General features: G+C 43.3%; 2 protein-coding genes across 3 annotated transcripts; both read left to right on the top strand.

Moving 5' to 3' along the window:
• Positions 1–29,756: 29,756 nt before the first annotated feature.
• Positions 29,757–37,149, top strand: THG1L (tRNA-histidine guanylyltransferase 1 like). 2 transcript variants are annotated; one of them, XM_062188768.1, is made up of 6 exons: positions 29,757–29,983; positions 30,731–30,907; positions 31,632–31,801; positions 32,538–32,626; positions 34,426–34,533; positions 35,712–37,149. In XM_062188768.1, the coding sequence occupies exons 1-6, from the start codon at positions 29,793–29,795 to the stop codon at positions 35,871–35,873; spliced, it is 897 nt and encodes a 298-aa protein (XP_062044752.1). In that variant the 5' UTR covers positions 29,757–29,792; the 3' UTR covers positions 35,874–37,149. The 2 variants fall into 2 exon arrangements, with proteins under 2 accessions (XP_062044752.1, XP_062044753.1); XM_062188769.1 differs by lacking the exon at positions 29,757–29,983 and having other exon boundaries at positions 30,742–30,907; positions 31,727–31,801.
• Positions 37,150–38,752: 1,603 nt separating this feature from the next.
• Positions 38,753–52,105, top strand: LSM11 (LSM11, U7 small nuclear RNA associated). Its single transcript, XM_062188764.1, has 4 exons — positions 38,753–39,197; positions 44,713–44,852; positions 46,604–46,687; positions 47,096–52,105. The coding sequence occupies exons 1-4, from the start codon at positions 38,753–38,755 to the stop codon at positions 47,504–47,506; spliced, it is 1,080 nt and encodes a 359-aa protein (XP_062044748.1). The 3' UTR covers positions 47,507–52,105.
• The last annotated feature ends 5,765 nt before the right edge of the window (positions 52,106–57,870 follow it).

Below are 57,870 nucleotides of genomic sequence, written 5' to 3'. Positions count from 1 at the left end.
CCCTGTAAATAGTCTGTGCGTTTCATCCTGTCCCACTACAGCTGCCAGCAATGAAATACGAATCTAGTTCTGTCACACCTGTTTCCCCTTCTATGACTCCCCACTGACCAGTTGATAAAGGTCCAAAATCCTTGACAAAACTTGTCAATACCCATGCCCTCAGCGGTTCCCTTGCTACTGTAAGGACCTCTGAACATACCCAGAATGCTCTTCCTCCCTTTCTGTCTCATTAACTCCTCCACTCATCTTTCAAATGGCAGCTCATCCAGTACTTACTCAGAGAAGCCTCCTCTGACTTAGGTCACATCTCCTTTTTTTGTGCTCATCCATCACTTGGCTTACCACAAATCTGTCATAGATTGGTGTACTACTCTGCCTCTGCCACCTGACTGTGAACTCCTAACGGGCAGAATTGTTTGTGTTTTGTGCATTGTTGAACCACCAAGGCTAACCACGGAGCCTCACATAGAGAAAACATCCAGTAAATCACGTTGAAAGACTAAATAAGGACTGCCATAGTGTACTGGGAACTACTGTGAGCTCTCTCCATGTGTATTTTTGTCAACAATCACTAAGAAAAAAAAAATCTGAATTAACGTTTGGCTTTCCAAATGGCATCCTGACTAAAAGCAATAGGTGAACCTTGAAGTAAACGATTTTTGCAAGTAATGTATCTCTCAAAGACCAACCCCAATTCTGTTGCTAATTATCTGTTGTCAAATGTGGTAAATAAAAGATCTTATCCATAAAATAAAGGAGAAAGACATTTGATCATCTCAATAGATGTGGAAAAGGCATCTGATAAAATCAAACAGCTATGATGAAGCTCTCAATAAAGTAAGAATAGGATTAATTAACTTCCTTAACTTGGAAGCTACAGAAACCTACAACTATCAATGTGATTAAAAATGAACAACTGAATGCTGTCTCCTTAAAACTGGATACAAGGCAAGGATTTCCACACTCACCGCTTCTATTCAAGATTGGAGAAGAGGTTCCAGCTGGCACAATAAGGCATGAAAATAAGAATACAAAAGTCAATATAGGAACAATTATAAATGAAATTAAAATAATTTCACAATATTATCAAAAAGAATAAAGTAGGAGTTAGTGTTGTGGCATAGTAGGTAAAGCTGCAGCAGGCAATGCTGACATCCCAGACAGGGTTCATGTCCTGGCTGCTCCACTTCCAAACCAGCTCCCTGCTAATAACCTGGAAAGAGCAGCAGAAGATGGCCTGAATGATTGTGCCCCTGCCATCCATTTGGGAGGCCCAGAAGAAGCTCCTGGCTCCTGGCTTTGGCTGTTGTGTTCATCTGGGGAGTGACTTGGTGGAGGGAAGACCTCTCTATCTCTCTCTCTGTAGTTCTTTCAACTAAATATATAAACCTTTAAGAAAAAGAATAAAATATTCAGGAATAAATTAACCCAAATGCAGAACTGTATACTGAAAATTACAAAATATTGCTCCCCAACAATCAAAGACCTAAAGAAGTGGAGATATGTCCAATGTTTGCAAATTGGAAGATTCAGTATTTTAAGTCGTCAGTTTTCCCAAAATTGATTTATACATTCAATACAGCTCCTATCTAAAACCCAGCATGTGTTTTCTTAATCAATAAGGTAGTCAAGAATTCATATTTAAAATCAAAATAATAATAGCCAATAAAAACAACAAAGTTTGAAGGCTTACATGACCCAATTTCAGTCATTATTTCTCCTAATATTTTTCTACTTTTTGTCTTTCTCTTCTCTGGTATTCCCATGAACATGTGTTGTAATACTTGCCATTATTCACCAAATACCAAATGTTCATTTTTTTCTTTAATCTTTTTTACCTCCATTCTTCGAATTCTAGTGATCTATCTTCAAAATTGCTGATTCTTCCACTGTCTTGATTTTTCTGTTGAGCTTATTTAGTGAAATTTTCATTTCAATTGTACTTTTCAACTCTAGAATTTTGACTTTTAATGTTTCTGTTGATTAAGATTTACTATTTATTTTAATTGTCATATTTTATTTAATTCTTTGAACAAGTTTGTTATAGTTTCTGCTATACACTGAATATAATTTGGCCTCAGGTATTTTGTTGTAGTAGTGAAAAGCTGACTGATACAGTTTCCTTAAAATTTTGTCTTTTTTAAAGATTTATTTATTTATTTGAAAGTCAAAGTTACAGAGAGAGAAAGAGAAATCTTCCATTCCCTGGTTCACTCCCTAAATGGCCACAATGGCTGAGGCTTGGCCAAGCTGAAGCCAGGAGCCTGAAACTTTTTCTGGGTTTCTCACATGGATTCAGGAGCCAAGCACTAGGGCCATCTTTCACTGCTTTCCCAGGTGCTTTAGCAGGAACCTGCGTCAGAAGTGGAGCAGCAGGGACTCGAACTGGCATCCACATGGGATGCTACTATCACAGGTGACAGCTTTACCTGCTATGCCACAGCACTAGCCCCAAGTTTGTCTTCTAAATCCAACATCAGAGTACATTTTTATTCATAGAAAACTATCCTTTGGTTGTATATTGAATCTGATGAATTTTTTTGCTGACTTTTATAATCTGTCATTGAAGGGTATCAATAAAAAATGTTAATTAAATCAGATATGAATTCCAGTAGTTGGTTCCTTGATGATTTATATGTGGTGCAGCAGGATCTTTATTTAATGATAGAAATGTACCTTAAATGATCATTTTCATCTGATTTCTTAATAGCTTCAGCAGTGTCTTCAAAATTTCATGCCTAGAACCTCAACATGTGAACTTATTTTGGAAAAGAGTCTTGGGGCAGGCGCTATGGCTCATTTGGTTAATCCTCTGCCTGCGGCGCTGGCATCCCATGTGGGCGCCGGTTTCTAGTCCTGGGTGCTCCTCTTCCAGTCCAGCTATCTGCTGTGGCCCTGGAGGGCAGTGGAGGATGGCCCAGGTGCTTGGGTTCCTGCACCTGCATGGGAGGCCATGGGGAGGCAACCTGGCTTCTGGCTTCGGATCGGTGCAGCGAGCCAGCAGTGGCGGCCATTTGGGGAGTGAACCAGCGGAGGGAAGACCTTTCTCTGTCTCTCTCTCACACTATCTATAACTCTACCTGTCAAATAAAAAAAAGAAAAGAAAAGAAAAAAAGAAAAGAGTCTTTGGATAGATGAGATCCTACTGGATTTGCATAGACACTAAATCCAATAACTGGTTTCCTTTGAAGAAAGAGGAAAGGAAACAGAGTACAAAATGTAAAGATGGACTTGGGGATTGGAATGATGCACCTACAAGCTAGGAGCCATCAGAAGATCAGGAGAGAGGCATTGAATAGATTTCCCTCCAGAGCCTTCAGAAGGAACTAATCTGCCTACCCTTTGATTTCAAAATGCTGGTCTCTAGAATTGTGGGAGAAGACATGTCTGTTATTTATTTATTTATTTTTTTGACAGGCAGAGTGGACAGTGAGAGAGAGACAGAGAGAAAGGTCTTCCTTTTGCCGTTGGTTCACCCTCCAATGGCCGCCGCGGTAGGCGCGCTGCGGCCGGCGCACCGCGCTGATCCGATGGCAGGAGCCAGGTGCTTCTCCTGGTCTCCCATGGGGTGCAGGGCCCAAGCACTTGGGCCATCCTCCACTGCACTCCCGGGCCACAGCAGAGAGCTGGCCTGGAAGAGGGGCAACCGGGACAGGATCAGTGCCCCAACCGGGACTAGAACCCGTTGTGCCGGCGCCGCAAGGCAGAGGATTAGCCTGTTGAGCCACGGCGCCGGCCGACATGTCTGTTATTTTAAGTCACACGATTTGTAATACTTTGTTACAGAAGCCCTAGGAAATTAGGTCCTTCCCTTGTCTTGTCTTAACAGAAATTGAGGTGCAGAGTCCTGGGAATGGTTCTTTTTATGACTTTTATAGCCTTATTGACAAATGGCCTAGAGGACAGTTTCCATTCACTGATTGAGGCAATAAATATTGAATAAATAGTTACTGAACCCCTAGAATGCACCAAGTATTAGACTCTAGGAGTATAACAAGTACTAACAAATGTAAGGCATGCTCTATCCCCTGAGACATAAGGAGCAGTCTGCTGGAGGATTCTGGTTAAAAACAAATTTTCCCCGATGAAAGAGAAGGCATATATAAAGAGTTCTTTTCTGTGCATATCCTTCCTTTCTGCTTTAAATGCTGTAATGTGAGGACATGTTTCTGGTACTATAGCAGAGAGGTCTCTCTTAAACATAATGGAAAGTGAAACAGAGGAGCTAGCATTGTATCATAGCAGGTAAAGCTGCCACATGCGATGCCTGCATGCCATATGGGCGCTGGTGAGACCTGGCTGCTGCACTTCAGGACCAGCTCCCTGCTAATGTGCCTGGGAAAGCATCAGAAAATGGCCCAAGGGCTTGGACCCCTGCACCCATGTGGGAGACTCAAATGAAGCTCCAAGCTCCTGGTTTCAGCCTGGCCCAGCCCTGGCCATTTCAGCCATTTAGGGAGTGAACCAGCAGATGACAGATATCTCTCTCCCTCTCCCCCTTCCCCTCCCTCATCCTCTTTTTCCCTCTCCCCTCCCCCCCTCCCCCTCCTCCTCTCCCTTTTCCTTTCTCTCTCCCTCTCTCGGTAACTCTGCCTTTTAAATAAATAAATAAATCTTTAGACAGCGAGAGAGAAACAGAAGAGTGAAAAGTACTGCAGTTGGTAAATGGTATCATTGAGCCACTGAAGAAATTCAGAAACTGCCAAACTCCAAACGTAAATGTGTGATTTAAGTAAATTTCCACATTGTTTAAACTTTTATAAGTGAAGTTCCCTGTTATTTATAGCCCAAAGTATCCAAAATAACATGCATAGAACACTTAAATCTTGCTTTAATATTTACTTAATGTTTGGCCACCTAAATTGTTAGGGGCAGGACTTTGTCTTAATCATCTTACCATCTTTTATGGTCTCTGATCCACATTGGTTAATAAGTATTTAGGGAATAAAAGAATAAATTAACAAATGAATAAATCAGTGAATTCATAGATTAACAGAAAGGTGTTATTAGGAGCCAGTATAGAATCAGTTGAGATTATAAAATCTTCCATTTATTCCTCACTTCCAGTCCTGCCTCTACCACTTATGTGATGTTAGGTAAATCACTTAATCTTTGTATAACTGTTTCCTCTTTTAAAATGAGGATAATAACAGTAAATACTTAAAATAACTGCTGTGGAGATATGAAATACTATGTATAAAAGGCTCTACACAGAATTTGGCACTGAACGATCACTCCATATGTTGGCCACTCTTATTGAAGAACAGAGAATAGCCAACAATGATTCCAAATTTTCAAGCTGGGTTGCCTAGGAAAATGAAGATAAATCTGGCCAAAATATAATGCGGAAGTAGAAAAGATGATGTTCATCTTCGGACATAGGTAAAACAAAGCCTAAATATGGTTAGAGAGAGAGGCGGCAAGATGGCGGAATAGGCAGGAAGCACACTTAGTCCGGGGGGAGAGAAAGTTTAATATAAGTGGAGATACTGCAGGGTCAAGGAAGAGTAGGGGATGAAACAGCAGAGGAAACTCTTCCGGAACTAGTGATTCACAGTGGACCTGCGTGGAGAGCGTGGGAGCCCAAGTTCGGGACACCAGCGGCAGACTCAACGCACCAGCGCTGGAACGCGAGGTGAGCCGAATCTCCACAGCCCGAGATACCAGCAAGCAAGCGGAAAGAGGAGGCAAGAGGGAACGAGGCTTGAAACTCCGTGGGGAAAAATTCACCAGGCTAACTAGAAGAGAGAGAAAAAAAATAAAAAAAGTGACTGATACGGACACAAGTTTCTCTCTCTCCGCTCACCTCTCAAAGGCGAGCAAGACAGACCAGGCGCCATTTTGGACATACGTCATAAGCAGGGCGACCTCAGGTCTGCACCAGCCCTGAGCCTAGCAGAAAAACCTGACTCTGTGGGGAGGGGTGAAATAACAGGAGATTAGCATCTAACTTGGCAACCCAGTGGGAGACTGCAGGAGAATTGGAGCCCACACTGAAGGCAGCAGAGATTCCCTGTGTGGTCCTTGGGAAAGAGCTTCCGATCTCTGGCTCCTGTGGGTATATCATTTGCCTGCTAACTACCTCCAATTACATTCAGCTGTGCGGAATTCCTTCCCTTTTAAATCAAAAAAAGAAAGAGAGATTTACCACACCTAACCTGGGAGTGTCATCCTTGACACACCCTCAACCCTGAGGAACCAAACACAGCTCTCAGTCCACACTCATCTCAAGCCTCTAAGGCTCCACTGAAAGCAGACAGTCCACTTAATATAGAGCCATAGTGTAACAAGAAAAAACACCACAGTGAAGAAACCAAATATCTCCAACATGCCAAACAACAAACGCAAAAACCAAGCTAATAAGAACAAGGAAGAAACTATGATGCCCCCAAATGAAAAAGACACCCCAATTCAAGATTATGAAGATGATGAGATCGAAGAAATGCAAGAAGCGGATCTCAAAAAATTGATAAGAACATTAACAAGTTCTCAAAAACAAATTCTTGAACTACAGAAATCCTTCATGGACAAGATAGAAAATCTCTCTCGTGAAAGTGAAATATTAAGGAGGAATCAAAATGAAATGAAACAACTAGTGGAACAAGAAACTCTGATAGTGACTAGAAATCATAATGAAATGAAGAGTTCAATAGATCAAATGACAAACACATTAGAGAGCCTTAAAAACAGAATGGGCGAAGCAGAAGAGAGAATATCAGACTTAGAAGACAGAGAACAGGAAAGGAAACAGGCAAACCAAAGAAAAGAAGAAGAAATTAGAAACCTAAAAAATATTGTCGGGAATCTACAGGATACTATTAAAAAACCCAACATTCGGGTTCTAGGAGTTCCTGAAGGCATGGAGAGGGAGAAAGGATTAGAAGGCATTTTCAGTGAGATACTAGCAGAAAATTTCCCAGGTTTGGAGAAGGACAGAGGCATCTTAGTACAGGAAGCTTATAGAACCCCTAATAAACATGACCAAAAGAGATCCTCACCACGACACATTGTAATCAAACTCACCACAGTGAAACATAAAGAAAAGATCCTAAAAGGTGCAAGAGAGAAACGTCAGATCACTCTTAGAGGATCTCCAATTAGACTCACAGCAGACTTCTCATCAGAAACCCTACAAGCTAGAAGGGAATGGCGAGACATAGCCCAGGTACTAAGAGAGAAAAACTGCCAGCCCAGAATACTATATCCTGCAAAGCTCTCATTTGTGAATGAAGGTGAAATTAAGACTTTTCATAGCAAACAGAAACTGAAAGAATTTGTTGCCACTCATCCTGCCCTGCAAAAGATGCTTAAAGATGTCTTATACACAGAAACACAGAAACATGGTCACCAATATGAAAGAAGGTAAAGGAAGGAAACCTCACAGCAAAAGATCACAGAAAGCTCAATTTCTCTTTGACATAGAATTAAACTCTGATGCTCTGTTAAAGCAATGTGTTAAAGTAATCTATTATGTTCTCTTGATGTCTGTTAAATTCTAATTGTTCAAAAACAGCTGAATTTTTATTAAGAGCTATGGGTTATTTAAATATGTGCTTTTTTCAAAAATTTGAATAATCACCTTGTAACAATGATCAAATTTGGTCTATCTGCTGCTCATAAAACTAAAGCGTTGTTGGTTCTGTGTTTAGCTGTCCTCCTATAGGTTCCTATGGACTTTTTCTAGCCACTTTTATTGTATTCAGTACTTTGGGATGACTCTGTAAACAGATGAAGCCAATAATGTATTAACAGTACCAACTGAGAGAAAGTATGGTTAACTGAGGTTACTAAAAAGAAAAAGCAATTCAAATCAATTGGCAATCTACAAAAAGAGTTAAAGATTTTAAAAGCTATTATTAAAATTGCTATATTGGTCTACTATGCTATGTTATATGTGTGTACATATTGTATGTCCACATGGGGAAATTTTATTAAGAGTTTTATTTTAAATGGCTTATAGATAAGATTGTCCATAAATTTAAGCTGCTAAAATCAATCAAAGATACACTTTAATTTGTGTGACCTGAATCTGTGTATCATATGTTTTAAACTTGTTGGTAGAGAGAAACTAAAAACATTTTATATGGTTGTGCTTAAGTTTACTGGTTAAACAAACTACACCATGTTAGATATTTAAGAGGTGTTTTCAAATACATGATTCTTAAAATTAATAGAAGGCATTGGACCTTCTGGTAAATGTTTTCTTAAGTTGTTATCTAATGGTTGAAACAGTTTGCTAAGTATTAATGTGATATTGCTATTGTCAGCAAGCGATCTAGGACTTGCTCCCTCATTTCTCTATTCTAAGCCCAACTTGTTCTTTCATTTCTCTATTCTCTTCAAGGTAGGAAACTAATTCTATTATGAAGGAATCTGTAGGATGCACAATTTAATCTTTAGACCTTATAAAAGAGATGGCTAACATTTTTCTGCAATAGCATAGCCAAAATAAGAACTCAAATAATAATCTCATAGCTAGATTCACTTCGCCATCAGCGAAGTATACAGTAAGTAGAAAAAACCTCCCTTTCAGACCAAAGGGAAAGAAAGTTTTAAAGTGAGAATATAATTTTCCTCATGGGCATTGTCTACCTTAGAAAAACTACTACAGAACATGCCTGAGACTATAGACTTGTAGTTCAGGCCACTGAAGATTAGAGATGGGAAACGGGCACTCCCTTGACTTGCATCCTCTGGTCTGCTTTAACACAAACCAGGAGGAAAAGAAAGCTCGGCATCAGAAGCAATGGGTGGCAGGCCTATTAATGGCTGATCTGTACAGTGATCTGCCCTCAAGGAGACCCAACAGGCCAGTCCACTGCAGTGGCTTTCAAGGTGGTAAGCCTGGGCTTCAGCAGAAGTCAGCTTGTGAAGAGCCCTGGCAGCTCTGCCAAGAGTTGGATCACTGGAAATGGACCTGCCCTGGAGTCGAAGGATGCCCAGGTCAGAGCCACAGATCTTATTGGCTCTAAGCTGAAAAGCCCTTCACTCAGCCCAACTTCCAAAGTGACCACTGCAGCTGAGGGGATGGTCAAGTAGGGCCAGCAACATTGCAGGCAGAACTGTAAATTTCTTGTTAGAGATGCCCCCTGCCTTTACCTGGCCAGCTCTCCTCCCAGGCCAGCCAAGTCATGAAAGTCAACAGAGTGCCTTCCCCTAGGAGGTTCACACCTCCCTTAGGATATACCCCATGTGAAGAGATAGATAGGTCTGGGCCTCTGAATTTACAAGGCCTAAAGCCCACCAGATTATTATCAAGCCCCTTCTATCAGGTTCTATTTGCCTCTCAATCAGAAAACTTAATTGTAGCTTAGACAGCACCTTTCTTAGCTCCTCTAATAATGACTCTGTCCTTTGTTCTAGGCCCTGTCTAGTGCACTTGGGCCTCATTCCTTTGTAATCATAACCTCTACTCTACCACCAATGGCTCTATTCCCAACCTGTGTGTACTGATGGTCCTCTTCCCCACTTAATGCTGTATAATTGTTCAAACCTGGTAAATGCCACTCTTAGGATCATTGGTTACTATCCTCACTCTGTCTTTTATGACCTTGTCTAAATATGATCAGAGTCGGCGAACTTGGAAGGCTTCCATAGCCTTGGCAACTCATGACGACAGCCTAGGATGGTTACTGGCGCCATAAACTAGAGTGTCAATTTGTTGGGTCAACAACAGGAGCCACTGTGCAGTTGCTCCTCATGTGGGATCTCTGTCCTTAATGTGCTGTACATTGTGATTTAATGCTGTAACTAGTACTCAAACAGTATGTTTCACTTTGTGTTTCTATGTGGGTGCAAACTGTTGAAATCTTTATACTAAATTGATCTTCTGTATATAAAGAGAATTGAAAGTGAATCTTGATGCAAATGGAAGGGGAGAGGGAGCGGGAGAGGGGAGGGTTGTGGGTGGGAGGGAAGTTATGGGGGGGGAAGCCATTGTAATCCATAAGCTGTACACTGGAAATTTATATTCATTAAATAAAAGTTAAAAAAAATATATGGTTAGAGAGTGAAGATAATTTGATTATGTTTATGTAAATAAAGTTACTCTACTTAGATTCTGATTTATATTACTCATTCTGAGCTTGTATAATTACAAAATTCTTCTTTATAAATATAGTAACTTAAAAAGGAGGGTAACTTTCAGATTGCATGCATGATAAGTTGAATCTAAGGGGGTAGGACTTCTTGTAAGAATATATTCTCGAATAGTGATCTTCAAAAACAAAGTATTGTAGATTAAAAAGATTTTCGTAAATGATGTAAATGCATGCAGTGTCAGTGATATAATGTAGTACATCCTGTTAAATACTTTGAATTCTCTTCCCAATTTAATGTTTCTTCAGTGATTACTATGCATCAGAAGAAAACTATGCCAGAAATATTTAGGGGGAAAATTCCATGTATTAATGTTCAAGGAACCACTTTGGTACCCTACTAACCAAACCAATAATAAAAATCAAGCAAGGATAGCAGTATGTGTTATGCATGCATTTTCATTGCTAAAATAAAAGCAAAGATTTCACTGAACTCATTTTATGAAGTAACTCTTCCCAAGGAAATTATTCACAAAATACGTATTGGATTTTCTTGTATCTTTAATTTCCATTGCGTGAGAATAAGTAACAGTTTAAGCCAAATAGAAAGTCAATTCACATTCCAGCTTCCATTTTTAGATGAGCATGAAGATTTTGAATTCTTTTATTCAATAAACCAGTCCAGTAACTGGAAAAAATTATATTGAAATATATCTTCCTATATCAGTCTTGCTACCAATTTATGGCCCATTGGGGACTAAATTGTTATGAGCATTCAACATGCAGCCCTAAAATAACTCCTAGTTATGTGGTTGAATTTACATTCCATTAAACTTACTCTGCCTCTGAGTCAATACAATACCTTTGTATTATCACACAATATCTTAATATCCTGCCTTTTCTAAAAAGGATTCCAGCTCTTTGTACAAAACATCCTATGGACACCTTTTTTTTTTTTTTTTAATCCACCTCCTCTTTTGAATCTGCACTGCAAATCTGAATAGTAAAAAAGATTTTCAGTTAGTCTAGCTTTTCTCTCAGATTTTTTTCACCCTCATTTACCCATCATACCACAGCAAGATTAATTTTCCTAAAATACCAAAGTCCTTAGCATGTAATTACTTTAATATCTTCAAGTTTTACTTTGTTTCTTATGGCTTTCCTCTTATTCCCTGCTTTCCATCTCTTTTGGGGATATCCCTCAATCCACTACATATATATTACTCATTTGCCTGAACTTACTTAAAATGTCATCCTATTCTCTTTCAAAGTCATCCGATCCATATTGGCCCTGCTCTGGCTGTTGTGGCCGTTTGGTGAGTGGAGCAGCGATGGAAGATTTTCTTTCTGTCTCTCTCTCTCTCTCTCTCTCTCTCTCTCTAACTCTGCCTTTCAAATACATAAGTAAATCTTTAAAATAAATCATCTCATCTATATTTAGTTGCTTTTGATCCAACTCAAATTATTGTTTGGAAATTATTTCAAAGGCCCAAACCTGAGAATATTAGATATGAAGTACTCACTTCAATATTCTAAAAGTCTGAGAGAATCTATGAGCCTAGTAGACACCTACTTCTTAGAAGGACTTGCTGAAAGATGTAAGGACAAGATGGGCTATATCACCTCTTCACCATAAGCTGATAGAAGAATCAGACTGACAAGGAGAAAGATGCATGCATTCTGGGAGCACAGAGCTCTTGACCAATCTTGTACACTGATACCAGAACATTTTATTAACTGGCAAGTTATGAAATCTGGCCAAGATTTTTTTTTTTTTTTTTGGCTAACTAGTGAAAAAGTACATGAGAGAGCATTCTTGAGAAAAACAATTTTTTTTTTGTATGTACCTCAAGGAACTGAGACTTTTAAGGAAAACCAATTGTGTGTGTGTGTGTGTGTAAAAAGGAATTTGTTGGCTCAGTCATTCAAAATACATTTTTTTAACTTTTATTTAATGAATATAAATTTCCAAAGTGCAGCTTATGGATTACAATGGCTTCCCCCCAAAAAAAAACTTCCCTCCCACCCGCAACCCTCCCCTTTCCCGCTCCCTCTCCCCTTCCATTCACATCAAGATTCATTTTCAATTCTCTTTATATACAGAAGATCAGTTCAGTATATATTAAGCAAAGATTTCAACAGTTTGCCCCCACATAGCAACACAAAGTGAAAAAATACTGTTGGAGTACTAGTTATAGCATTAAATAACAGTGTACAGCACATTAAAGACAGAGATCCTACATGATATTTTTAAAAAATTAATTAATTTTCTATGCAATTTCCAATCTAACACTGGATTTTTTTTTTCATTTTCAATTATCTTTATATACAGAAGATCAATTCAGTATATACTAAGTAAAGATTTCATCAGTTTGCACCCACACAGAAACACAAAGTGTAAAAATACTGTTTTAGTACTAGTTATAGCATCACTTCACATTAAGGACAGATCCCAAAAATACATTTATTGATTGTTTCCTCTGTGATAGGCATGGGAGGTAATAGCTTTGAAAATTATCTTGCATATTATCTCCTCTCCACAAATAGCACTGTCTCCAGGCATGGTAAACAAACAATATCATTGGAAATTTTTTTCAGGGTTGGCACTGTGGTGCAGTGAGTTAAGCCACCACTTGCAATGCCAGCTTCCCATATCAGAGAACTGGTTTGAGTCCAGTGGTTCCACTTCGAATTCAGCTCACTGCTTACTTGCCTGGGAAAGCAGTGGAAGATGGCCATCACAAATAATTATACAAGTTTTCCACTGCAAATAGGGAAATCAGGGTCTTAAGTCCAGTGTGGACCACAATCACCAAGCCTTTATCCTGGTACAAGACTGGGTCTGTCTGGGGAGGGAGAATTTTTTTAACTCCTAAGACATTATGGCCATCTCACACCCTGGAACAAAGGTGACATAGGGTTATCCTCACCTTATCACGTGATCAGAGAGTAAAAAGACAGTTGGAGTGTCATGGCCATAAGCAAAAAAAAAAAAAAAAGTAGATGCTGGGCAGGCGAAAATCACAACTACCAACTTCATTTCTTAAAAACATACGAAAATAAGGTGGTGGGATCGACAGGATCCTTTTGTGTCAAGACAACAAATAGGGAAAGTTCTAAATCCTAGTGTTGGAAGCCTCAGAGCGTTAGGCAAGTCATGTTTGTTTCCTTTCTTATAAAATGGGGACAATAATGGTCTTACCTCCCCTATAGACCCACTGAGAGGGAAGAAATGAGAATACGGAAACTCAGAGCTATGCTTGGAAAGTATTGTTACTGTATTTTATCCTCCCACTCAGTTAACTGATTCAGCGCCCTCACATGGAAAGTGCTCAATAGGTGTTTTTAATTGGCTGATCAAAGAGACTGAAACTCACATTGTTGTGGGAATCTTTTCAAAATCTTATGCAAGCAAAAATGTTTTGTTTATTCACCGTTAAAGTTCAAAAGTTTCAGGAACCAATGAAGCAAGCTGTCTTGTGACCTTATTATTAGGTCTCAATTTAAACACTACTTCCTCAGGGAAAAAATTCATGCACCATTTCCGATCCCCACAATCAGAACAGGGCCTACAGCCTGCTCCATGACCCTAACACAACTCTGTTGTGACAATCACTTGTGAACTCTTTGTTTAATGTCTATCTTTCCAAACTGACCATGAACTCCATGGGGCAGGCACCATGGTTGTCTTGTTTGCTATGCATACTGTTGTGTGTGGCACATGGTAGGAAATTAAGAAATATGTGCTCAATGAATGAGCACATTTATGAAATTAAATGGAACAAATTCAAGTGCACTATGAGGAAATTAAGAAATATTTGTTCAATTCATGAGTAAATTCATGAGATTAAATGAAGCAAAGTCAAGTGAACCAGGAAACATGCAAAAGTACTTAAAGTTCATGAAAAAATGGAATTAAATATATAAGTTTATTTTGGTGTAAAATGAATTTGGAAGTTCATACATGTTTTTTCATATGTGTTTTCCATGTATTATTTTAAAAATTTTGTTCCAAAATAAACACTTATTTTTAATTCCACTTTTCCATGAACTTTTTTAAAGTAGTCTCATACATCTAATTTCCCTGGTTTGTGCTCCTTACATCATTTCCATGCCCTCCAGTAACCACATCCTTCTAGAACCTCTGCTAAATAGAGAAAGGATGGGCAGTTAAGTAAACATGTCCAATCAGGGACACACCATTAATAATTATTTAGAAATAAAATTCATTCAGAAAAAAATACCAATTTGAAGGCCTTTTAATCATAATTTATTCTAGAGTTATAGTTCTAAATTTCATATTCTCGTGCATCCTGGTATGTCCTAATGCTTCTATCTGACTCAAAACCATGACAGACTTGGGTAGTCATTCCTGGAAGCATGCATATTACTCTCAGTCAGAAATTAGATTAAAGTGGTTCAGAAAGGGAAGAAGATTTTAGAGACAAATTATTCCTTCTTTTTAATCTCTTTCACCCTGGATTTCATTTACATAATGCAGCTCTTAGCGCAAATGAAATGAGTCAGCATCAGAGAAAACAAAATGAAATATGACTTCCATACCAAAGGCAATTATTTTTCCTTCTGTCAGCCTGAAGTGAACAAGTGATCTATCTAATAGAAATAAAACAATAGATGCCAGTGTCTAGCTAAGTCATAAATACCTGCTGCCTATAGAATCTTTTACTTATTTTTAATTGTGGTAAAATACACACAGAACTTATAATCATTTCAAGTGTACACTTCAGTACTGTCAAGTACATTCACACCATCGTGAAGCAATCTTCAGAACTCCTTTCATCTTAGAAAACCAGCACTCTACGTCCATTAATCAACTCTTCAGTCCCCCTTCCTTTGTCCCTTGACAACCAAGCATTCTACTTTCTGTCTCTATGAATTTGACTACTCTAGGTACCTTACATGAATTCAACCATACAGTATGTGTGTTTTTGTGACTGACTTTTTTTTACTGAGTATCACGCCCTCAATGTTCATCCATATTGTAGCATGTGTCTGAAGTAAGCTGAATTATGTATTCATATTTTGTGATACTTGGCTTGCTTCTAACTTTTGGGATATTGTGAATAATGCTGTCATGGACATAAGCTACAAAATATCTCTTCAAGACCTTGTTTTCAATTCTTTTGGGTATATACCTAGATACAGAATTGGAGGATCATACAGTCATTCCGTGTTTTTTTGTGGAACCACTATACAGATGCTTCTCAATGTATGATAGGGTTATGTCCTAATGAACCCACCATAAATTGGAAATATGAATCAGAAATGTATTTAATGGGGAGAGTGGTTGGCCTAGTTAAGTCTCTTGTGTCTAATATTGGAGTACCAGAGTTTGAGATCTGACTACACTCTTGACTCCAGCTTTCTCATAATGCATACTCTTGGAGGCAGCGATAATAGCTCAAGTAATTAAGTTCCCACCATCCATATGGGAGACCTGGTTTGAGTTCCTGTCTCCTGGCTTCAGCTCCAGCTGGGTCACTGTAGGCATTTGGGAAGTGACCTAGCAGAAGAGGGCTCTCTCTTTATTGGTCTGTCAGATTATCTCTCTGATTCTCAAATAAGTAAGTAAAATGTGTTGAATATACCTAAACCTGTTGAATGTACCTAAACCTAACAAACATCATAGCTTAGCTTAGCCTACCTTAAATATGCTAAGGGGGCAGGCAATTTGCCTAAAATTTGTGTCTCATTTAAGTACATCGGTTCCTGACTGTAGCTTCCCACTCTGGGAAAAAGTGATAATGGTTCAAATCATTGGTCTACTACCACCTATGTGGGAGACTTGGATTGAGTTCCTGGCTCTCAGCTTCAGCCCTCCCAGTCCCACCATTGCAGGCATTTGGAAAATGAACCAGAGGGTAGAAGCCCCCTCTCTCTATTTCTTTTTCTCTCTGTCTCCCAGCTAAAAAGAACACATGCTCAGAACACTTCCATTAGATGATTGTAGATATAATCACCTAACTCAAAGCCCAGTTTATAATAATATGTTGAATACCTCATGTAATTCATTGAATAATGCACAGAAATTTTAAAAAAATAGAATGGTTATATGGGTACAGCAGACATAACGAGCATTTTGTAGACATAATGGAATGTAAAAACACAAAATGCAGTAGCCCAAGCCCTCTAACAACACAGTACACTATAGATACTAGTTCTTTATACTCACAGTTGCATGGCTGGAAACTATTGCTCACTGTCACTGTCCAGGATCTGGAGAGAGAATCACAGTGTGTATCACTAGTCAAGGAAAAGCTCAAAACTCATAATTCAAAGTATGGTTTCTACTGAATGTGTACCACTTTTGCATAAGTTGGAGCCATACAGTTTTCCATTGCAGTTGTGCCACTGTACATTCCCCATGTGAAGAATTTTACAAAAAGTTCTACGAATTTTAAATATACCTGAGGCTTACTCCCCCCTTCAAGTCACATTCTGCCTGAGGATTTTTTTTTTTTAAGATTTAAAAGTCAGAGTTACACAGAGAGACAGGCAGAGAGAGAGAGAGACAAAGAAAGAGAGAAAGAGGGAAGTCTTCTATCTGTTGGTTCACTCCCCAATTGGCTGCAACAGCCAGAGTTGCACTGATCCGAAGCCTGGTCTCCCATGCGGGTGCAGGGCCCAAGCACTTGGGCCATCCTCCACTGCCTTCCCGGGCCACAGCAGAGAGCTGGACTGGAAGAGGAGCAGCCGGGACTAGAACCGGTGCCGCAGGTGGAGGATTAGCCAACTGAGCCATGGCATCGGCTCCCAGGACATCTTCTACTGCTTCCCAGGCCAGGCCATAGCAGAGAGCTGGATCGGAAGAGGAGCAGCCAGGACTCGAACCAGCACCCACATGGGATGCTGGCACTTCAGGCCAGGGCATTCACCTGCTGCACCACAGCACTGGCCCCTTTCCTGAGGATTCTTACAATGCTTTCTCTGTGTCTTCTGCGGCACTTACTTGTCCTTTGCAGTGTGGTTGTCTTCTTCATTTATCAGCAGCCTAGGGATAGGCAGGATCTAAATTGAATTGATCTCTGAAGACAGTAACCTGAGTGAGCCCCTCTGCTCTGCTGGTTGTCTCTGCCAAGTATTTCAAAAGTTACTACATCTGTTGTAGGTATCTGATAAATGCGGAGAATAAGTCATCTCAATGGGGAAGCTGAGAGATGAATCCAGAAAATGTATCTTGAGTAGTGAACACAGCAACAGGGCTATGTTAAGTGCTAATTATTTTATGACAGCAGAGTATTGTAGTTAAAAGTGTAGACTTTTAACCCCTGTGAAACCAAGCTCCCATCCCTAATGTCTTTGATATAGACCTGATCAGGCTCCAGCCACTCTCCCTTAGCCTGCATCCTCTGTCTTCACTGTGGTGATTACAAGTCAACTCCTTATTACAGACCGACTCACCAAATCAAGGGAGTGGTACAACAGTCAGGCTGGCCCTGCAGGACTCCAGATTGCACACTCAGAGTGCAATTATCTCTACAGCTTTCACGCTACTGCTAGACTGTATTCTGAGATGTTTTGCAGGGACTTCAAGTCCTGATTAAACAAAGTGATAATCACTCTATCTGCAGACCATGGACAAGCCAGAGATCACTTTACCACCACAGTGTTTTCTGAAGAACACGCCACCTTCATGTCACTGATCAACCCAAGGAAGCTCACAAGCACTGTGGACTGACACGGGGCCCACACACAAACTGATCACTTGCCGTAAAAGTCACCACCCTTCATCCACTGGGGAGTCCAGGAATTGAGCAAAGGCTGCCTGACTCCTTACTCTGCACACAGCAAACTGCTACTTTCTTCCACCACCCTAGGGTCAGGAATTGGCTTACTGCATGCTATGCAGTTTTTTTTGTTTGTTTGTTTTTGTTTTTGTTTTTGTTTTTTTGGTGGGGAGGCAGTTTATAGCACTCCCTTCCACCGCTTTTGGGGACTTATAAAATACTTAAAAATTTCTTTATTTTGCCATTCAAAAAATGGGTTATTCTGAAGATAAAAAGAGATGACTATGAAAGGTTTATGCAGTATCACAGAGCAATTTCTAAGTGCTCTGTAAATGTAAATTATCTTTATTATAACTAGTTATTGATTCGACTTCATTCAAAAAGTTTAAACATGAAACAACATTTATCTACTACGTTTCTGCTATCAGTACATTCACATATACCCCATGATATTACTCTAATACATCCTTTTGGCCAGGTTCCCATAATCTTTCAGCCACTTTTAAAAATTTGAAGCTCAGTTTCTGCAGTTCAAATCTGTGATCTCAATCCTATTTAATCCTCACTTCTCCTCTTCCCCTCCTCTCACTCCAGCATAAACCAGGCCTATCACTGAAGGAGTTTGGAGTAGGAGCGTTGGGTCTGTTCTTTGACTGTACTCCCAGCCAATAGCTGGAAATGGATGGACAGCATAGCTAGTGCTGAGACCCTCTGCACTGCTACCCTCTTTTCAAGGTTTAATTCCTGTTGAGGGCTGAGCTGGGGAAAAGGGAGTCAGAGGCCTTTAAAAAAAAGTATGGCCTTTTCAAAGAAGGAGGTACCTTTCTCTGAAGGGAGGATCAAACTCCCACTTTGACTATGAACCTATTGGAATAAGATCAAAGTCGGCGAACCCTAAAGACTTCCATAGCCTTGGCAACTCATGACTAGAGCCTAGGGAGATTACTGACGCCATAAACAAGAGTGTCAAATTGTTAAGTCAACAACAGGAGTCACTGTGTACTTACATCTCATGTGGGATCTGTCCTTAATGTGTTGTCCAATGTGAAGTGATGCTATAACTAGTACTAAAACAGTATTTTTACACTTTGTGTTTCTGTGTAGGTGCAAACTGATGAAATCTTTACTTAGTATATACAGAATCGATCTTCTGCATATAAAGATAATTGAAAATGAAAAAAAAGAAACACCTGGTGTTAAATTGGAAATTGCATAGAAAATTAATTAATTTTTAAAAAATTTCATGTAGGATCTCTGTCTTTAATGTGCTGTACACTGTTATTTAATGCTATAACTAGTACTCCAACAGTAAAAATAAAAAATTCACTTTGTGTTGCTATGTGGGGGCAAACTGTTGAAATCTTTACTTAATATATACTAAACTGATCTTCTGTATATAAAGAGAATTGAAAATGAATCTTGATGTGAATGAAAGGGAGTGGGAAAGGGGAGGGTTGTGGGTGGGAGGGAAGTTATGGGGGGGAGGGAAGCCATTGTAATCCATAAGTTGCACTTTGGAAATTTATATTCATTAAATAAAAGTTTTAAAAAAATCTAATATATTCCTTAATTACAAAAAAAAAAAAGTATGGCCTTTAAAAAAAAAAGTGTGGCCTTTTAAAAACTACATGGTCTTTAGCCTGAGGCTGGGAAGGGCTCTGTCTGCTTTGGCATGGTGCATGGTTTTTCTGGGGCCATTTTTAGCACCAATGTGATCCTCTGTTGTTACTGAGGATCCTTTGGAATAGAACAACCTTAGCTCCCTTTGGTCCTGCCAGACTCTCCATGAGGAGGTGATTTTTCTTGCCCAGTGACCTTGCAGGTAACTCCCAGCTCCTGCCTCCTCTGCTACACTCTGATTTCCTTCTTTTTTTTTTTTAAATTAAACTTTTATTTAATGAATATAAATTTCCAAAGTACAGCTTATGAGTTACAATGGCTTCCCCCTCCCAAAACTTCCCTCCCACCCGCCACCCTCCCCTTTCCTGCTCCCTCTCCCCTTCCAATCACATCATGATTCATTTTCTATTCTCTTTATATACAGAACATCAGTTTAGTATATATTAGGTAACGATTTCAACAGTTTGCCGCCATATAGCAACACATAGTGAAAAAAAAAATACTGTTGGAGTACTAGTTATAGCATTAAATAAGAGTGTACAGCACATTAAAGAAAGAGATCCTACATAATATTTTTTTAAAATTAATTAATTTTCTATGCCATTTCCAATTTAACACCAGGGTTTTTTTTTTTTTCATTTTCAATTATCTTTATATACAGAAGATCGATTCAGTATATAATTAGTAAAGATCACATCAGTTTGTACCCACGCAGAAACACAAAGTGTAAAAATACTGTTTCAGTACTAGTTATAGCATCACTGCACATTAGATAACACATTAAGGACAGATCCCACATGGGATGTAAGTACACAGTGACTCCTGTGGCTGACTTAACAATTTGACACTCCTGTTCATGGCGTCAGTAATCTCCCTAGGCTCTAGTCATGAGTTGCCAGGGCTATGGAAGCCTTTAGAGTTCACTGACTTTGATCTTATTCCGATAGGGTCATAGTCAAAGTGGAAGTTCTCTCCTCCCTTCAGAGAAAGGTACTTCCTTCTTTGATGGCCCCGTTCTTTCCACTGGGATCTCACTCACAGAGATCTTTCATTTAGGTCTTCTTCTTTTTTTTTTCTTTTCCATGGTGTCTTGGCTTTCCATGCCTACAATACTCTCATGGGCTCTTCCGCTCCTTCTTATGGGATTGTAGTGAGGCGAATCCCTCCTTTGCTCAGGCGTACCACACAGTGTTCCTTCTTCTGGCCAGGCTGCTCAGAGATGTCCAAGTGCATGGCAGCCACTGGTCTATAAATTCACACACAACCCCAGACTCAGGGAGAGCAGAAGCGATCAAATCCATGAGCATCTCCCAGTGACTCTCTCAGTGTCCCTCTACAGTGGTGGCACCAGGAAAACTGTAGGTCCCCAGCTCCCTTGCAATTCACCTGCTAAGGTAAACAGCACCCTTCTTTTTCTGACTGACCTAGGAGCCTTTCCCCTCCCCCTGCCAGTGTAGTTATGCAACAACAAAAGGACCATTAGGGCAATGGCAGACTGCATACTAGTAGTCACATAAGACTATATCAGCTAGTGATAGCACTGCCTTATGTGACTACTAATATAACATAATAAGACAGTCTTACATGACTGTATCAGCTAGTGATAGCACTGCTCCCTTGATTTGTTAAGTGCATGCTATAGTGTTCTCAGTGACAAAATTACCCTTGCCTGTTTCTCAGAATCCGTCTTGTCTTTAAGCAATGTAAGTCCTTTTCGCCTTTGCACCAGGTTGGGGGGTAGGGAGCAAGGCAGGTGGTAGTGGAAGCAGGTATAGAGAGGGAAAGAAGCAGCATCTCACCAGGAATCCCCAACCAATCTCCTGATCTCCCTTTTCCTCTCCCTTTTCTCTATGCGTAGACAGGCTCTGTTGGGGGAGGTTGGGGGTACAGGGCAGGCTGAGGGGTTGGAGTGATGGTTCACACTAACAGGACCTGGCAGACTACCCCTTTATAGCCCCTGTGTGTCTGAGGCAGAAACCTCCAGATGCCCATCCAATAGCATTCTCCCATCTTTCTTTGTTTAAAAAAGCCCATGTTGTTGCCGGTGGCCAAATGCTCATCTTAAAAATCTACATTTTCCAATCTCCCTAGAAGATAACAAAGCTCAAAAATGTGTAAGCAGAATGTGTGCAGCTTTGTTACATCTTCATAAAAAGAGAAAACTAAGCTTCTAAGCTTGAAGCACAGCCTTCTGCTCTCTTTCCCTTCCTTCTTCCTGCCTAGAACATAGATGCAATGGCTGAAGCTTCAGCCCTCAGAGATAGGAACAACACGTGAAAGTGAGAGGACCCAACCTGAACGGGCACAGTGCAAAGGATGAGATGGGACATATGTAACGGGACACACAGTGCCTAGCATTGAGCAGATATTTGACAAACAGCTGCTGCTATTAACCGCCACACCTAGAGGAGAGTTCAGTCCCAGCTTTTGCTCTGCCCCCTCCTCTTCAATATTTTCCTAAGTCACTGTGACATGGCAGAACTAGGCAGGGAGCTAGATCAGGAACAAATAAGCTGAAACAATTTCTGCAGCTTCTGTCTCCAGACCTGCATCCTAACTCCAACCCTTCACGTGCCAACCCAGCATACCCATTTTCCCATGATGCATCTGAGTCCCCTCCAAGCCCAAGAAGGAGCAGATGCCTTGATGAGCACGTATAAGATGAACTCCACTTGGAGACACCAAGAAACTCTCCCAGAAGCTCTCACATGCATAAAACCCCACCCAAACTCCACCCCATTTGTATATTCAATTAGAGGACCAGTCCCTACTGCATAAGAGGGATCATTGTATCCCACAGTGCCTCTTCAGGTCTTCTCTCACACTCCCTCCTAACAGGCAGCCCCCTGTGGCCCTTGCATGTGGAGCTTCTCTCCCCAGTCATTAACCCACATTCACACCTGAATGTATACTCACTCTCACTTTAAGTAAAATCCTGCTCTCATTATTGCAGTTTACTTATGCTTCTGCTGGAAATGCTCATCCTACCTGGGGGCAATAATCTGGAATAAAAACTAGAAGACACATTCCTAAATAACCACAAGGGAGAAGGCTCTCTGAGCCAGATCTAACTTTACAACTGACTTTTTACAAGACTTTGAGTATGCCTGGAATTGAAGTGCTTCCATTTCCTTATTGGAAAAATGAAAAAAGAAAACAAAAATGTAGTACTATAAAGAATGAGCATTATGCTGGAATTTCATTTATTTTAATAATCATATTTTTGGCATATGGTACTGATTTTCCATTTATAGTAATGACATGAAGTTTCCCTTTCAAATAAATTCACTTAAGTCTAAAAAATGGGCAAGAGACTTAAACAATATTTCACAATAAAGGACATCTAATTGGCCAATAAAAAAAAACATAATCAATGCTACTCATTCCCATGTAAATATGCAGCACAAAAAATTTACTACATGCACGCCAGAATGACACATCATAATTTTTTAAAAGGATTAATTAGTGGGGCTAGAGCTGTGACATAGCAAATAAAGCTGCTGCCTGCAGCATCGGTATCCAATAATGGCATTGGTTCAGGTCCTGGCTGCTCCATTTCTGATCCATCTCCCTACCAATGTGCCTGGGAAGGCAGCAGCAGAAGACCCAAGTGGTTGGGCCCCTGCACCTACTTGGGAGACCCAGAATAAGCTCCTGGCTCCTGGCTTTGGACACGCCCAGCTGCAGATGTTGTAGCCATTTGGGAAGTGAACCAGCAGATGGAAAATTCTCTCTCTCTCTCTCTCTCTCTCTCTCTCTCTGTAACTTTGCCTTTCAAATAAAATAAATAAATCTTTTTTAAAAGATTAATTAGTTAATTTGAAAGGCAGAGTGACACAGAGAGAGAGAGAGAGAGAGAGAGAGAGAGAAAGAGAGAGAAATCTTCCATGATCTGATTCAGTACCTAAATGGCCACAACAGCTAGGGCTGGGCCAGGTCACAGCCAGGAGGCAGGAACTCCAAGCAGGTCTCCCACATGAGTGGCAGGAACTCAAGTACTTGAGCCATCATCCATAGCTTCCCAGGTGCATCAGCAGAGAACTGAAGCAGAAGCAAAGTAGCCAGATCTAGGATACAGCACTGTCATTCAGGATGTGGGTGTCCCAGGCAGTGCTTAACCCTCTGCACCATAACACCTGTCCCAGAATCACAATCATTAAGAAGATTAACACTATCAATGGATCATGAATATGTGGAGCTACAGAAACGATCACAAACCATGTTGGAAGTGTAAATTCATCAATAACACACTGGAGCAAATATGAAATCATCTACTTAAAGTAAACAGATGCATTTCCCATGACCTAAAAACTCCAGGTGGGTATACACCCATCATAAACTCGGGGAAATGAACAAGAATGTTCAGAGCAGCATTATCCAAAAATACTCTCAGACTGGAAACAACCTAGCATCTTTTCAGTGATGGTACAGTCAGACAGTGGAATACCATATAGCTATGAAGAGTCATGAACTACCATTTTGTGTTCAACCCAGTTGAATCTCTGAAGCATGTTAGTCTAAAGAGATCAAAAGCCAAAGAACACACAGTATAAGCTTCCATGTCTATGAAGTTCAGAAATGAACCTAACTCAGTTACCTAAGAAGGCCATTACCTTGAAAGGAGAAAAGTAACTGTGATAGGTTCCTGGGGCTGGTGATGTTCTTTCTTGATAGGCTGGAGGTTACTTTCAATAAAATGATTGAAAAAGAAGACAGTTAACATGTACAAATATGAGTAAAATAAAGTAGTGCATGGATATGAAAAATTCATCATGGCTGCAGGTAAATAAACTGTTTGGGAATTAATGGATTACACTATCCATGTACCTCTAGGATGTCATGGCTCAGAAAGTGCTAAATCATTAGCACACTGAGAAACTACTTCAGGGCTGATGAATAAAAACAAATGAGGGGCAGTGGTATTGAGCAGGGACCTAGAGTACAAGCTCTGCAGTTAAAACCATGGACTAGAATTTCTGCTCCACCACCTGTGGCATCTGTAACCCCGGGTAAGTCACTTCACTGCTCTCCACTCAATTTTCACATCTGTACAATGGGAATACTTATGCCATCTGTTCCATGCCTCTCTTCTAGCCTCTGGTAACAGTGGACAATTCGTGGTTCCCCTTGACTTGCAGACATACCACCTCAATCTCTGCATCCTTCTTCACGTGGTGTTCCCCCCCTCTGCATGTGTCTCTGTTTTCTTAGAAGGAAATCAGTCATATGGGAGTAAAGGTACAGTATTCCAGTGGCTCCATATTAATTGGTTACATCTGCAAAGACCCTCCTTCCAAATAAAATAACTTCCACAGAGTGGTGCACAATTCAACCCATAACATGTTAGGAAAAAACAATGTAATGACTATTCATATAACCACCACTAATTCAATAATTATTAACATTTTGCCACTTTTATTTTTCTATCAATTGTTATTGTGTCATTGCATCTCTAAATACTCATAATTCTCCATGTATTTCCTAAAAATTTCTCCTACATAACCACATTACCAGTATGGTACCTGTAAAATTAACAATAACTTTCTAGTATCAACTACCAAGCAGTAGAATTAGATGGTATTATTGTTCAAAATTATTCACTTCCCGCTTCTCTGTAGGGGGATAATAGCCTCTTGTCCTGCAATCTTATATTTGGCCACGTCACTTTTAGCAAATATAATTTGAACAGCAAACTGCGCACAGTGCAGCAGCTTGTCAAATCATTTTCTGGGTTTGGGAATGAGAGGTTGCAGGGACAGAAACAGCTGCCTGAAGTATAACTGTAGCTAAACAGCAGTACAAGTGACCCAAGCAAGAAATCAACTCCTGCTTCGTAAACCACTAAAACTTAGGACTGTTTGTTACTCAGGTATCCTCAGTGAATTTAGGCCAGAATGCAGCCAGGATTCTTGTATTTGGTTTTTACGTCTCTTAAATATCTTATCCTGGAACAGTGCCCCACTTGTCTTCTTCCTCCCTCTCTCCCTTCTCTTTTTTTCTTGTTGATGAAATTAGATTTTGAAGAAGAAATCATGTCCTATATTCTGAATTTGATTATGTTCTTCGTGCATACTTTTTAAAATTTTTATTTAACTATTTGAAAGGCAAAGAGACAAACAGATCTCCTACCTGCTGGTTCACTCCCCAAATGTTAGCTGTAGCTGGGCCAGGCAAAAGCTGGGAGCCCAGAACTCAGTGATGGTCTCCCCACATAGGTGACAGAGACCCAAGTACTTGAGCCACCATCTGCCCCCCAAGGTGTGCATCAGTAAGAAACCAGAATCAGGAACAGAGCATACTCAAACACTCTCATAAGGGACATGGACCTCCCAAGTGGCGTTTCAACTACTAAAACAAGCACTCACCCTTCCATGTATTTTATTTCCTCTAAACCAGTACTTCTTGATCTTGGTTGTGTGTTGACATCACCTTGAGAGCTTTTACATTAATGCTCAGATCTCACCTGTAAAAGTTCTGAACTGCTTGGCCTGGGTGCAGCCTGGGAAATGAATTGGGAATTTACCAAGTGCCCTCTGTTGATTTTAATGTGTAGGGAAGGTTGAGACCCATTGATTTAGTCGTTAAATCCATTCTGTCTCCTGTTACAGTGTTTGTCATGCTGGCTCACAACAGGAGCAGCCACTGGTAGGTGTGGCTTACATCTCCATTGTGATACTGTTTGCTGACAAATTTAAGGGGGTGACATTCTGAGCTCTCCTTTTCTCTTTGTGATTAGCAAATGATCTGTGGGAAAATACCACGGCATTTGGAGAATACTGTTTTCCACAAATCTTAATGGTTTTAGCATCCACCCATCGGTGATCCTTGCTTGAATTATTTCACAGATGTTTACAAAAAGCTGATTTTTCTAAGTTCACCGTTCTGCATTTTAAACTAGGCAGCATTTAAAAAACAAGACTTATTTGAAAGGTAGAGAGAGAGGAAGAGAGAGGTCTTTCATCTGTTGGTTTCCTCCCTGAATGCCCACCACTGCCCGGATTGGGCCAGGCCATAGCCAGGACTCCTACATAGGTGGCAGGAACCCAAATACTTGAGCCATCATCTGCTGCACATTAGCAGGGTGTTGGATGGGAGGCATGGTAACCTATAAACAGCTTTCCCTTATCCAATGGGGATAAACTATACTTCCACATAGCAAAGCAAGGTTACATGCCTATTCTGTCCCTTCAATAATCAATTTTCAGAGTAAGAAGTTAGTATATTAATCATCTCTACTGGTAGCAAGTTAGTTTTTTTCAAGTATTGTTCTGAACTTGTGGATACAAATTTATTGATTAAATTATAGTAATTTCTCTTGTTGATGTTCAAATTTGTCTCAGTGGGAGCCCCATCAAGTTTTCTCATCTTTTTGACATGCCTTCATCACCCTTTAAAAATTTTATGTATTTATTTTATTTGAGAAGCAGAAAGACAAGAAGGATGGGATGTGGGGTGAGAGAGAAAGGAACGTCCTCTTTGCTGATTTACTCCCCGAAATGCCTGCAACAGGTAGGGCTAGGTCAGACCCAGGAGCCAGGGAACTGAATTCTCCCTTGTGGGTGGCAGACTCAAGTATGTGAGCCACTGCTTCCCATGGTCTGCATCAAAAAGAAGCTGGAGCTGGGAGTGCAGGAGGAACTTGAACTCAGGCACTCCACTATAGGTTGCAGGCATCCCAAGCAGTAGCTTAACCATTGCACCAAATGTCTACCCCTCACCAGTCTATGAACATTTCCTTCCTTTCTGGCACAATATGATGCTCTACGCTCACCTTGAATTTTCTTTGCCACAGTTTGGAACCAGCCATTTCTCCAAGGAGTTTCTTTTAACTGGAAATGGTATTTAAAATATTTTTTTGCTTCTGGGGCGTCAACTGATCTCCTTCAATGAACAGAGCTGTGAAATAGAATTTTTTATTGTTTCAGTGGGAGAGGGAGAGAGAGAGAGAGAGATCAATAGTTCTGTTTGCTGATTCATTCCCCAAATGGCCACAACAGCCATGGGTAGGCCAGGTCAAAACCAGAAGCAAGGATGGGGGAACCTCAACCTAGGTCTCCCACGTAGGTGCTAGAGGCTCAGCTGCTTGAGAAATCACTAGCTGCCTATTAGCAGAAAGCCGACATGAGAGCAGAGATTCAAACCCAGGCAGTCTGATAAGCGATGGCTTAATCACTGTGCCAAATGCTTACCCCTGGGAAATACATGTTTAAAAATCAAGGGTTCATATTGATAGGTAATTTCAAAAAAGATTTATTTAAGGGCTGGAACTGTGGCATAGCAGGTAAAGCTGCCACCTGCAGTGTCGGCATCCCATATGGGCAACCAATTCAAGTCTTGGCTGCTCTATTTCCAATCCAGATCCATGCTAATGTGCCTGGGAAAGCAGCGGAAGATGGTCCAAGTCCTTGAGCCCCTGTAGCCGTGTGGGAGACCCAGAGGAAGCTCCTAACTCCTGGTTTCAGATTGGCCCAGCTCTGGCCATTGCTGCCTTTTGCAACGATGCAAGTGAATTTGCAGATGGAAGATGTCTCTCTCTCTGCATTTGCCTCTACCTCTCTGTAACTTCGCTTTTCAAATAATTAAATACATCTCTTACAAAATAAATAAATAAATAAAATTTTAAAAATTTATTTGAAAAACAGAGTTACAGCCGGCACTGTGGCACAGCGGGTTAAAGCCCCAGCCTGAAGCGCCAGCATCCCATATGGCCCAGTGCTAGTCCCAGCTGCTCCACTTCTGATCCAGCTCTGTGCTATGGCCTGAGTAGGCAGTAGTAGATGGCCCAAGTCCTTGGGCCCCTGCACCTACGTGGGAGACCTGGAAGAAGCTCCTGGCTCCTGGCTTCAGATTGGCACAGCTCCAGCCATTGCAGCCATCTGGGGAGTGAACCAGCAGATGGAAGGCCTTTCTCTCTGTCTCTACCTCTCTCTGTAACTGTCTTTCAAATAAATAAAATAAATTAAAAAAAAAGAAAGAAAGAAAGAACAACAGAGTTATAGAGACAGATGGACAGACATCTTCCATCCACCGGTTCACTCCCCAAATGACTGCAGTGGCTGTGGCTGGACCAGGCTGAAGCAAGAAGCCTGGAACTCCATCTGGCTTTCCCACATGGGTGCAGGGACCTAAGCAACTGGACCATCATCCATCCACTGCTCTCCCATGTACATCAGCAAGGAGCTGGTTTAGTAGGGGAGCAGCCTAGACCCAAACCATCACCCAAATAGGATGCTGACATTGCACATGGCAGCTTAACCTGATGCATCACAACACTGGCCCCTCTTAGTAGTAAATGTAGGGTCCCTGGAGAAGTAGGACTTGACTGTCTCCTCATCAGGCTGGAGAGGGGAGGTTGTGGAAATAAAAGGTGAGCAATGATAACTTACAGAAAACTGACTTCAAAGTAACAGAAGCGAGCAAAGAGGGACAATGTTTTGGATTTGTGTCCTGGCTCTGCCAGGTGACCTTATGTAAATTACTCTTTCTTATTGAGTCTACCAAGGAAACTGTCAACTCTTCCCCTGAAGTTACTGAGAACATGCCAGAGGAGGATGGCTATCGCTGGAGATACTGCTGTGGAGCCAGAGGAATCACGGAACAGGTATCCAAGAAATCAGCAGCAGTTACTGCCTGTAGGATGTGAGGTTAGCAGTCAGTGAGAGACTTTCCACCGCATATCCTTTTACATTGCGTATTTTTCTTGAGGATGAAAAAAATGTCAAGAATTTGAAACAGCATTATATAAACCAAATAGAATCACACAGATCACTCCAGTTGTGTTGTTACAATTATCTACAAGCAACAAGAAATCCAACATGGGGCCTCTGATTCCTTATTGGTGAGAAAGTTGAGTAAAGCTGATCTAATATACCAGTATGTTGGAATACTGAGTCACACCTGTTTTTAAAAGTCACGCCTTGATATAATGGTACCGGAAAATACTCCAGCCGAGTGGAAAAACTCTTATCACTTAAATGGAAGAGGGATTTCAATTTCGTGGCGAAAACAGACGGGCAAGGAACCACCACTGCACCAGGGGCTGGCGGATATAAACTGCTGGTTGTCTTAACCCTATGTATTTACGTTCGTTTGACACACTTCATATTATGAATTCATAAACGCTACTTAGCAGGCGGGAACCATCACAACCACGCTCTCAAACTCGGTGAGGACAGAATGTTTTAAGAGCTTCTGGACCGCAGAAAAAAGGCGAGCCAGCGCCTACCTCACGTAGGAAAGGACATCTCCCTCTCGGCCCCCGGTGCCCTGCGAACTACAAGGAGAGACGAGAGGGCGATGACGACTTCCCCCAAGGCTAGAGCGGCCACGGAGAGACGCGGCGACTTCCGGGGCGGGATTGTCTGGGCCTTTCCCTTCCGCTCGGGGAATGTGGGCCTCCTGCAAGGTTAAGGTTCGCGGTTGCTGGGCCGCCGCTTCCTCCACGCTGAGACGGTGCCTGAAATTAAGCGCGACCATGGCAAAAAGCAAGTTCGAGTACGTGCGGGACTTCGAGGCTGACGACACCTGCCTGGCCCACTGCTGGGTGGTAGTGCGCTTGGACGGCCGGAATTTCCATCGGTGAGCGAGCTCGGCCCCGGGCGGCGTGGTGCGCCCTCGCTTCCGGGGAGTCCTGCACCTGCTGTGCCCGCCTGAGACTCCCGGTTGCCGGGGTAACGTGGCAGCCAATGAGCGCCCGGCACTAAGCATCTCCCTGGGTGCTAGCCAGGACTGCGCTTAAATTTGAACCAGTCCGGGCAGTAAGTGGGGCAAGATGCCCCCTGGTGAGGCCTTGGCCTGGAGCGCCGTGCTTAAATTCCTCAGCCAATTACACAGCGATTCTGTTAGCTATCTTTGCGTGGGGACTTCAGAGCTCCATGTAGGATGTCCATATGCCATTATCAGTCACACACCACATGGACTGGATTCAAGAAGGGCGTTCACAAAGGAGAAAGAAACGTAATAAACACAGGAGCTTAAGTTTTTAAAAGAGGGGCTGATGTATTCATAATGGTCACTAACAGTGACTGCGCGTGTACTCTGAGACAGGCATAATTGTATTTGCGTGGAACCGGAAGAGGTGAATACTCTACATCCCCACTTCTCAGAGAAGGGACTCTAGGCTTAGCAGTTTGTCCCTTTTTCTCAGTTGCTCGGGGCAGGACAAACCTAGAGTTCTCAAGAAAATGGGTTAGGTTAGGGCTGCTGGAGTGTTTGGGTTCACAGTGCTGTGACAGTATTTTCCTCATAACAGCCTCTGTCATCTGTGTTCTTAATCACAAGCTCCTACACCCATGCCCTCGTCCCTGTTCTCTTTCCCCTGTGAAGGTTCTCTGAGAAGCACAACTTTGCAAAACCAAATGACAGCCGTGCTCTCCACCTGATGACCAAATGTGCACAGACGGTAATGGAAGAATTGGAGGATATAGTGATCGCTTATGGACAGAGTGACGAGTATAGCTTTGTGTTCAAGCGGAAAAGCAACTGGTTTAAAAGAAGAGCCAGGTAATTGCAGGCCCCGCCTTCCCTCTGCGGAGCACTGCCTGCCAGCAGCTGGCTTTCTGTTTGCCTTGATTGCAGAGTTACAGATGACAGAGGAGGTTTCCAGAATGTACAGTCGCAGAGTGGATGTTTATTTCCTGATAGGCTCCTGGACCCCACCAGATACCTGAGCAGTCCAGCTGTCTCTTTATCTTAGTTTCCCCTCTGTGTCCCATCAGCTTAGCTTCTAGCCTGACCTGGCTTGGAACATTCAGACTAGAAACAGAATACAAAAGTGGTATTGATGACTCATAGGTTGGCTTAGCCAGTGACACTCTACATGCATTGTAGTGTTGTTTAAATTTTTAATTAAGGAAAATAGATAAATCTTACATTTGATTTGGCAGTATTTTGAAACCCATATGATAAATTCTGTGCTTTTAAAACAATGTTTCCCTCATCCAAAACTGAAAACAAATGCCTAAACCAAGAATTCACATCACATCCTTCAGAGAAAAAAATTGGTATTAATAATTTACTTAATAAGACTGGAAGGAAAGACAGTCTGCATTCAAAATATAAAACCAAGATCTTAAAGTAGTTTTTCTTAACCAAATGTGTTTTATCTCTTGGCTTGCTGGGCGGTTTGTGTAATCTCCCTGTTGCACCCTCAGGCCCTGTATGGTGTTGAATTAATATCATGTTTTTTCTCTTTCCTTGCTCCACCCAATGTGCCTACGTTTGCAAGTAAGTTCATGACTCACGTGGCCTCCCAGTTTGCATCTAGCTATGTGTTTTACTGGCGCGATTACTTTGAGGACCAGCCCCTTCTGTATCCCCCAGGCTTTGATGGAAGAGTGGTGGTGTATCCTAGCAACCAGACCTTAAAGGACTACCTCAGTTGGCGACAAGCAGATTGTAAGTGGCACCAATAGACAGGTGTGGTTAAATCACCAGGTGCATGCATTAAAGGTGTCTGTCTGAAACAGGCTCTTGTGTATTTGGCTCTTGTGTATTTCATTTGGAATCTAGTGTGTAAAGTTTTTAAACTATTTTTTTAAACTGGAAGAGTCTAAAACCTCCCCACAATTTTTTTTTTTCTTGTTTTAAATCAGAAGACCATATTAGGTCTGCGTTTGCCTTAGCATTGAACAGAGCCTGTGCGGTGGCAGCTGCCTTTACATCACTCACATACAGGTGCCACTGTGCCGGTGTTTGCCCTTTGGTGGTCCCCTGGGGTCTGCCACTGCTTTACACATTTGTGTTCACACCAGATTCAGTATTTGAGCTGTGACTCCTGCCTTACAGGACTGTGGTGATATTTGTGAGGCTCTTACTCATTTGGTCTATTTTGATTTTGCCAGAAGAATTGGAAAAGAGTTCAGGATAATATAAACCAAATAACTTTGAAAGTAATCCCACGGTTAATGCTCAAGTTAACAGATTTGTGCAGAGCATAACTGGAATGGCCAGATGAAACTAGGAACTAGCTGTTTTTCTGCCTGCCCCTTCCTGCTGTGTTCCCTGGGTAGGATCTTGGACAAGTCACTGAATGTCTCCCAGAGAAGAGGGGCAGGGCTCTGGTACCCCTTGACATGTGCTTACAGAGGAGGTGCTGTACGTATATAAACACGATGCTGTGTTCTCTTCACAGGTCACATCAATAATCTTTATAATACAGTCTTCTGGGCACTTGTACAACAATCTGGACTGACTCCGGTACAAGCCCAGGGGAGATTACAGGTACGATCCGACTATACTAACACTTAGCTGCGGATAGTTGACCATAGGCCGTGTCTGGCAGCACTTTTTTTAACATTCCCTTCACAATCTTTTTAAGCCCCCTTTTAGAGCTCTGTTTCGGAGGAAGTAACAGGAGCGGCCCTGCCACCTGCCTGTTCTGTAGGCCTGGTGGGTTATGACTTTGCCCTGAGCCTCCATGTGCTCAGCTGATTGACAGAGGCTCTACATTCCCAGGTGGAGCTTCGAGCTGATTGTTCTCTGTAGACAAGGCACCGTGCTCTTCTCTATCTGAAGTCCACCTGGCCTCTGCTCATTACCCGGCCCTGCCGGGCACCTGTCATTTCTTGAGCTTAGGATCCCTGTGTGTCATGAGAGTATGTGTTCTGGGAGTCAAATATCCATGCTCTTTTTTTATACTCATGTTTAATTTTATCCTCTTTGTCTCAATTCTGTGTAGGTAAAATGTGAAAAATAATAGTTGCTGTCTTATAGGTTTATGGTCAAAATGAACTGGCATGACATATGTCAAACACAGGAGCATGTAAAGTACATTTTCAGTGGTAAATTAGTGTTGGCTTTTTTTACCAGGTAGTGGTGCTGCTTATAGGATAACTGTGAGATAAAGTAGTGTGACAGCTGCTGGCACCGTGCCTGACACCTTCCGATTGCCTTTATTAATAACACTTGTGATGAAGTTTATATATGCTAATAATAGGAAAACTAGTAGGTATCTCCAGAGTTCGCAAGAGTCAGGTTTGGGTTTTGATTCTTCTTGGAAGAATGAAGTAATCTTCAACCATGGGTAATTTTAGAATCTAAGCTTCTGTTTTCTCATTTCTAAAATGGAAATAGAAACGATGATCAAATCAGAAAATAAGCATGGGGGCCGGCGCTGTAGCGTAGTGGATAAAGCCACTGTTGGTGCCAGCATCCCATATGGGTACCAGTTCGAATCTCGGCTGTTCCACTTCCGATCTGGCTCTCTGCTATGGCTGGGTAAGCAGTAGAAGATGGCCCAAGTGCTCGGGCCCCTGCACCCACGTGGGAGACCAGGAAGAAGCTCCTGGCTCCAGGCTTTGGATCAGCCCAGCTCCAGCCGTTGTAGCCATTTGGGGAGTGAACTAGCGGACAGAAGATTTATCTCTCTCTCTCTCTCCCTCTCTCTCTCCCTCTCTCATTCTCTGCCTCTCTGTAACTTCACCTTTCAAATAAAATAAAATTTAAAAAAAAGAAAGAAAAGAAGCATAAAGTGTATACAAGGGGCACTCGGTTACTATTACTTCCTCCTATTCCTCTCATAGCCTTGACCAGTGCTTGCTGCAAGAGAATTTTTTTTTTTTTAAGATTTATTTAACAGACAGAGATCTTCATCCACTGTTTCAGTCCCCAAATGGCTGCCATGGCGAAGGCTAGGCCAGACCGAAGCCAGGAGCTTCATCCTGGTCTCCCATGAAGGTATCAGGGGCCCAAGCACTTGGGCCATCCTCCACTGCTTTCCTAGGCCATTAGCAGGGAGCTGGATCAGATGAGGAGCAACTAGGACTCAAACTGGTCCCCTTTTGGGATCAGCAGTTTAACCCACAAGCCACAATGCCAGCCCCCAGAAGAGAATTTTATGAATGTAGTTATCTGAATAAGATTTCAATTGCTTTTGAGATAAAAATTCGTTAGTAATTATAAGATGTTTGATAAGTCTTTCTACTTCTTGGTTTGTTTTGGAAACTCAGTGCAGAATGGATAGGTGGCATTAGGGGACAGACAAGACATACAGACCTTTTATGTCTGTTTTCTTTTACCAGGGAACTCTCGCAGCAGACAAGAATGAGATTCTGTTTTCTGAATTCAACATCAACTACAATAATGAGCCGCTGATGTATCGAAAAGGAACTGTGTTGATCTGGCAGAAGGTAAGGCAGCCGCATTCCAGTGAGACCAGGAAAGCAGGAGAGCCTATGCCTATTGCCAGTTTGTCCTGCCCCCTCCCTGTATGCCAGGGTCACTCCAGTTACTAACAGATACTGGGTTCTTTGCGAAAGGAGTACTGTAGATCATTGGAGGTCTGTTTTGTTAGTAGTGGCATGGAATCCTCCCACAGAATTATAGAATTAGTGCACCTAGTTTTGGTGTCCTGCTCACCCCATAGCCTATAAAGCCCTTTCAGAAGGGGACAGTGCAGGGCTGGCGTTGTGGAGCAGCAGGTTAAGCTGCCAACCTGCAGTGCCGGCATTCCATATGGGTGCTGGTTCAAGTCCTGGCTGTTCCACCTCCAGTCCAGCTCCCTGCTAAAGTGCCTGGGAAAACAGCAGACTATGGCCCAGTTCACCCACAGGGGAGGCCTGGATGAAGCCCTTGGCTCCTGTCTTTGGCCTGGCCCAGCTGCAGTCATAGTAGCCATCTGGGGAGTGAACCAGCAGATAGAAGACCTCTCACTGGCTCTCCCTCTCCCTCTCTGTAACTCTGCCTTTCAAATAAGTAAATTAAGTTGAAGATTTCTGCGTTCATTTCCCACAGTGAATATACATTAAGTGATCTACCCTATGATAACTAAAATAGGAAGGCACTGGGAGATGTTGCAGGTGAGGATTTTGTGAATCTCAGAAATTTCATGAGATTCCCCGATCATACTTAATATTCCATACAGCTCTTGGACGTGATGATTTTTCTAAATTTCTTTCACATAAGGTGTTTTTTTCTGAAAGGAATGTTTTTGTACTGACTGGTTCCCTGAGAGCCAGTCCTTCGACTGGCAATTTCAGCTCTTGTGTTAGTATTTTCAGACACATTTGTTCTTTGGCACAGAGTTGATGACTGCTTAATGCAGGTGGGAAGGAAGAAATGCCTTTAATTCTGTGAGTGCTGCTGACGAGTGTGGAATCCCTTCTCTCTTCCTAAAATTTCTTTTCAGGATACAGTAACATAGCTTTATAAAAAATATTTTTAATTGTAAAGAACAGACACATGAGTGTCTGTGTGTGTTGTAGTTAGAAGTGTGTCAAGTGTACAAGTGAACTCCCCCATATCTTTCTCTTGTCTCCCAAACTTACTCTTGAGTTAACAGTGTCGCTCCTTTCGCTTTTCCCCATAGGTGGGTGAAGTCACAACGAAAGAGGTTAAGCTGCCAGCAGAAATGGAAGGAAAAAAGATGGCAGTGACCCGGACCAGGTCTAAGCCAGTGGCCTTGCACTGCGATATCATTGGGGATGCTTTCTGGAAGGAACATCCGGAGATCCTGAATGAAGACAGCTGACCCGTCCTGTTCAGTGCTGGCATGCTGAACCATGCAGGTTCCCCCACCTCCGCTTGCCCTGGGTGGCCCCAACAGCCTTGGCACCCAGAGCGCTGTATGAGCAGTGACACGACCCAAGCTGGAAGGGGAACAGGGGAGGAAAGGGTGGACGGGGGCGGTGTGTCGTGTGCTACTGAAGCAGAACACCTTTTTTCAGTGTTGGAACCTGGTTTCCTTGATTTTTTTTTTCCTCAAAATTGTACTATTTTGGTAAAGCAAGAAGTCTGTCATGCCTTGCAGAATGAGTCATTTTCAGATTGTGGCACAAATCTTACAGAAACCTGTCAGCTCTTCTCACCTACAATAGAAGAGGAGCCCAAACTTTACTCTCACCCACCTGTTCCTCACGACAGAACCCAGTGCCCTTGAAAATAGCACTTCTGCCACCCATTACTGCCATTCACCTTTGGCAGGCCGGAAGATCAGCATGGGTTGATGCCTCCACAAGGCCTCCGAATTCAGGAATTCCAGGGAAAACTGCAGGGTGTGCCAGTCTCCAGAATCGGCAACTTCGGCTGGAGGGATGAATGGTTCTTTGGGGTCTCAGTACACAGATTCCATGGACTAATTTTCTGGGATTGTTGGCATGATCAGTACCTTGCCAATTTGCAAGGCCTCTCACGTCATTCTGGGAAGAAAGAATTTGTGTTTGTAGAGGAGAGAAAACGTGGCCTTGAATGAATGAGGCTGGGAAGCACTGACCTCATGTTCATTTTCCAACGCTGCCTTCCGATTGGATTCCCTGAAAAAGATTGTCAAGTGACTTGTAGGTACTCAGAACAACGACATGTGAATGCAGGCAGAGGGGTCAGGATGTCCGTTGTGTCTGAGGGGGCATCATAACCACCTGTTGAGGGACCAGCGGAGATGGCCAAGGAGCCACAGAAAGCAGCAGTGCGAAGCTCTTGGCTGCATAAGGGGAGGTAGTGGGCTGGGTGGTGAGAAAACTTGCATTTCCTCTTGTCCTTTTCCATATTTTAGAGGAAAAACATTATTTGGCTCTGTTAAGATTTAATTAAGAGACAGCCCACGTCCCAATGCCTGGTGTTGCATTGCAGAATTTACAGCCAAGAAGAAAATGTGTTTTTGAAAGAGTGACGGCTAGCCTTATCCCTTCACTAATGGACACCCCATCTGTCGATGTCCCCCCACTTCCTGTTCTCCCCACTCTGCAGGAACAGGAGATGCAGCTCATGTTTGGTAATTTCTAAAATCTCAGAAAAAAAAAATAAAAGCTTCAACTCCTTTAGCCTGTTTATTTGTCTTAAACAAATATGTGAATTAAATGTGTATGTCTGGGCCAGGAAGATTAGACCTCAGAGCAGGGCTTCACAGACTTCTGTACAAAAAAAAAGGGGGGTGGGGTGGTAGGGAGTGGGGGGATGGTTACTAACAGTTGGAATTTTAGCTGCTGTCCTCGTGAAGATTTGGGATTCAGCATTCTGATTTGCACTCTGAAAGCTCCTTTTGTCTGAGATACAGCACTTTGGGCAAAAAGGCCTCTGTGATAGAAGAGGTGACACAAAGACAAACTCGCTCTTGGTGAATTTAACTTGGTGGTAAATTGGTAGCATTTTTATCAAAATGACCAACAAGTAGGTATTAACAAACATGTGCAAGATAACCCAATGAAGTGTGCACTCATGGGTCCCAGGTGATACTGTAACAATTAGCAACAGTTCAGTTTTGCCTGTTTGACCAGGGAGAACTGACCCAAGTAATAAACCATGTTAAATACTTGGAGCACAACAAAACCTGTAATGTTGCTTGGAAGCTGTTGGAAGGTTTTTATTTCTTTGTTGCAGTGTGTATTCCAGTGTGTTAACTTTGAAGGTGTATTGTATATTTCCATCTTACTGAGGTCTATGTATTCTCGGGCTGCCTTTCAAAATCAAACTAAAACACACAAAAACAAGTAGTGTAGAGATGACAGTTTGGGAGAGTGCTGGTGGGAAGGGGGTTTGTGTGGCTTACAGATGACTGGAAATAGCTTGCCTCTACTGAATGGGGAGGAGCTAACTGGGTGTTTCGTCTAAATTGTCACTTTAACATCAAAGACCAAAAATGGGGGTGGGCAGCTGGCATAGCAATTAAGATGGCAGTCTGAGCTCCTGTCTTCCAGCTTCCTGCTAAGGCAAGCTGGGAAGGCAGTAGTGATAGCTCTTGTAATTAGGTCCCTGCTACCCACATGGGAGACGTGGATTGAGTTCTGAGGTCTTGGCTTAGACCTGGACCAGCCTCAGCCGTTTCAATAAGGGAAGGGAACCAGAAAATGGAGTTTCTCTGCCTTTCAAATAAGAACAAATGTTTTGCTAAACAGGTTATGAAGTCACAAGTTAGGAATCAGATCTTGGGCATCTTCCATCCCGTCCTCCGAGAGCTGGATCCTTGATTCCTCCAGTTAGCAATGCTTAGAAAAATGCAGTGATAAAGGTCCCTCAACTCCGGAGCAGTACTCAGCATAGATGAAAATTGAAATATGTATTGTCCTATTCCCGCCCCGTCCGCTCAAGCTAGGCTGCAGTTCCCGAGAGCAGTGACGCCTTAGGATTTTTTGAAACGCGATCGTAGGCTCCAACCCCACGGTATCAGGAATATTAATAAACGCCCCAAATGATGATATACACGAGACACTGCAATAAATCAGGTTAACAGCGTCAACCGGTCAGCTGGGCGCGCAGGCCATGCGCCACGCCCCCCGGCAAGGGCAAAGCGTGGGCAGGTGCTGCCCCCCAGCGGCCGCGCCGCGCAGGGCGACTCCGCGCTGCGGCTGCGCAGTGCCGCCCTCTGGCGGTCCCGCTCCTTCTTCCCATCGGCCTCGGCTTGCGGGCCTTTCAAACATGGAGGAGCGGGAGCGGGGGGCGAGGCAGGCTCGCGCCGGGAGCCCCGCGAGCCCGCCCAGCCCGCGGCTGGACGTCAGCTCTGACAGCTTCGACCCGCTGCTGGCCCTGTACGCTCCCCGCGTGCCTCCCATCCCGTACCCCAACGCCCCGTGCTTCAACAACCTGGCGGAGTACGAGAGCTTCCTGAGGACCGGGTGCCGGGGCGGCGGGCGCGGCCGGGCGCGGAGCGCGGCCGCCGGCGCGGGGGCCCCCGCCGCCGCCCCGGGGCCCTCGGGCAGGTCCCGCCGCCGGCCCGACGCCCCCGCCCCGGACCCCGAGCGCATCCAGCGCCTCCGCCGCCTCATGGTGGTCAAGGAGGAAGGGGATGGGGCCGCAGGGGCGCGCCGGCGGGGTTCGGGACGGAGCAGGAAGGCGCCGCGCAATGTGCTCACGCGAATGCCCCGTGAGTCCGCGGGCGGGGAAGCGGGAGCCGGCAGCCCCGGGCTGTCTGCGGGGTGGTCGGGGCTTGGCGCGGGGTCTGCGCGTACTAGGGGCAGGGCCCTGGCGAGGGTTTGCAGGGAGATTCAGCGACGCTGGGGAGGGTCGCCTGGAGTGGGGGACCAGTCTGCATGAGCAGGAGGGGCCGAGTGTAAGGCTGTGTGGGTATCGGGAGCCTTGGGGAAGATTTGCAAAGGTAATAGGGTCCGTGGCAGCAAGGGCCCGTGGGAGCCGGGGTGGGCGGGGGAAGGGCTGGGGACGCTCACAGCCAAGGGCGACCTCGCAGGGAGGTCTGCGGAGGCGGTGAGAGGTCTTGGCGACCACCGGGGGAGGTGAGAGGAGAGAGCACAGAAGTTGGGGGCGAGGCGGCGCACGGCCGGTTTTAGGGGTCAGGGCGTTTGGGGATGAGCAGGATGGGCCTGGGGAGATGTGTTCAGGTCGCGCAGGTCTGCTAAACCCTGCACCTGACTCGCCCGGTGCGCCGAGCAGGAGAAGGGCTGAGGGCTGCAGGTCTTGGGGCACGTATGTTCACATTACTCAGTCACAAGTGTGGGAGCGCAGCAGCAGGCACACAATGCCACCCAAACAGACACTGGTCTGCAGCGGGGTGCGGGACTGTGTCTGCCGGGCTCCTGTTAACATATGCGCAGGTTGTCTAGAGTTCTGAAGGTGTGAACAGCACTGGAGAATTTCCTGGAGCCTCCTGATAGATCCTTGGAGTAACGCTGTAAGCAGCGGACGTTCGAATGCGTGCTGGGTCCTGGGTAAACGGAATAGGAAGAGCCCAGGGGTCGGTCTGTCTGCATCTGGCAAGCAGCTCTGACATCTGCCCTGTGAAGGCAGTGACCCACTTAGCCGCTGACAGCGCCTGCATCCTGATAATGAAACTGTGCCATGATCAAAGCGCCGCCTTTGAATGGAGGGCTGTGCTAAACAAGGGGCTGTTTTGCTTCGTTCCTAGAAATGTGTTTATTGGGAGAGAAACATCCTGAAAAGCTGCGTGCTGTCATGGTGCCAATGCTGGGTGATCGACAGGGCAGAGCACCCCTGCCTTGCCTGCCCAGCAGTGGCACCGAAACTGTGCATTCTCCTGAAACGAGAGCAGTTCAGGGACCCTTATTTTGCCTGTGAAAATTTAAATCAACTCCAACGCTGGGTCTAACATTTTATTTCCACTTTACCAATTACAGCTTTGCTACTGAGACTGTTTGAGACAGAGATTGCTCTGTGGTCAGTTGTGTTAGCTTTACTCTGGAGCACGTTATGGCTAAGACAGGGTGTGACTTTCCTTTATTAAACACGCATGTTGTCGACTTTGCATTTTAAATGTACACGTGGAGTCAGGATTGCAGTGACTCCCTAGCCACTGAAAGTGTTAATTATGACCCTGGAGACAGTTGAGAGTTTGACATCGCAAAGAGTCTGATGGCCTGCAGAGGCAGAAGTGACCCAAGCGTGGGTGAGGGTTAGATTTGTTCAAGAATGAGTTCTTGGGTAAGCTTTAGGTCTTGCAGTTGAAGAAGGGCATAGTTGAGGGTAATAATTATTTCAAAATCAAGTTATAAAGGTATAACTTACCAGTAGAAAAATTCATGCTTTTAAAGTGGGATTTAAAGTCTTAAAGTGACATATTTTTCGAAAGGCCAAGCAAGAGACAGAGAAATCAAGATTGAGAGATCCGCCATCCTCTGGTTCAGTTCCCAAACGCCCACAACAGCTGACCCAGGCCAAAGCCAGAAGCCTGGAACTCCATCCGGGTCTGTTCCGTGGCTGGCAGGGACCCAAGTACTGAGCCATCCCCTGTTGCCTCCCAGGGTGCTCGGTAGCAGAAAGCTGGATTGGAAGTGGAGCGAGTCCTAGAACCTGGGGACTCCCATATTGGGTGCAGGTGTTGGAGGTGTGACTTGGTTACACTGTGGCAAATAGCTGCCATAAGTGAGTTTCAGTGTATGTGTAGAGTCTGCCTAGGTTTGTCCACTGGCTTGCACATCTTCTACTCTGGGTGAAGCTATCGAGAGTCTTTTGGTTTCAGTTTCCTCTGTAGAGGGAAGGCAGTAGTACCTCCCCATCGTTGTGAGGATTCAGTTGGGTAATGCATTTAAAGCATTTACAGTAATAATGTTCCCTGGCACAAAAGGGAGGTTTTCAGTGAACATCAAATGTCACTGTTACCGTGGGTTGTTGTGGTTATTTTTTTTTTAATTTATTATTATTAGAGGGACCTCCTTATCTGCTGGTTCTCTCCCCAAATGCCCTAGAGCCAGGAACTCAATCCAGGTCTCCTGTGGGTGGCAGGGACACTACTACCTGAGCTGTTACCTGCTGCCTTCCAGAAAGTGCACCTGTAGGAAGCTAGAACGGGGAGCAGAATCAGGCCTTAAACCTAGATAAACCATATGGGATGCAGGTATCCCAAGTGATATCCTAACCACTGTGCCAAACAGCCTTCCTCCATTACTACTTTTAGCTTGTCTTTATTAAAAGCCCCAGGTCTGAATGCATTTAACCTGCCTGCTTTCAGTGTTGGTTCAGCAGTTTACCAGACAAGCGACCTTGAAGAAATTATTTGAACCTTTCTGAGCCTCAGTTTCCTCATCTATAAAATGGGGTGAAGTAACAGTGTATATCTGTTAGGATTGTTGTGAGGATTACATAAAATAATGTATTCTAATTTAAACTTACCACAGGGCCTGACTTGCACACAAGGCCCCGGGATGAGTGATGATGACGATGACGATGTGGATGTGAATGAGGGGAGTGAGGAGACTTAGAGTAAACGAATCATCTGATGAGGTTCTGGGCTGCACTGTTCTGTGGAGAGAGGAAGGAGAGGGCAGGTCTTGGTTACTGAGAATCTGTTGTCTGGACTTAGTGGTGGCCCCCAGCAGGGAGAAGGAAGAGGGAAGCTAAGAATCGACCTGGGTTTGCAATTGGGAAGAATAACTTGCTTCAACCTAAGGAGTCTGCTTTTTGTCCTTATTAAGTTGTAGAAGCCTGGCTTGTGTCTCTTTGGAGATGCCAGGAAAGAGAGTGAGCGTTCAGAGAACAGGGGCTGGCTTTTGCCTGGGCTCTTGGCTGTCTTAGGTGATGCTAGTGTTGTGTTTCTGATCACACAAGAGGAGAAATGCTCCCTGGAATTATACCTCATTCAACCTTTGCAGGAAAAAAATGCAGAGAAAGTTTCAGATGTGAGAGTTCAAAGACCTGAGTTTGGTATTTATTTAATTAGGATACATGCTTGCCCTTCCTTTCTGTTTTGAGGGTGTGGGGGAAGAAGTAAAGTAATGCTCCTATTTTTTTTAACACATGTATTTGGGAGGTAGGGATGGTACATATGTATTGGCAAGGGAATAATCCAGGCATTGTGTTTAGTTTCTAAGGAATGAAATTTTAAAGACTCATTTGTGAAATTAGTCTAGAAGTTAACTAGCCTCTTTATGCAGAGGGAAACTTGGACTTGCGAAGAAAAGGTGATTCACTAGGTTCCACACCAGTTCAGACACCTGACCCTGACTTAACTGGGCCTGTAACATGCAGATGTGTGCACGCCCACACACATCATCAAAGGTGTACAGAGGTTGAAAGTGTTGCTTAGAAGAGAGGTGGATGGCGAAGGTCACAGCAAGTTCTCAGGCTCCTCCCTAGGCCAGTATTTCTGCCACTTTGTCTCCAACTGTGCCTTACTGCCAAATCTTCCATCTGACAAACTCCTACTTTTCATCTGCCAAGCCGTTTTCTTCCAAGAGTATTTTCTTTTCTTTCTTTTTAAAAAAGGAAGTGTTCCGAGGGAGACTAGCAGCTAATTTAATTTTTAGATATTTATTCTTATGTTTATTTGAAATGTAGAGAGACAGAGATATCCCATCCATTGACTCACTCCCCAAATGCTTGCAACAACTGAGGCTGGGCCAGGCTGAATCCAGGAGCTAGGAATGCCGTCCTGGTGTGGGTGGCAGGGACCCATCTTTGAGCCATCACCTGCAGGGTCTCTATCAGTTGGAAGCTGGAATTGGGAGTGGGGCGAGGGCTTGAATCCAGACAATCGCATATGAGAGATGCGTGTCACAAATCACATCTTAACTGCTATGCCAAACCCCACCCCGATGGTGTTTTCTTCTATTAACTTATCACAGCCATTGTTTATAACCAGCCTGTGCAGGAGTGATAAGGTGGCCAAGAAGAACAGAGTTTCCCAGACTGTGGTGTAGGATGGTTGTTCCTTATGCCCCGGAGACAGAACGCAGAGATGATTTGTCTACCGTCAATGGCAAACACCTGCCAAAGAATTTTGCCTTGCAGAACTAGAAGAGGAAGCCTGAGACATATGGGGGGAGGGGTAGTGGCAGGGGAAGTCTTCTGTACTGTAGATAGCATATTGTGATATCTAAGTTACCATGAAATGATAAAAATAAAATTCATCCTTGCTCCCAAGCTCTGAGGCGAAGAATCTCTCACAATAAAAGCTGAAATCTGTAGCTGCAGTCTCCTTGCAGGGAGGTGGCATGCTGCTCTTTTCATGAGATGCTTACCCAGATGCCGGGCAGATGCCCTGTGCAGCATCGAGGCCTAGGATACAAACAGCACTTCTCCTCCTGGAGTGAGGATTCTGCACATGGAAACATTCGTCGCTCACGAGAGCTTGTGTGTAGAGTACCTCAGATTGGTGGAGCCAAAAGGCCATTCTCTCTGAAAGGATTGCTTACATTTAAAAAAAAAAAAAAGATTTATTTTATATGAAATGCAGAGTTACAGAGAGGCAGTGGCAGAGAGAGAGGTCTTCATTCATTGGTTTACTCCCCAGATGGCCACAACGGCCAGAGCTTCGCCAGTCCAAAATCAGGAGCCAGGAGCTTCCTCTGGGTCTCCCATGTGGATGCCAGGGGCCCAAGGACCCGGGCCATCCTCCACTGTTTTCCCAGGCCATAGCTGAGAGCTGGATCAGAAGTGGAGCAGCCGGGACATGAACTGGTGCCCATATGGGATGCCGATGCAGCAGGCGGTGGTCTTAGCCGCCACGCCACAGTGCCAGCTCCGCCGCACACATGTTTAAAGGCAGACATGGTGCACAGCTCATTTCTTTCAAACATGAACAATGTTTTTGGTTTGGTAAACTCAAGCTGGATCTGTGATTCCTGAGAATTATTCTGAAAAATGTTGGCTTAAGGCACAGAATTGAGAAAAGTGTTGCTGTTGTTAGGTACGATGGAGTGGTATTGATGGTGCATCTTAGACTTGTTGACATCCTGGAATAAAGGACCCATAGGTCATGGAACATCTGGCTGGTATCCATACGTTCGGTTCATCCACACTCTGTTGGAATCTCGTCTCATTTCAGGGCATTTCTGTTCTGGCCATGTTGCCACAGGCCTTCCTGATCAGATGGGGAGGTTGCCTTGTATTGCTGGACATGGTTGGGTGGTCTCACCTGTTAATTCTGGGCATGAGCGCATGCTGTACTCACTGTTCCTCTCTCGTTTCAGTACATGAAGGCAGCCCTCTGGGCGAACTCCATCGTTGTATCCGGGAGGGCGTGAAGGTCAATGTTCACATCCGCACTTTCAAGGGACTTCGAGGAGTCTGTACAGGCTTCCTGGTTGCATTTGACAAGTTCTGGAATATGGTAATGAAGCCTTTCTCAAGGGGCTGGAGATGAAAGCTTACCCATGTCTGAGCAACCCTGATACCCACCCAGAGAACAACAGTAGTAGTTCTCACCTAGGCTTGGTTTTACTCTTCCCTCCCTCCTAGGGATATTGGGCAATGTCTGAGGACATTTTCTTTTCTTCATGGTGGAAAGTGCTACCAGCATCTGGTAGTAGGTCGAGACCTGGGAGGTTGTTAGGCATCATACAGTGCACAAGACAGCGCCCCGACAACAAGGAATTATCCACTCCAAAATGTCTTTAATGCAAAAGTTTAGAAACCCAGCTTTAAGAAATAATTTATTTCTTCTGTCAGGCAATTTAAAATTAATTTCCTACCAATCATTTTTTTTTTATTTATTAAAAAATATATACTGCCTTCTCCTTTGGGCTGGGCTCTGTGCTGAGTTTTCAGACAGGAACTCTGACCACACTGTATTTGGGAAGGCTGAGAAGGAGAGAGTTGAAGTGGCCTGAATAAGAAGAGCACTTGGTGATGAGTTTCCTGGGAAGGCAGGCACCACACCCCACCCTTCTGGAAGCCTGCCGTCTCTTACTCGCCATTTGTGAGAGAAGGGATGTGTTGCCGCACAACTCTAAAGAGGTGGTTAGAACAGGAAGCAGCGGGCTTCCGAGTATTCATTCTCCCTGTGGTTTCCCGTGCCCAGCTTTCCCTGTTCCTTTGTCCCAGCCATGCAGTCGATAGTTGGTAACATCTGCTGAGTGCGGCTGTGTGCCAGATACTGCGTACACCTGAGGTGTGTCTTTCAGTGAGTGAGTTGCAGGGCCCTTGCACAGATGAAGAAGTTGTGTCCAGAGAAACTGAAAGATTGGGTACAGATCAGATTGGTAGTACGTGGGAGGACCAGACTTTATCCCAGGTATTTATGAATCCTCAGACCTCGTTTTCAACCATTAGGAATTGGAACCCTAGACCCAATTTGAATCTTGGGTTCACCACTTTAGTTGACTACTAAGCAAGGTGAATTCTCTGAGCCTCAATTTTTCATTTTGAAAATATAGGGGAAAGTTTTTATTATATTTTTACTTTTGAAGGGAAGGAATTCAATAGAATGTATAGAATGGCAATGGTAGTAATCATACTATCAGGTTGTATTTGTAGGGTGATTTATACTTACTCAAGTAGCCGCTCTGACACAGTCTCAGTTGATTCTGCAGCTGTCCTGGGAGGCTGATCTGAGGGATGAGGATTCTGTAGCAATTCTATGTGTAACCCGGTTAACCTCTGTCAGTTGCTCTCCTAAGATACGGAAACAAGGAGGGTAAAGCAGCAGAAGAGCAGTGCTTCCTAGGGTTCCAAAGCCGTCCTCTACCAGAAACATCTGGGATTTCTGTTTAAAAGAAGATTCCTACCTTCTTCCCAGACCTACACGACCAGAATCTGTAGGAGGGTATCCTGGAATTTGCATTTTAATAGGCCTCAAAGATATTTATGCACACTGAAATTTAAAGACCTCTGCTGTGTTGTCTTAAATGTCTTCACTGTGCACGCAAGAAACCCATCGTTTGCAAGTCTGGTGGGAGCAGCTTGGAAATTCTACTCAGAAGCTGTCAGGTGTTACCATTCTCTTCTGCCCAAGAGCTTTGTCACCGGCTGGTTTAGTTCTGCTACAATTGGATGTTATTCTGCCGTGTTTTTTCTTTGAAAGCTATAAAAATAATATTTTTAATTCTACCTCCTTTTCTCCCCTTTGGGCTGTTCCTTTAGGCACTTACTGACGTGGATGAGACCTACCGAAAACCTGTTCTAGGCAAAGCATACGAACGGGATTCTTCATTGACTCTGACTAGGGTAGGCAGCTCCCCCTGTCCTCCGAGTGCCCTTCAAGCTTTCTGTCTCGGGAATGCAGGTGCCGGGCCTGGTGAGCTGGCCATCCTTTGCGGTACTGAGGTCTGCAGTAGTTTTTATCTCAAATGTGTCTGTGCTTGTAACCTGAGTGTTTGATCAATAAGTTACCTCTTACAAAACTTAAAAATCTTCTAGCTTGATAACACAGAAGTAAGCAAGTACCTTTTTTGTTGACACACTTAATGATTTACCCGAGTTCTAGCTAGAAAGAGAAAGTTGATCATTGACCTTTTAAAATTAGCAAAACAAAATGTCCGCAGAGCATAGTTGAGGAATCTAGTCTTGTTCTGTATGTGGAGGGATGTTGGAGGCTGAAGAGAAGGCTCATGTTGGTCATTGCTGTCCTTGCAGCTATTCGATCGGCTGAAACTTCAAGATTCCTCCAAGAAGGAAGCAGATTCCAAGTCTGCAGTTGAAGACTCCACTCTGTCCAGATACTCCCAGACGTCTACCTGGAAGGTGGCCTCAGTCTGGGGAAGAGGAGACACTGACCGGGGCTCCCACAAGCGTTCCCGCTCCGTCCCTTCTTCCCTGCAGGCCTCTGCCAGGGAGGAGTCCAGGTCAGAGGTGTCAGGGAGAACCGCGCGGACAGATGGATCCAGCATGGGAGGTACTTTTTCCAGGGCTACCACACTATCCAGGGGCCAGCCCCGTAAGAAAAAGCGAAAGCCCAAAGTGGATTACCAGCAGGTATTTACTCGACACATAAACCAGATTTTTATTCGAGGTGAGAATGTCCTGCTGGTTCATCTTGCACAGTGACCAGCTCAGCCTCACTTGAGCCTTGGTGTTTAGAAATAAAGTGCATGACTCGCTGCTCTGCTGTATCCGTAGCCCAGTGAACCTGAGTTGGAATGATTCCCTCTGGTCTTGCATGTGCAGAGGACAGAGCAGGCTCAGCCCTCTGGAAGATGAACTCCAAGAGAGGACAGGCTATAATAGAAGGATGGGTATTTGCTTAAGATCAAGGCTAAAGCCTCATATGGGTGCACACATCAGATTTGGTGTCATGGTTTACTGCAGACTCTCAAACCAAATACAAGATCTTCCAGTGAAAAAACTTAGGATTATTTCAGTTCTAAGAGCTAGGGCTCTGAACAGTCATGAATTTGAGTCTAAGTAGCATTGTGATGTGCTCAGAGCTCTATACTCAGATCTCCTAATTCAAGTTTTGTGCTACACCATTCTCTTGCTAAGAAGTGAAATTTAATATCTTTGAATGTAAGATCTAGGAAAATTCCCAGCTTACTTAGGGGTGAAATCTGGATAGGTGGCCTGCTCGAAGCAGCTAGCAATGAATTCTCTGATTAGATCCTTCTCCTTATTATGGACATGACCGGAGGACCTTGTCAGTCCTCCCCTTAGAGGTGGCCTCTGCAGATGGCTTCCCAGGTGAGACCTGTAGATGCTCGTGTGGTGGCTTCTTGTCCTCTCTAACTTCTGTGGCATGGTGCTAGTGCATGTACCCTGTGGTATTGCCCCCTGTGTGTAGTGTGCACTGTCCTGTGAGCTTTAGGGCAGGAGACTGTGACCTCCCTGTGTGACTTCAAAGGGTTCTGCGTGAACTCGGTGATACACATCGAGTGGCTGAGGCCCCTTCCCAGGTGGGGCTAGCCTTGTGTAGAATATCTGCGAGAACAGTCTCACCCGGAAATAGTGGTGGGAGTTTTCTTTCCTTGTGTCAGGCCAAAGAGATTCTTGAAAAGTACGCGGAGTAGTGTCTGAAGAGACGCTCTCTCCACAGCCTGGCTTGAGTAACAGCAACACCATAGCACCTGTGAATGCTTCTACTTGAATCATATTATGCAGAAAAGGCTGCATCTTGATACAGACTGTTAGGCCATATTGATTTTTTGTTTTGTCAGTTTCTCTTCGGTTTTATCTTTGATAACTTTTGTTAAAGTGTGAATGAGAAATGCATAGAAGACATCATGCCCCTGCTGTATTTTTTATGTCATTTTTTATGCCTTCTGAGAAGCAGGGTGAATAAAGTTTAGGGAGCAGAACTCCTGGTTCTTCTGCTAGCTGGACCACTGGCTCATCATGCGATACAAGGTGAGCAGACTTAACCCCTCTGTGCCTCAGTTCTATCAGACACCTACCTCACAGGGGCGTGTGACAAGGAGCTTTAGGAAGGCATTTTACTTGCAGTCTCTGAACATGTTTAAGTGCCATGAGGCATTTTTACTAGCTCTGTGTCATGGCTCTGTAAGAAGGTGCTACATAAGAAAGTCATATCCTTAGGTGTCAGGGTTATGATCTTGTAGCTATCATCAGAAGGCATTGAGGTCTTCAGGGACTATTTTCCATATTGCATTCCTTCCTCTGGGGGGACAGTGGAAGTTTTCAAATGATTATCTTCAGTAAGAGGAGAGTAACTTTTTTTTGCTGTTACCCCTACATCCCAGCCCCCATTTTGTGTGGTCATTATCAGAAAAAAAATTCCCCTGAATTCTTCAAGGGGTTTATCTGATAGTACCGAAGGGAGAAATAAGCATCTAACAAGGATACATGCCCAAAGGGGGATTTGTGGAAGTTTAGTTTTTTGTTTTGTTTACTTGGTTTTCTTTTCTAATGCATTTTAAAGTATATTGTAGAGCCAGATCAGATGCACTAGTTTATAGAGATTCTAGGTTATGAACTTAATTGAACAATTATCTTTGGAATCTTCCACTCTGAAAATCTTCTAAAGAGTGTGTCTAAAACTCAGCTTCCCAATTAACGGCTGTCTTGATTGTCATCTGCCAGTCTCCCCTTTGTGGCTGCCGCTCTGTCCCTCAGCTAGAAGCTGCACAACTATGGAATCAAGAGAAACATAATTAATTTACACTCATTTTAGTACCTGATCAAACAAGACCATGTTTATTTTAAACACACGCCTGCTTTCACATTTACATGTAATTTTCATACATCTGTGTAAGGACTGATAGACTGTTTCCTCCCCAACATGACAATTTTGTGAAAATTATTTTTAAACCATGTGTGATTGATCTGCCTTATGTGCTGTGTTTCCTGTTTATTTTTTTGGAGTGAACAGTATTTTGGAATGAATTCTATCTACTAAATGTGTTTTTTTGTACAAAGCATGATACTTAATTTTTAGAAAAATCAGTCTTTAAAAATGGTTGCCTTTTCTTTATTATTGGAGGAATTTTTCAAAAGAAAGAAAAAATGTATCCAAATAGTGTGTGTGCTGCTCAACAAATGGGATCATCTAGGTCCATGCAAGGAAGCTGCTATGGAAGTAACGGAAGTCTTCTCAGGAGAAAGCAAGCAAAGGGGAAGTGGTGCTGTGGTGCTGAGCCCCCACCCAGCTGACCGAGAGGCCCTGCGCAGCTGAAAGGCAGCAGTGCTGGTTTCTAGGACTGTCCAGAGATGAGGCTTAGGAAGAGTAGTCCCCATTTTTGAACATCTAACTATCATTCTTCAAAGTAATCTCTGGAATAGGGGCATATGTTTTCAAGCCTGTTTCTCTAAAACAGGCTTAGGAAAAGTAGTACCCATTTTTGAACATCTGACTTCCATTTTTTCAAAGTAATCTCTAAAACTGGGGAATATGTGCACTTGCAGTCTTCTCAGGAGTTGCCAGCTTTGTTAGGTGATAAGAAACACAGAATTGGAAGATAGGGTTTCACACCCAGAGCAACTTCCTGTGCCACTGGACACGGAGGTGGTTCTTCTGCCCTGTCCTGAGCAGACCGTGCACTTGAGGTGGCTGGCCTTTGTTCTTGTGCAGCGTTGGTGCTTTCTCTCAGGGACCGTCTTACCGCCAGAGGCAGGCTGTTCCTGGCAGGGTTCACCACAGTTAGCAGTGTCTGAGGCAGGTGCCTTGCTCTCTCTGCATGGTGCATGTCGAGGCAGGGGTTACAAACTGTTAGCCTTAAAATCAAGGTTCGTCGGAAGCCTTGCTGTGAGTTGTCAGTGGATGCCGAGTAGCAAAGGAGCCCAGGAGCACCTTTCAGGATTGCCAGGTGTGCCACTGCCACCCCTGGAGAAAAAAGAAACCTAGCTGGATGCAGACTGGATATTGTATTTCTTTTTGCAGTGTCCCTAGCAGCTGAGAAATTCATGAAATAGAATTGATTCTGTAAATTGCCTTTCTCAATTTTCTCCAAATTTTGCCTTTAGGGAAAAATTTAAATTTCCCAAGGACAGCTAGCTGTCACTGGTGCTGCCCCAAAGCTCACGAATCTTGTGCATTTCTTGTGAATGAAGTGGTTGCTGGGGGAAGACCCAGATTCATGCGAGGGAAGAGTATCCCGGGATGCGTGTTTCCCAGCTGCTTTCATTTTTCTCTTCCTGGCCAGAAATAGAATGCAGCAGGCCCCACTCCACAACTTCTGTTCAACAGTCTGTGTTTTTCTTCTCCCAGAAGGCTTTTCTTAGCAACTGTAAAGCAAAAAAAAAAAAAAAAAAACAGCCTCTTTTCTGGGCCCGTGTTGCAGTGGTGGGCGGTCTGTCATTACTTTCTGGCAAATTGAGTTGATGGATTTAGGATAAGCCTCGGGGTTCCTGGCACAGTTTTCTGGGCTCTGAGGACGGGTTGGGCCTCCATAGCTTTCAGTGTGTTGAGTATTTTCAAATGCCTGTAAGTTCTCTTGCACTCCTCTAATAAATATGAAAGCTTTCTTTCAAGCAATGGCTTTGGATGGTTTGAAGATCTAGGAGGAGACAAATAAGTACACCTGAGACCTTCAGTTGGTTTTTTATTTATTCAGAATAAAAAGTAGTTTGATAAGCAACCAGAGTTAGTGCCTCTTTAAACACACTCTCTGAAAAGGTGGGAACTGTCCCTTAGGAAAGTATAAAAGCTGTTCCCAGTACATTGCAATTGCTTTTGATTTTACTCCTTTACAGCAACTGTGTGATGTACGTCTCATGTTATGTTTTTAGAGCTGTGGAGAAAATACATGAGAAATGTTATAGGTATTATTTAAACAGTGATGATCTGGCTGAATTGTGTGTGAGCAGGGATCGAGGACGAACGTCCACTCTTTTCTTCTGTTGTACTGACAGTGAAGCAGATTGTGACCCATGTCTTGAACAGTGATTTGCTTATTCCACGCTGGCATCCAACGACATGGGCCTTCTGTTTCACAACCCTCCACACCATGACTTAGTACGGATTTTTAAGACAAGGCTAAACCTGGATGACTCTGTGTATTTATAGTGTCACAATTCATATTCCAGCTGCTAAAAGAAAACTGTAACTTATAATCGCCTCTTTGAATTCCTCATAATTGTTAACTGAAATCCTTCAGGTAAGGAGGATTGCTGCTAGTAATGTCAGTTTGCAATGTTCTGCTTGAGAAATGTCTCATGGGAGTCTGGAAATTGTAATAAATATGATTGTATTAATGAGCTGGCTGCTTTGTCTCTGCTGATTTTGGGGGATGGCAGGGAAGTGGATGGGGATTTTAGTACCAAGTGAAGGCCCCTGTCTAGAAATCAGGACCATCTCAAGCCGTCTGCAATTTCATTTTGCAACCTTGGGCCTTTCCTTACCAAAACACAACACATCTAGATCACAGTTTTTAAGGTAGCTTTCTTCTTGCATGTTTATGTGTAGTTCATGCTTTAAAAACAGGAGCTAATTAGTGGATCCAAAAGGCATCCATAGCCGAGACAGATCATGTCAAAAGTCTTGGGCAATTACTGATGTCATACATAAGAGTCTTATTTGTTAAATTTGGGGACTTGTTTGTCCCCAAAGTGTTATACCATGAGACTTAATAATAAAACTTGTTCTCAAGAATCACTTCCTTTTATTATATTAAAAGGAGGATATTACTGTGTCTCATAAGATATAGTTACATCCAAGAGCTCATAAAAGTAACATCTTTGGGTTCTTCTTTAAAGACACTTTAGTTTCTAAAAGGAAAGAAGGGGGAGGAAGGAAGGGAAAAGAGGAAGGGGGGAAAATGAAATCACCTTCGAGAAGCAATAACATAGATCAGCCCTTGTATAGATAGTTGAGGAATATTTCTGCTAGTTTTTTTTTTTTTTACTCCATTTGTTCTTTTTTTCTTTTTCTCTTTCTCAGATTAAACAAAAGAGAAAGCAGGAAGTGGGGTGGGAGGAGAATGGGTGGTAGGGCGGGTACAGCGGGAAGAATTACCATGTATATAATGTTGTATTTATGAGACACATACAAATTAAAAATAAATATTAAAAAGATAATCCCACATTATGAATTATCTGTTCTGAGCCCCAAGTAGTGGTAATTGCCCTGTAAATTTATTTTACCTATCACTCATAATCCATTGTCTTCATGATAGCTAAAATCACCATCAGTTCTGCTCCCCTCTGATTACCACATTTGGCTCTTTGGTCCTTACATGCTTCCATAAATATGTGAATTTGCCACCAGCGTTCCTCTGTGAATGTGGAGCAAGTGGAGCAGTTGAAGGATTTGCTACATTGATTACTCAGCTCTCCTGTGTGCTCCCAGAACCAAGTCACTTGGTAAGACGAACAAACAAAAATCATCTTGATTCTTAGACAGGAAACCTCAAGTTAACTGTCACGACTCAGTGCCCCTCTTGAGAGGGGGCGCAACTGATACGCATGAAGTTTCTGCCACTGCAGTCAAGACCCACTGGTACCAGTTCTGATCCTTGCTTGCTCTTGTAGCTCAGAGACTAATGACTCATTGAGGATGTCTTCACTAATCAAAAGAAAGGCACAAGAGTCAGCTCACTTGACTTTTAAAACGTGCAGTGACAGTTAACTGTTGGCAGGGAAGTAGAGGCCAGTGGGGTGAGACACATCTATTACTCTTTTCCTTTGCTTCTTGGATAGGAGTGGCGTTGAACAAAGTCTCTCCTTGGATTAAGCGAAATGTGTTTCAGTCTACTTAGGTACCACTAGGTGGCAGTGGTTTAAAGAAAATGGCTTCATTAGAGGTCCCAGAAGGATCCAAGTCTCCCATCTCCAGTCACTGCTGTAATTCATTCTTTGGACTGAGATAATCAAGGAAAAACAAGCTATAATCAACCCAAGTGGCAATATAAATGACTCTTACCAATATTGAATTTATCCAATTTGAAGCTCAGGAAGTCTGACATAACATTCGGGTAGTGAATGTGCTTGGGAAAAAGTGGCAAGGAAAGATTTCCCAGTGCCTACTTTGCTGGGGGGTCTTCCACTCTTCTCAGCATACTGTCAGTGCCACCCAGCCTCTTCCTGCCTGCTGGCGAAGGGGGCCCCCAGGAAACTGGAAGCTCTGGTTTCTCAGCAACTGTCTCTCTTATTTTTAAAGATGTATTTATTTATTTGAAAGTCAGAGTTACACAGAGAGAGAGAGAGAGAGAGAGAGAGGTCTTCCATCCGATGGTTCACTCCCCAGATGGCTGCAATGGCCAGAGCTGCACCGATCCGAAGCCAGGAGCCAGGAACTTCTTCCAGGTCTCCCATGTGGGTGCAGGGGCCCAAGGACTTGGGCCATCCTCTTACTGCTTTCCCAGGCCATAGCAGAGAGCTGGATTGGAAGAGGAGCACCAGGACTAGAACCGGTACCCATATGGGATGCAGGTGCTTCAGGCCAGAGCATTAACCCGCTGTGCCACAGCGCCGACCCCTCACTTTCAAACAATTCATTTCCTCCCAGTGTTCATGGTGGGAAGCCCATTTGTGAGAAAGGCTGCAGCTCTTTTGTGAGTCTATGACCAGAAATGAGCCTCCATTATAAGACTCAATGAGCAAATATGCCCATGAATCAGGAAAACTTGCAATGAAGAGGACAACCTGATGTTTTAAGCTGGGACAGCCTCCTAGTGCATCATGCTAAGACCTCCCGAAAACTTTGCTCTCCCTACTCATGCACAGTTTTCCAGAAGCTTGTGGTAAAGACGATTACAGTATATGAAATCATAATACTGGTTTTCAAATGAATATGAAGATCATAAAAAGGTTTGTCTTATGCTTGTTGGTCCTTGAAGATTTATACCACATTTCACTCAGTCACGCTGTATGTATGAGGACAGATCATGCATTAAGAAATGCTGGCATTTTTGAGCACTTCAGCCTTACACCAAGCATATTGAATTACCTGTGCAGCCTCAGCCACCCTAAGAGGAAGATCTTATCCCTGCTCTCTATATGAAGGAACTAAAGCCCAGACAGATAAGTGATTTGCCTGTATCTTGGCTAATAAATTGTGAATTCAGAATCTGTCTAGATTTCTCTGACTCTCAAATTTAGTGTTAGCCAGTTGCACCTTACAAGTATTAAATTTCCAAAGCATTGACCAGGAAACTTGGAGGATAAGCTGAGTCTTCCCCTTAAACTAACCAGAAACCAGAGGTCCAAGTTAAAATGCTGCTTGATGGTTGGCTTCAAGTGCCTGGGCCCTTGTGATTCACACCGTTCTTTGGAAAGGATGCTTCCTCGCAGTCTTGACTATGAAGAAACTCCTAAAGAAACTCCTCTCAAGGCTAAACTGTGGAGGTGCTAACCGTACAGAAAAATAAGCTTATTTGAAGCTCATTAGTCTTTCTGCTGAAACCTGCAAGGGGGCACAAACAGAAATCTTTGGTGAACCATCTGTCCATCTTGCAAAACTACCCTTCTACTTGATGATGTGCTAATTTCTAGAATACAGCAATCCTGGGAGTATTTTTGGCCCTTTCAGTAAAACTTTTGAGCCTTAGTTTCCTGATCTCGAAAATAGAGATAATGCCACCTGCCTCACAGGGGTGTGGATGCAAAGGGACAGCCCACAGAGCAAACACGTACTGTCATTTGCACCAATGACCTCAGTGTGTCATGCTCAGCGGCTTTCCTAACATCCCTGTCCCATCCCGTATCCTGAGATCAGGCCTGGCACACAAATGGACAGAACAGGATATTGCTTTCCTGCTTTTTCCCAGCACACAGGTGCTTGAAAGAGCATCCCTAGGCTTCCCAAGTTCTCTGTGCTTCCTCAGTTGACTCTCCTTGGGTTCAGACTTCAGAATGTCATCAACTTCTGCACTGCTGGGAGAGCTGCAAGCTCCCCTAGGAACAGCATTAGGCTCCACGGGGCGTTCATTAGTTGGGGTTACGAGGGGGCCACAGGGCACTGGAATGGTAATTTCCTACATGGGACCCCAGTGACCCAGAGTGAGCTAGCTCAGCTGGTCTGAGCATGTGGCTAATGAGGGAAGGGTCATGGATTCACTCCTGTGTGGGCCAATTAGTGTCACGTGGAAAGCATGCTCCTGGGGCATCAGGCAGCAGCCTTAACATGTGTGTGGCACTGGTCACCAGGATGGCTCTGTAGCTAGTTAGCATCACTACCACAAAAACAACCCAAAGCTCGTAGCTTCTTTCTTCTTACTACATGGATCATTGTTTCCAAAACTTATAAAGCACCTTCATGAATTCTGCTTTATCCTAAACAGACCATTACATTTTTATTTATTAATATTATAGAAATTTACTCACTTTTTAACTTACATTTAAAAAGAAGCTCACTACCCTCAATGGGATTTTGAGAAATTTGCCCTAGGTTGAAAGTATACCTTAACAAAAATATGTAACTACTCAAATGGAAGTGTTTGTTTTCATGTCATCTGCAAATAGGCCCTTGCTACAGTGATCAACAGGCTCTGTGTTAATAAATATTGCAGGTATAGAATCTGCATGTGTCATGTTATACCCCATCCCATAATAAAAAGATCACCTCAGCAAGAACAATTTTATAAATGACTGATTTAGTGGGAAGAGCTGGGGTCAGTGAGAGTTTCACACTTAAAGAAATGAAATTTTTATTCTTGCAGGTATTTCAACACCAAAGGGTTATATTTTCATGTAGCTTTGTTCAAGGGTCAAGAATTTTGTTTACACTCTCCACTGGCACTGTCATTAGTGGAGTGCTTCTTATACATCCTCATCATCTCCCATTTTATGATAAGCAAAGCACCAACATGCAAAGCAGACATGTTGACTGCACAATGTCTTTGCTCCTCTTCAGTCATAAGCCACTTTGCAGTATCTCCCCGGTTGGCCAGTTCCTTATGGAGATCAAAATATAACCAATAGTAGCAGTGTTGGTAATAAAAATGTGTTCCCAAATTAATTGAGCATGTTATATCCAACGCAGTTATGAAAATGTGCACTGGAGGACAAATCCACATGAAAATACACAGCCTATCCTGGAGAGAGGGCCTGGCCACTTCCATTATTTCAAGTTTCTAATACATTAAAAAAATCAAGGAATGAAGAGACAGTGCTGTGACACAGCAGCTAAAAGTCACTGCCTACAACACTGGCATCCCATATGGGCACCAGTTTGTGTCCCAGCTACTCCACTTCCAATCCAGCTCCCTGCTAATGTGCCTGGAAAAGCACTGGAAGATGGCCCAAGTCTTTGGACTTCTGAACCCACATCGGAGACTCAGAAGAAGCCCCTGGCTCCTGGCTTCAGATCAACCCAGTTGCAGCCATTGCAGCCATTTGGGAAGTGAACCAGTGGATGGAATACCACTCTCTGCTGTCTCCTCTCTCTCTGAAAACTCTGTCTTTCAAATACATAATTAAATCTTTTTTAAAAAATCAAGGAATGTCAAAGATGTTGGTGTTACACTATATTTTAGAAATGCAAGGTGGATGATGGATAGCTTCCCAATTCTGTTGACTGGCTATGTAGCTTCATTGGGAGGTGTCACAAGTCTGTACGTAATGAGATCTTTGTGAATGTAAGGGCCAAAGGATCCTCCCTTCCTGTCCCAGGCCTAGATATGAACCCCACTTGGAACCCTGACTTATAAGCAGATCTGGGCTTAAATATTCCATTAGGCAGAATGGAAGATTTTTGGCAATGTGCAAACACAAAATTATCTGGAGTGTAGACGGATCAGAAGGTAATATCCATACTTTCCTTCTCCTGTATTCCTTACATAGCAGATTCTCCCTGCAGCCACTCCTGTTATTTCAGCACCACATAAGTTAGCCCACATTGATAGTTTTCTCATCATCTTTGGAAAGCCACTAATTGCTAGCAAGAGGGCCAGACTGATAAGTACCAGAAGACTTAGACTAGCAAATCAAAATCCTAAACAGTGGGCAAGCAGTTATAGCTTTTCTTCCATTGCTTGCCAGCCTGATGACTACTCTAACCACAAAAAACTCCTTTGAATGACCAT

Source organism: Lepus europaeus, chromosome 4 (assembly GCF_033115175.1).
Source record: "Lepus europaeus isolate LE1 chromosome 4, mLepTim1.pri, whole genome shotgun sequence".
NCBI classification, from domain to species: Eukaryota; Metazoa; Chordata; class Mammalia; order Lagomorpha; family Leporidae; genus Lepus; species Lepus europaeus.
The sequence above is the reverse complement of the archived record's forward strand: the minus strand, read 5'-3'. Positions and strand labels throughout refer to the sequence as shown.

What these genes read in the sequence shown, in the direction of transcription:
- THG1L (XM_062188768.1), top strand. Translation starts at nt 29,793, where the DNA reads ATGTGGGCCTCCTGCAAGGTTAAGGTTCGCGGTTGCTGGGCCGCCGCT. An exon ending in CAGTTGGCGACAAGCAGATT is followed by an intron (nt 31,802 to 32,537) that starts GTAAGTGGCACC and finishes TTCTCTTCACAG; the next exon opens with GTCACATCAATAATCTTTAT. An exon ending in AAGCCCAGGGGAGATTACAG is followed by an intron (nt 32,627 to 34,425) that starts GTACGATCCGAC and finishes TTCTTTTACCAG; the next exon opens with GGAACTCTCGCAGCAGACAA.
- LSM11 (XM_062188764.1), top strand. Translation starts at nt 38,753, where the DNA reads ATGGAGGAGCGGGAGCGGGGGGCGAGGCAGGCTCGCGCCGGGAGCCCC. An exon ending in TGTGCTCACGCGAATGCCCC is followed by an intron (nt 39,198 to 44,712) that starts GTGAGTCCGCGG and finishes CTCTCGTTTCAG; the next exon opens with TACATGAAGGCAGCCCTCTG. An exon ending in TTGACAAGTTCTGGAATATG is followed by an intron (nt 44,853 to 46,603) that starts GTAATGAAGCCT and finishes CTGTTCCTTTAG; the next exon opens with GCACTTACTGACGTGGATGA.